General features: G+C 41.9%; 1 protein-coding gene across 1 annotated transcript; it reads right to left on the bottom strand.

Moving 5' to 3' along the window:
* Window positions 1–4,828: 4,828 nt before the first annotated feature.
* Window positions 4,829–32,624, bottom strand: LOC147610736 (rhamnogalacturonan I rhamnosyltransferase 1-like). Its single transcript, XM_086785205.1, has 8 exons — window positions 30,985–32,624; window positions 30,587–30,654; window positions 30,416–30,504; window positions 18,448–18,613; window positions 18,002–18,291; window positions 17,717–17,921; window positions 5,573–5,730; window positions 4,829–5,472 (listed from the first exon to the last, which is right to left on the bottom strand). Exons 1-8 carry the CDS (start codon window positions 31,361–31,363, stop codon window positions 5,253–5,255), a joined length of 1,575 nt encoding a protein of 524 aa, XP_086641331.1. The 5' UTR covers window positions 31,364–32,624; the 3' UTR covers window positions 4,829–5,252.
* Window positions 32,625–65,221: the final 32,597 nt, after the last annotated feature.

Raw genomic sequence — 65,221 nt, 5'->3', positions numbered from 1 at the left:
TTTAAATCATTTGGATATTTATAGAATTACTAAATGTTTGTTTTTGGAACATTATGCCTTTTTATTAGAAAAGAACCCTAAAATATAACCTATTGCAGAGTTCAAACATTGCAACCAAACTTTTCTACATTTTAGACACCCAAAATTTAACTTGAGGGCGCCAAAGTCACGTTTGTCTTGTGATAATCTGATGTGGTACTTATCTTCTTCTCATCTGGACAACTTTGTCTAGATGCCTCTAAACATTGGCTCGTGAAAGGCCTAGCATTGGATCTTGTTCTTAATTAGCACTCACACAATTATTTTCAGTTCCCCATGATGATAACCTCATGTCCTTCCTTGAGTGATTTTCAAGAAATTCCATTTCCTTTCCTCCACTCACTAATACTTTGCATAATACAAAATTTGCATGGCATATCATGGGCAATTCCAAATTTAGCATCATCCTTTTTTATTTTTGAGATTGCCCCTCTAGATATGCCCATTCTATTCAACACTGCGACCACATTCTTCACATATATAGTGCCTTGTACAGGTGGTTGGATTGTCATGCATATCCAAGAGTTTGTCCAAGACATGCAAAGTGCAAAAATGCACCTACCAATTCCAATGCCCCCACAATTGGCTTGCAATCGAGATCATTCATCCTCTAGGGCCTCTGAGTCACTTTTAAAATTCCATTCTTCCTTTATGGTCTTCTTGGTCTCCTCATCTTTCTTGTAGCTTTTTCCTTTGCTTTACCGCTACAGATTATTGCAAATTTATTGCATGGGTGTTAAGGGGAGCATGCAACTTTGTGTTTTATTGATCCTTCCTTTCCAACCCATCCCATGTCCACCCTCCTTTGGTTGCCTAGGTTTCATGGAGTAAGAAATTTGACCCTCCCAAATAGACACCAATTTGCAACATGAGCATGTCATGCACATGACATTATGTTGTAGGAGAGCACTTTGATTTATGATTGATCCGTTGCCTATTGACATGAATGACCACATTTACATTCTTCCTACAGAGCACAGCCCGTTGAACTGTTCCCATGTCATTGACACAGCCTACTCCAGAATGCAAATGATTTTGCAAGGAATGGAAAGGAAACCAAAGCGGTAATCATGGAAGCCATGACATACACCATGCGTGTCTGTATCTTTGGAGCCTTTCTCGAGCTTGTGATTGACCTAGAAGTGATGGCCTTGGCAATCTACAAGGTGGTGGAATCCTAAAAAGGTACATCTTGGGATGTACACAAGCCAGTGTTTATGGGTGCAGAACTTCTTGGTTTTAAAAAGTTGCACAGTAAGAGAGCTAGACAATTTTTGGTGGATATGATACGATTAATGATCCCCCTAAACTCCACAACCATCCTCTCTGAATCAAGTTTTGATGGTTTGAGCTGAATTACTAATAATGGAGGCAGTATGCCAAGGTGCAATACAGTTTAGGAAGGTAACCGAGTGTGTGATTGTAGGTGGATAGGGTCAATGTGACTGTTATGGTGAGCATGGAATCGGGTGTAACTTGCACAGATCTATTTGGGATCATCTGGGGTGAATAGCCATTTGGTGTTAAAGCTGGGGTGCTGGCCATCCAGGTTTCTTAGCCAAGGGGAACTCCTCACAATGGGAGTCTTACTCCTTACAATGAGGGCATGTAGGTACTTATTTGCAGATCAAACACCAATTCCACACACTATCCAAACTACTTATTGATATGGAAAATCAAGCATGCATCCGCCAAACTGCAAAAGTATGTACACGATTATACTATTGGTAAAACTACTCAAGCATCAAGCATGCACCACCACCCACCACCAAACTTCAAGCATGTACACAAGCTCATGTAGTTTGTTGCTCATGAAACCTTCTATGGCGAGCGAATAAATAGCATTTCCATCTTCACAGTCGAGGAGAAGTAATGGTTCTTAATTTGACAAGATCTTTGGTTTTCAAGGAATAATGTGCCATAGAGTTTATTGCATCCATCACATTGTCATGGAGTCTGTTGCAATGTGTGACAGTCAATTTGCATACATCAGTTTGAAGTTTTAGGCAGATCCTGATTGCTTTTTGTCATTTCTAGTTAGTTAACCAACTAATAATGGGGTTGGGTTGCTTTTATCTTGCAGCCTGGAGGAACTCGGCTTTCTCTTAGGCTTGAAGCAGGGGTTTGTCACAACCTAAGGTTGTGGGTTCATATCCTTTAGAGACTATATTGCTTGTATAGCCCACACTTTGGATTGGCTTCATTTTCCCTTATTAAGTACTGAGGAATACATTTTGGGCTTAGTTGATGCTAAATCTTGGTTACCCAAGAAAATATATTTGTTGACTTATTTGTCCCATTCCATTCACCCCTTTATGGAGTGGATCCTTAGGGTCCAAGTAGGGACCAGATTTTGGTGTTTATCACCCTTTTTACAAGGCAGCCTAGGGCTGTGGACTGAGTACCTTTTTGTACCATATTAATATACTGAATTTCCAGCATCTCTCTCTCTCTCTCTCTCTCTCTCTCTCTCTCTCTCTCTCTCTCTCTTCATATCTACGTTTTGCATCAGCATGTTTCCAAGAGTGTTTAGGGTTGAAAGAAGACTCCCAGAGCTTCCGCGTGTTACATTGGTATCAGAGCATCAGGCTCAGCAAAGCTAAACACTGATTCAGTCCCATATGATGGTGTACAGGTCCAAGGTACAGGAAAGTACACGGATACGAAGCCCAAGGCAAGGAACACAAGAACAGGAAGAGCTCCCAGGAGGTTTGTTGGTGGTGTTCCACAAAGCTAGAGGGGATGGCAGTCCTGTGAGCTAGATAGGTTCTCGGGCAACGATCCCAAGGGAGGATTATCTTCCAAGGGGTGATGTGAGAGTGCTAGACTCATTTCTCAGGAATGAAGACCAAGACAGTGTTCATAGTCAGGGCAAGAATGGATTGTGGACTAGAGGGAACAAATGCCTAGATCTTAGTCTAAGACAAAGTGGTTTTCAGAGAAAAGGGTTGCTAGGGATGGATGGATGACAGAGGGACTTCGGGAAAAGATTTGGGATGATGACAGTCATCCAAGAACAGGTTGGAATCCTGTCATCAAGTTTAGCAGAGGGGGATGTCATGTGCATGACATGCTCATGTACCTTCTCAGGGCTAATCCAGAAGGGGCAGCCAGAAAAGGATAAGTAAGAGCTAGGATTTTGGAGCACAAGGCCAGTGTGGACTTGGAGCAAGGCTGGAGGGCATGAAGAGGAAGGCCTGTCGACTGTACCAGAATTAAGCAAGAAGCTGTCAGCTGCATACAGGTGTGGTTGACTGAACTGAAGAGCAAGGCAGTTGCAGGCGTTAATATTTATGGGAAAAAGTGCCCAATCGGCTGGTTCGCAGTCGGCCAGCCCATCTTTGATTCAAGAAAACTATATAAAGGCATGAGTGCTCATAGTTGTATTCATTCACCCCTTTATGTAGTGGATCCTTAGGGTCCAAGTAGGGACCAGATTTTGGTGTTTATCACCCTTTTTACAAGGCAGCCTAGGGCTATGGACTGAGTACCTCTTTGTACCATATCAATATACTCAATTTCCAGCATCTCTCTCTCTCTCTCTCTCTCTACTCTCTCTTCATATCTGTGTTTTGCATCAGCATGTTTCCAAGAGTGTTTAGGGCTGAAAGAAGACTCCCAGAGCTTCTGCATGTTACATAATAGACAATGGATCAGTCATGACATGGGAACAGTTGAAAGGGCTGTGTTCTGTAGGAAGAATGTAAATGTGGTCATTCATGTGAATAGGCAATGGATCAGTCATGAATCAAAGTGCTCTCCTACAACATAAATGCCAACCAAGCTTCTGGAAATGCTATGACCAATGGCACAAGCAAATCTTGGTCTCTTAACCTTGGTCAATCTCTCAGCTCCCTGGGTGGGCCTTGGCCTGCCCTCAAGCTCCATCACTAGAGTGTCAAATAGCTATCAAGAAACCGGAACAACTGATGATGCTACATGACAAAATTGCAACAGTTGATGACCTTGTAAAGTTGGTAGAAGCCATTGCACCCAATGTGCAACATTTTCCCCTTCAACATCGTGCACTCTTCAAAGTGTGACCGATAACTCCATGATGTTTATCATATGAATGTAGACCCTAATACCATATTGGCATTATAAGCACTCCCTCTAGCACTGCATATGGTCAATGTTTGAAGAATCCACAGCAGCTAGTGCCCTTTGGAGCAAGAAAGAGAGCATATGGTGGGATTTCCAGACAGTTGCAAGAATGTGTGGATTGGGATTGCTTCAGTGGAAACGATGAAGGTAAAAAGATGGACTTTCTATGCTTATAAGTTGGCCCCACATCAAAGAGGGTAAAGTGCACATGGTTTGCAGCTTTTCTATGTACTTTGACTTCCTATGGTTTTAAGTTGGCCCCACATCAAAGAGGGTAAAGTGCACATGGTTTGCAGCTTTTCTATGTACTTTGACTTCCTATGGTTTTAAGTTGGCCCCACATCAAAGAGGGTAAAGTGCACATGGTTTGCTGCTTTTCTATGTACTTTGACTGCAACTTCTCTGTATAGATATTGCTCCGTACAAGACATAAACGTTTCTCGTTCTCTTATGTTGTTCCATGGCATAGGTCCATATATATTTAGGAGAGCCCATATAATGGGGATTTGCATGGAGGACCTCCAGGGGCTCATTCCCTTGTGCTGCCTTCAGCTCTGCTGTGATACCAACCATATTGAACTTTTGAGGCTTCATGAGTAACACAACTACTTCCCACATTTATTAAGCCTATCAATAACACATAATATCAGGCTACTCAGCAGTATAATAATGCCTTGAGACCAACTAAAAAAATTTACAGTCCATTTTATTGATGTGTAAGGTAATGAATCAGAGATTGGCTTGAAGAAATCATGTTACCAGGGATGTACAATATTGAGATCTGGTGGACCCTAACATCTCAGCTACACCAGAACCCATGCCGTCATGGCCAACCATGTGATGATGAACACGCATCATCACACAAGCTGATGCCATGCAATGAACACACGTCAGCACAAAATCCAGTGCCATGCAATGATGAATACAGATCATCGCACAAGCCGATGCTTTTCCTTGAACACACAGAGATCTTCAAGGCTCCTGCAAACTTGGACACATCCTTGAGAAGGAGCTAACCATGACAATTTACCCAAATTTGAAGATCTCTCCCACTTGCTCAGAATGTGCTGCATTTTCCAGAATCAACAGCAGTAAAAGCAGGGAAAAAGCTATGCAAGGCACTCCTCAGGGTTAGCATAAAAGTAGTCTTCTTCTTTTGGCCGGTCAGGAATCACATTTCTCCTCCTTGGGGCACCCATTTCTTGGCTATGATATTCCGTCACAGCCAGAGAGAAATCATCCCACACTAACGAACCATTCTGGTATTGATCGACCAGCTCCACAAGCTTTTTGCGATCCAGTCGTAAAGTTTTCCTATAACCCAAGAATCTGTGGATTCACACCACATATTAGTAGCGTATATAACAGATACAAAGTGCAAAATTACAACACAAACGACCACTACATCAAAAGTCGTTCTTTTCATTACCTGCGATGGCCTTCCACAACCTTGGCCATGTTTCCATCATAAGTGGGCACAAACACATTGCTTTCAATCGCTACCAAATAATCAAGAGCGGCCATCTGAGAAGAATGGTTTTGAAAGGGCTTCAGCTCTTCTGGACTTAAAATCATCTCTTTCCGAACCTGCAACAGCACAATACCTTGCAGATGGTGAGCAATAGGAATTCATAGAAAAACAGAACGGATACATGTAAACAGAACCATCACAATTAGAGTTAAGCAAAGTGTTGGCAATATATGAGCCCTTAGAGTGATAGAGGAGTTCATAAAATTGAGATCTCTCTCTTTCTCTCTCTCTCGCTCTCTCTCTCTCTCAAACAATGCACAAGCACGATGAATGTGAGAGGAGATGATTTTCTATTGATTAAGGTGCTATAAATAGCCTTGGTACAAGATGTGAGGGGGCACAAATGAACCACCACCCATCACGAATCTTGAAGAGACATCAATGATCCATCATCCATGATACATGTCATAGACATTCACACCTTTTCATATCCCTCATCATTATACAGATGAACCTTATATATTTAATCAAGCCAGCCCTTGTAAATACTTTTAACACCTTGAAACTTATAATGACAAAGTTTGAATTACAAATTCCCACAAGAGGCACATATTAAAATGAGGGTTAGATATGCAGACAGACAGGTTAGGTACACCTCTGATGGGTTTCCAAGTCGTTACAAAAATGGCCTATGAGAATGGCAGGCTGGGAGCATAAGGAGCAAGTTTGGACAGTAGAGAGAGAGAGAGAGAGAGAGAGAGAAGATGAAAAGAAAGAAAGTTGTATTAATGTCATGTGCATGCACATGTACATGCTGATCCCAGGGGCTGATCCTTGAAGGGCAACACATAAAGAACAGATTAGAAGCAGATCAGGAGCTCTGCAGGTTCATGGGCAAGGAAGATGAAGTGGAATGGACCAAGAGGGGCCGTCGGCCAGCAATGATGGAGAGGAACTGGTGTCAGCTGCAGCAAACAGGATTTATGGGTCCAAGGATCTGGCCGGCAGCAGGTCAGCCAGTCCACCCAATCTCCCAAGGCTTGCTTAAGGCAATTGCATAGTTCATTGTTGAGCATCTCATTCCTTGCGGAATGTGATCATAGAAAAGGTTAGGTAGGAGCTTTTCCACCTTTTGAGGGGCAGCCATGGGCTAGCCAAAAATGTACCTTTTTCTACTATAGAATATATTGAATACTCAGCTCTCTCTCTCTCTTCTCTCTATCTTCTGTATGCATTTTGCATCAAGCATGTTCCAAGATAGTGTGTAGGGATGAAAGAAGACTCCCAGAGCTTCCACATGTGACGTTGGTATCAGAGCATCAAGCTTAGCAAGACTAAACACTGATTTAGTCCCAGATGAAGGTGCACAGTCCAAGGAGAGGAACACAAGACATGGAAGAAGTTCCCAAGAGGTTCATTGGTGGTGTTCCACAAGACCCAAGGGGAATGGTAGTCCTCTGAGTCGGGTGCTACTTGGGGCACTCCAGGAAAGGCTTTTAGGCAATGGTTCCAAGGGAGGATCCTCCTCCAAGAAAGTGTTCAGGGACAGGGCATGAAGGAATAGGGGACAGGATGGAACAGATGCATGGATCTTTAGGAGATTTAGGGTGGATTTCGAGGCTGGGCAGGGTTTTTACTGAAGAGGTTGCCAAGAATGGAAGGATGATAAGTTTGGATGATGACAGAAGTTGGAATCCCGTCATCAAGTTTAGCAAAGGGGGATGTCATGTACATGCTGATCCTAGGGGCTAATCCTTGAAGGGCAACACATAAAGAACATATTAGAACCAGCTTAGGAGCTCCGCAGCTTCATGGGCAAGGAAGATGTGGTGGAATGGACCAGGAGGGCTTTCGGCCAGCAATGATGGAGAGGAACTGGTGTCGGCCGTAGCAAACAGGATTTATGGGTCCAAGGCTCTGGCCGACAACAGGTCAACCAATCCACCCAGTCTCCCAAGGCCTATTTAAGGCAATTGCATAGTTCATTGTTGAGTATCTCATTCCTTGGGGAATGTGGCCATAAAATAGGTTAGGTAGGAGATTTTCCACCTTTTGAGGGGCAATCATGGGCTAGCCAAGAATGTACCTTTTTGTATTATAGAATATACTGAATACTCAGCTATCTCTCTATCTTTTGTATGCATTTTGCATCAAGCATGTTCCACGATGGTGTTTAGGCTGAATGAAGACTCCCAAAGCTTCCGCATGTGACAATAAGCATCTTCAAAAGGCCAAAATACCTATGAGACAATTAGCATCATGTCCACGGAATACATCATCTTGGTACTGAAAGTAAAAGTAAAAGAAAATATCCATAAAAAAAACAAAGAGCCACAAGCTCTCGCATCAGCCAAGAATATCTCGTATAGGGCGCTACAACATGGTAACCAATGTAGTGAGGCTGACAGGGTGGGAGAAAGTCCTACGGTGGTGGGAAATGACGGCTCTAATCCAGAGAGAGTGTAATATTAACATCTTTCAAAAGACCCAATGGATCTATGAGACCAAAAGTAGTACAAGTCCGTGGGAATCTAGGCCATAAAAAAATAATAACTAGCTATCTAGCTATCTTAGCATTGTAGTGATCATGTGCAAGTGCAATACAAGGTAGAGGTCTTGTGAATATGCGTGCAAGTAGTCGTATGGAGGAGGGACATCATCCTCATCCATCTAGAATATCTAAAATAGGGGAGTCTATGATGCTGAGAGTGTTGGAGAAGAAGCCTTATCCAAGTACAAAAAACATAAGGCATGTGCACACACTCCTATAAAAGGGACACACTCTTGTAAAAGGGAGCAGATAAAATCCATAAAGTAGCCACAAGGCAAAAGTCAATAGGGCATCTACCTTTGCTAGAATCACGAAGCTGATTTACGGATGTCTACAATCAAGGAGGAGATGGACAGAATCTTGGAAACCTAGCTCAGATTATTAGCTTTAATCACATTGTATTAGCATCTCGTATGGGCCCATTTAAAGACACTTCAATGAAAAATCATCCAAGCATTTGAATCATTTGTCTTATTGTTTGTGACTCTTATTATTTTTCTCACTTGTCTCTACTCTAACATTGCCATAGCCATGTTTCTATTTGATCCACCATAGCGAGCTTGCTTCCCTATGCAAGCATTGATAGCCAACATGGTATCAGAGCCAAGTTAAGCTTTCTTACTTCTCCAATACTCTTGCTCCCTTCGATGCTACGCTGACTACATATCTGACGGTGCCAACTCACAATCGCCACTCTACACAGCTCTCCCCATCTCTGTCATCAGCCCAACTATTGAGCTATCACCATTCAAAAGGTAAATCCATTTAATTTGATGTTGCTACAGTCATAATTGTAGGGGATTTTTCTTTTTGGGAATCAAGCTTAATCTAATTACTTCATTAAAACTTACCGTTAAGGGTAGCATCAAAGGGGTTGCTATAACCTACTATATCATTATTTCTCAAAACCCCCTTGGTTGTGAACCCTAATTTCTCTTGATCATCGTCTGTAAGGGATTAGACACTGGCATTGGAATGTTTTTCCTCTGTTAAGACCTAACCAAAACCTTACCGTATCATCATGGCCGCCCACACGTTCATCGAAAAGTTCAATGGGGAGAATTTCCACACCTGATAGACTAAGCTAAAGTTTAGTCTCATGAGGGAGGGCCTCTGGCCTTTCATTGAAGGAGATGAGAAGATGTCTGAAGCTGAAGGTGCAACCTAGAAAGCATGGAAGCTCAATGGGGAGAATTTCCACACCTGGTAGACTAAGCTAAAGTTTAGTCTCATGAGGGAGGGCCTCTCGCCTTTCATTGAAGGAGATGAGAAGATGTCTGAAACTGAAGGTCAAAGCATGGAAGCTCAAAGATCAAAGAGCCTTTAGCCTCATAGCCCTTGGTCTCTCTGGTAATTTTATATACCATGTAGCAAATCTCCCAACCTCGAAAGAAGCCTATGAGAAGCAAGACAAGCTTTTCAAGACTCAGGCAAGAAACTCCAAAGTTTCCTTGCAAATAGAGTTCTATGGACTCACAATGCAACCACATGAGAGCTTTGATGCTCATGTGAACAAGATGAAGTCTCTAATGAATGAACTTGCAAGACTTAAAGAAAATGTGGAAGAAGATGTGGCCCTAGCAATATTGGTAAAATCAATGCCTAAAGAGCACTACAACAACCTCATCACCACATTGAAGAACCTCCCCAATCTCACCTGGGAAGGGGTCATAACCTCCTTCAAGGAAGAAGAAAGAAGATAAAGAACAAACAAGCAAAGAGGAGACAATTCCTTAACAAAGAACAAAGACAAAGATAAAAAGTGTTCCATCTACGGAAGGAAGAGTCATGCAAAGAAAGACAACTATGCTAAGAAGTCTTGTAAACATTGTGAGAAAAATAACACAATAAAAAAGACTACTATCATAAGAAAGCACAAGCCAATGTCACATAGGAAGACGAGGTAAATTGCAAAAGAAGAAGCAAGCGTTGCAGAATATGAAGTCTCCTGGGCCTTTTAAAGATCTACTACAAAGAAGGTGGCTTGACTACAGAATATGAAGCCTCTTGGACCTTTTAAAGATCTACTACAAAGAAGGTGGCTTGACTACCAGCAACTCTACTCCAAGGGCCAAAACCAAACACAACTTCCAATGAAACTATGTCATAGACATAGATTAATCCAGATGAAGTGTGTACTAGGATAATGCCCAAGGGGGAGTGTTGGAGAACAAGCCTTATCCAAATACAAAAGACATAAGGCATGTGAACACACTCCTATAAAAGGGAGTAGATAAAATCCATAAAGTAACCACAAGGCAAAAGTCAACACAGCATCTATCTCTAATAAAATCAAGGAGCTGATTCAAGGATGCCAACAATCAAGGAGGAGGTGGAGAGAATCTAGTGTTAGACATCATCTCCTCGTTGCTGGCTTCCTGTTTGGTGTCCTATTTTAGCCTCTAGGGCTGACCATGTTAGTTAGAGGGGCTGGTCACCCCTCACTTATTTTACCCATATTTTATCCCCATTTTATGGAGTCCTGGGCACCTTTTATCCTAGTCGTGGAGGTTTTTTCCCTAGTCATGAGCTGGTCGGCTACCTACTTCTGGGCATATATATAGCCGACATACCCTCACTCCTTTTTCATTGCTTAGCATTGTTTGCTACAGTCCCTCACATACGAGGTCTTCTTCCCCTCTTGCTCGAGACATGTATTCTTGGATGATGATATTGAGAGCAGGTCCATACATGTGTTTCCTCTCCATCTCTCTCTCTCACTCTCTCTCCTATGTTTCCACTTTCCCTACTTCCGCTGTGCATTCTATCATGGTATCAGAGCGCCAGTGAAGATCAGTGTTGGATGCTCCCTCCTCAGGTGGTCGGATCTACATTTTTCAGCAGGTGGACAAATCTGCCTTTTTTTTCTCAGGTTGCTGCTGGTCGCCTACCTCTTCCAGGCGCTTCTCCATTGCAGCTCCATTGTCTTCCTTCATCGGTTTGACCTCTGAGAACCCCTTTCACACCTGTTTTCTGCTCTGTTTTTAGGGTTGTAGCACCGAAAGTGCTACGTTTTTCTACAAGTGGTTGTCATCAGCAGATTTGCAGCGTTTTTAGAATCTACCACTCACTCCCTGTAGTGTTTGGCGGCCTGTTTTGTACAGGACATCAACAATGTTTTTTTCTACAGGTTGTTTCTTCTATTGCTGTTTGCTATCTGAGGACTTGGTGGTACCATATCTCTTCTGCTTTTTCCAGATTCAGCCCTATCTACTGCCCCAAATACTTCTGCGTTTTCAAATTTATAGCCATAGTTGTGTTTTTCTAAATTGTTTCTGCTAGTAGCTCTACCTTCATCTGGGCTCCTCCAATTGGACCCGTAGGTACCTTCTCTTCAGTGTTTTTCCTCATAGGAGGTGTGGACACTGGGGTTGGCCTTAATTTTCAGGATTGCGGCCCTCTGTTGGTGCTGCGTTTTCTTCTCCAGTGGACACAGATCATTTGTAGAGGAGGTGTTTTGTTTAGATTGTGGCTTTGGAGGCAGTTTGGTACTTGAGGAGGATACTGAATTTCTTATTTCAATCAACGTTTTGCTGATTTTTGGAGCATCTATACCTGTGTTTTGTTCCTGGCCTACACGGCTTCCCGATTTCTTCATGTTCCTTGCCTTCTGTTAGCGGTGGAGTGCTGTTTTTTGCTGGACAACAGCGTTTTGGCTGCGTTTTGCTTCCCACAGGAGTTTTCTATACTCAGAGGGGGCCTAGCTCCAGCTACTTCACTTGAGGATCAGTTTCGGGAGCTATTTTGTATCTGTGGAGACTTTCTTCTATGACTGGAGTTTACAAATTTTGGAGGAGAATAGTGATCTTTTCAGAGATCCTTAGGAGAGTTTATTTTGTCCGAGCCTGTGTTCTTTGCAATGTTTGCAGAGAAAGGAGGGTGTTTTGCTTGTGAGGTGTGATCCTTTCGCATGGATCACTTGTTTGTTGGTGATTCTTGGGATCTTGTTACCATTATAATTTATATTCTTGCCTCCCTTTCTCATTGTGAGGAGTCTACCTCTGCCTCTCTTTGTGATGCTTCTGAGGATGCCCCTCCCCCTGCTAGTTTGATGCGGTGTGCATGTTTGTTGTGTTGGAGGATGGATTTTTGGACCTAGTGGGATGCTTTGGATCTGTGATTGCTAACCGTGCCTGGGACACAATGGTACTTCCAGAGTTTTTTGGATTTGGATCAGAATCAGGTTGGGCTTGTACCAGTCCAACGACATCATTTTTCATAGGGGGATGTGGAGTCCTTTCGTCTGGCGATGCCCACCTCAGTGGAGTGTGCTTATGTACAGCATTGGGTAACTCATGATACGGAGTTTGAGCAGGTGGACCCCATCTTTTCTACAGAGTCTTTACATCTTGCGATGTCAACCTTTTCAAAGGATGCTTTTGTACAGCATTTGGCTACTCTTGGTACAAAGTTGGAACAGATTGACTCTATTTCTTTTGAGGGTTCCAGGGAGGAGCAATTTGCTTCTATAGGATCTTATCTTGGTTGGTTTTGAGGTTTTTCATACCTTCTCCAAGCTAGATACACGACATTCAACTTCGGGGAGTGTTCTTACACTTGGGTTTGAAACCATTATTTGGCGCAGCACCTCACAGCCTACATGGTTGTTTTCTTCCAAAGGAGCAGTGTACCTGGCAGCTTGTTCTGTTGCTTTCGTAGCTGAGTTGCTAAGGAAATTGCTTGTGGAGCTTTCTTGGTACCTATTTCTGCAATCTTTCATCTTTGATTGAGGACGGCGTCTCTGGCTTCTTGGAGAAACCATTATTTGGCACAGCACCTCACAGCCTACATGGTTGTTTTCTTCCAAAGGAGCAGTGTACCTGGCAACTTGTTCTGTTGCTTTTGTAGCTGAGTTGCTAAGGAAATTGCTTGTGGAGCTTTCTTGGTACCTATTTCTGCAATCTTTCATCTTTGATTGAGGACGGCGTCTCTGGCTTCTTGGAGTTCACTCCGCATCCGCTGCTGAGAGGGGGTGTTAGACATCATCTACTTGTCGTTGGCTTCCTGTTTGGTGTCCTATTTTAGCCTCTAGGTCTGATCATGTGAGCTAGAGGAGCTAGTCACCCCTCACTTATTTTACCCATATTTTATCCCCATTTTATGGAGTCTTGGGCACCTTTTATCCTAGTCGTGGAGGTATTTTCCCTAGTCGTGAGCTGGTTGGCTGCCTACTTCTGGGCATATATATAGCCGGCATACCCTCACTCCTTTTTGATTGCTTAGCATTGTTTGCTACAGTCTCTCACATACGAGGTCTTCTTCCCCTCTTGCTCGGGACATGTATTCTTGGATGATGATATTGAGAGCAAGTCCATACCTGTGTTTCCTCTCCATCTCTCTCTCTCACTCTCTCTCCGGTGTCTCCACTTTCCCTTCTTCCGCTATGCTTCTATCATCTAGGACACCTAATCTAATATTATTAGATTTAATCAAGTTGAATTAGCATCTTGTATGCACCTATTTAAAGATACACACTTCAATAAAAAATCATCCAAGCATTTGAATCATTTGTCTTCCTGTTTGTGGCTCATGTTATTTTTCTCTCACATATTTCTGCTCTAACATTGCCATAGCCATGTTTCTATTTGATCCACCATAGCTAGCTTGCTTCCCTATGTAAGCATTGATAGCCAACATAGAGATCCGTCACGACCAATAACGTTGTTGCATTCCGTACTCGTACTCAACCTCCTAATTCGTACAGTACTTTGCATACCACACACGTACTGTACCGATGTTCCAAACACTGTACAAAATGCACAAGCTTGTATATAAATGATTAAGTTCATGTTTGTCCTAGCTCTAGACCTAATTAGGCAGCCCCTATGCCTCATCCATGCATCCCATTCCTATACGACCTCCACACATCATATATACACAATTGATTTTAAGTATACCATATTTTATACTTAATACTATTCAAAATAGAAAAAGAGTGGCATACTTAATGTACCTTACCTTATCAATACTTTTCATACTCGTATTGAACACATTGTACGTATCGTACTTGATGTCTCTAACCAACCTTGCCCAGTACTTATGGGGAGGTGTCCCTCTCACAAAAGAATCTTCTAGATCTTAAGTTGCCTCATGAAAAGCTGCCACGCACCAAAGGCTCGTGGACATTGGGTGTGCTGAACTTGTTGGACTTTGTCTAAGGTGACTTTATGAGACCATGATGGGTTGTGTAGCAACTCAGTATGGTGTGCCATCCTCCTAGGGGGGTCACTCTAGGTCAACGTCTGGTGCTTCCCCTCAGTATCTAGTAAAAACTTGTAGTGGGCAACTATGAGGTGTCCTAGGGTTGGGCTCAGAAAGAAAGATATATTAAGCATCTACTAAAGACCCAATGGGCCTATGAGACCAAAGTGATACAATAATGTCCATGGCACTAATAAAGTTGCACGATGCGAAAGAAAAAAAACATAAGAGAGAAGGAGAGCGGAGAGAGAGAGAGAGAGAGAGAGAGAGAGAGAGAGAGAGAGAGAGATCAAACAATGAACATCATGCAAGAGGCTTTTACAATGGCAATACCAACCAACAAATGGTGTAGAACATGTGCCCTTGAATAGGTTAGATGGATTAACAAGTGAATGGAGGGGCCCCTTTATATAGTGGTGCTAGGAAGTTGGCCGATTGCTCCTAGGAGCTGACCGACAACCCACGAGCTACTAAAATGAATAAATACCCAATAAATGAGCACACCCCCAAACACTGAGATGCACAATTTCAAACACCCCCTCTGCAACTCAGTGTGTGCAAAAAAGTTTGAGAAAGATAAGCTGATGAAGATGCAACCATGGACAAACCAGTATTGCACAATATCGGATACACCTCAGAAAGAGCACCCGCCAACCTGTTTCCTCGAAACAAAATGCCACCACGAATAGCAAGGAACTTTGCTTGGCTCCAAATTCCCACACAAGTGTGTGGTGAACTCCAAGAATAAAATGATGACCTGCTCGACACACCCCGCCCATTATCCCCCAACAGTGGACTCTGAACACATCACATCCCAGAAAACGTCGAACAATGAACTTGGAGCTCAACCGGTCCATAATCTCTGCTACAACAAGCAATAGACATGGAACACATCCAATCCATAGCCCCAAAATGAACTTGTCTCGCCACATATTTTTAATGCTTGGAACTCCAACTCACGGATCTCATGCACCAAAAAATGGAGCTGCTACCAACTCCCTCTCCCGCCCACAAGCCTCCTCTGGCTAGAAGCACATAGGGGAGAACAAGCTGACCATCCAAGTCCTCCTTTGCTTTTGCAGTCTTGGGGACACTAGAAGTATCAAAGTCATCCTCCTGTATATGGTCATTGCCCGTCTTTGAAAACTTGGTCCTAGCCTGGGCTATACCTTTGGTCTTACAATCCTTGCCCAAATGAACCTGCTTTCCAAAAGAGTAGCAGTGACACTGTCCTATCTGTTGCACTATAGCAAGTGCCTGATCCTCTTCACTAGGAGGGAACCTTACCTACTATTGAGAAACAAGAGTAGGTAAGGTTCCCATATCCACGGCAATAGCACACCTTTGCATGCAAGCCTTTGTGCCACTGATGATCTCAACACTCCACAACCAATCTCCAACACGTCTCCAACGGAACGAAGTACAAGGAACAACCGGCCCCTCTCAAAACTGAGAGAGAAAGGGGCTGGACAGTAGCAAATGGTCCACCAAAATTGCCAAAAAACACCCACAAAGGAGGTAGATCCATCGAAGAAGAGGTAGGCTGAAGATGCCACAAGTCTGTGGCGCTCCATACATGAAGAAGAGGACCACCAACTGCTGTCCAAAGATCTACTCCAAACGTTAACACCACGAAAGCCCAGGACCAACAGCCCCCTCTCAAGCGAAGGTAAGGCTGAAGCACAAGCAAAGAAACACCTCCACTGCTGCCCAGGGCTGAAAACACAGCCCACGCACCACCAACAACAACGGATGATGGAGAAGATAGCATAGGAGAGAGAGTTGCTGCCACCACAAAAACGCAGCCACCAAAGCTGAAACACAGCACCCTAGAAGAAAACGCAGCCTTCAAGATGAAAACACAGCAGCCAAAGGAAAATGCAGCCGCCTGGAAAATTGTGGGGTGGGTGCCACGTGGACATGCTAATTAGTTTTGGGCAGGTATTGGGGCTGCTAATTAGCCTACAGAAGCGCCCTAAAGTGGCCAAGCCAGGCATGAAAAGTTTGCACCTTTTGAGCCCAATATGAAGATATTTAATAAATTTATGGCATAATTTTTGGGCTTGCAAAGAGCTGGCCTACTGGAGCAGTTATAACCCTGAGTGATTACTGAGCATTCAGCATAGGTTTATTGCACTTCAGTCCTTGATTAGCAAAGCATAGGCTTCAGTCCTTGATTAGCAAATCCAAGATAGCAGAAGGCAGCCCCAGAACTGCACTTTGCAGCACTAGAGCAGCCGGTATATCAGTAGCATGCAATAGAAGTTAACCCACACAATCAAGTGTCCAGATCAAGTCCTGATCTGAAGAATCGTTGTAAATATTCATGATTATTTATTCAATCAACGCATATATAGAAGACTAGGTTGAAACAGAAGTCTCCACCTTGTCTCATGTGCGTTTTCAGTTTTGTGCATCGACTAGTGTTAATTGCAGCACTTGTCAAGCACGCTTCCACTTAACATTTTACATGTGATGCCCAACATGAGCTCCAACAAAATTGTCTTTGGAATGCCCAAAAGCTCAACAAGTCTTGTGGCAGATCCTCCTCCTCTTCATAATGGACACATTAGAGATCAACTTCATAACCTGGGGCACGATAGCATGGGTGATTAAGGCGGACCTGGTAATCAGGTACGAGGATGGCATGGGCACAGCATTGAGGCTATCACACTATCATGACACCATTATCCTTGCTGCTGAGGTTCCAGCGGCTCCAAAGACTCCCCTGAATCCAACAGACCAGCACTAGGAGCTCAGCAGCAGCATCACATCTGGCATGAGCATCGCAAAAGGTTACTCTGTCCTTCACCATCATGTCACTGCTGTTTCGGCTAGATTGTTGCTTGATGGGTGGAAGTCACACCTTTTAGGCCAATGCTTGTCCTAAACTGGGAATGCCAGGTGGCTCTAGCATCCCACAGGCCCCATCCCCACAAACCAAACACCAAAGAGGAGGGAGGAGAGTTGGGGGGCAAAAAGGAGGGGGGAGATTTTGGTTTGAGAAGTGCTAATGCTAAACCATTCGCCTTTTTGACTACAACACCACCTGTCAATGCAATTCAAGGGAGTCGTAGAAACTTATAGTTTTGTGCAATGTTTTCAGCCCTATTCCTGATGCACTGAATGTATGAAGTTTGTCTATCATTTTTTTTTGCCTACTCTGTAGTAATCTAGTTTTACGCTTTGTCTTTTCTTTGTGTAGTAGCATGCCACTATGTATAAGGGATGTATATTGATAAATTGTCACTCTCATAAACCATTGTAGGCTGTTCTTGAACATTAATGACCATCTGCGTGTGTGGGTGCGTGCATGCATGTGTGTGTTGTTTTAAGAGGAGAAAACATACGATGTTTGGATAAGCTGAATACAATGGGGCCATCCTCCTCTCACTTCCATAAATCTCACCCGCTGCAATGTATATCTGTGTGTCCTTCTCAAACCCTAGTGCTTTTAAAACAAGCACAGTTTCCTCGGGGGTTAGAGGACAAAAGCCATCCAATCTTTTCTGTTCAGAATCTATAACTTTCTCTTTCCACCAAGGATATGCATACCTGAAAGCATAACCACATTAAAATAAGGACTGTGTTTAAAACAATTGAAACACCAAAGTATTATATAAATCGATTCAGACCTCATTTTTGTCAGATCCTCTGCCTCTGCATCAGTACACCCATGAGTGCAGCCAGAAAACGCCAGCATGTCCATCTCATACCGCAAATGGAGCACCAAAAAGGGCCCTTGGACTTGTAGAAACTTTACTAGCTTTTGACCCAACTCTTCAATACGAGGAGTGAACTTTAGTGCTTCAAAATTGACTCTACAGCGCAGCTTCTGCATCTCTAAAGGTAGACCATTATTTGCCAGACGTGTATCCGTTTTGCTAAAATGGAGAACTTTCTGCTTCTTCACTAGGGGAAATATCTGCAGAACGGAGATTTTTAGAGCCCCAGTTGGTAGGTGCACACACACACACACATGCACGCATGCATGCACAACAACACATCATATAAACCACTTCACACAAACAAGCAAAACCCATTCAAGCATACATCCCCAAGTATTGACATCCTTACTAACCTGATTCACATAATACGACTCATTGGACCAGCTAACCGGAGGCATGGACATTATGGCACCTGCCACAACTTTCTCATGAAATTTGGAGGGAAGCTGTTTGAGTATCCTTACTTCATCTCGTAGTGACTCTATAAAATGGCTGATGTCAAAAATGTCTGCAAAATCACTGTCGAATCAAAATATCAGGTTAAAAATGTGAAGACATCCAATCATGCACTATAAATGTACTACAAATAACATGACAAGACACATCAGCAAAAACATCACAAAGTATGACAAGATGCACCAACAAAAATATCACAAAATAAGATTAGTTAACTGTTGCTTTTTCTTATTTCATCCATTACGAGATTTCATGGAGACTATGTACACATCATTTTGGTCTCATAGACCCTTTGGGTCTTTTGAAGACGTTAATAAAACTCTCTCTCTCTCTCTCTCTCTCTCTCTCTCTCTCTCTCTCTCAAACATATACATCATAAACATGTACATTGGTACATTTGCATATCTGCATATGCATGCTTGTATGTACCTGAGTGTGTTGTCTGTGTAAACCAAAATGTCACGTGCCAAGGCAAGGTTTGTTCAACATGAGGCATTGCTCTGGGCACCAAATATTGGAAAACGTGTTTTGAACAATTTGAAACGTACAAAACATTTTAACATTTGAAACCTGTTTCTTTTCCTTCTCGTGAAGTTAGGGCCCTTTTGAGCATTTTTTTCCCATTATTGCCTAAGCTCTTATGGCTATTATTCAAGGATTGTGAACTTTTATTAAATTTGTTGAATCAAGATGTTTTTAACTCTAACATAGTGCATTTGAAGCACTTTTGTACCTCCTCAAATATTGGTATGTCACAAAAATGCTGCATATTTTTGCATGTACCACACCCCCCTGTATGTATGAAAGTTTTATAAAAGTTTCAGAAAGATACGGAACATATGAAACATTTCTGAGAACAGGTTCCGTACGAGGCGTTTCAGAAACACCTACAACTATGTGCAACGGACAAGAAAGTAATGCAAGTGTGGCCCTCACAATAGGTTCACACAAGTGACCCAAGAAAGCTGGCAAGGACACGAAGAAGGCCCAAAACTGATCAAAAGGGCTGCTGGGATAGACTGAAAAAATTTGCCAAAAAGGGCTGCTGGGATAGACTGAAAAAAATGGCCAAAAAGGATCATGAACAAAGCCTGAATGAACACTGGGGAGGGAATTAGAAAGTTATTTGCGTTCTCCAAGCAAGGTCTCCCAAAAAAAAAAAAAAACACTCATCCTCAATGGTGTCTTGAAACCCATCTCTCCCCCCACCTCCCCACCAAAAAAAAAGGTCATTGCACCATAACATAGAAAGGCAAACCTCATACACCCCAATGAAAAATCAAATTTAAGCCAACGTTGTGTTTGGGCACCATAGTACCTTCCATAACAACATCAAAACTGATGTGCCCTTCTTTAGGCTTTTTAAGTGCACAAGAAGAGATTGAAAGCCACTCTAAATTGGGTTGGAGCTGAAAACTGGATTTTGAACCTCTCAGAGACTCGAGCTTAAGACAAGCAATGGACATGGTTCAAATGGCACTGATAACGAAGTTGTTTAGAGTAAATTGCATCATTGGGAATTCATGAGTTGCAAATCCTTTTCTCACCAGCTTTTGTAACTTCTCCACTATACCAACTTCTTGGACTTGCGCATGTCAACTGATGGATCCTTTTGGAACCAGATGACTGTTAGAAGTCATCTCCTGTCTAGATTTATACACCAGGGCCTTTGTTGTGGGTGTGCCCGCCCCTCTCAGGTGTTTTATCATTTTTCCTCACTCCCCGCATTTTTCCCCTATTTTTTCCCATTTTTCTGTGGCTTGGGAGGCAGCCTATGTGCTGGCCGACTGCTGAACTGGTCCACGACTGCATCTGGGAGGTGGCCGACTGCTGGTGATCTGGCCGACTGGAGGTGTGCTGGTCGTGGAGTTCTCAGGGCCAGTCGGCTGTCTACAGCAGGCCGACTGCTGATGTGGGGGCATATAAATAGGCCCCCGGGCCCCAGCCCCCATACCACACTTGTATCATATTCGGGATCTTCTTGTGTATATCAGAGCAGAGTTACACGCCTACATCTCTCTCTCTCTTGTGCTGTTTTTCTGCCTGCGTTTTTGCTCGTGTTCCCAGATCTGGTCATCATCTCCGCTGCGTATTCTGACAATGACATGGCAAGATTGTCTAAGAGAGACGAATGACGGGAATATTTGTCTCTGAGGATACAAATGACAAGAATACTTGTCTCCGAGGATGCAAATGACGGAATGCTTTCCTGATATGCAGATATTTCTAATATCATTAAGGTTTAGCATAATTTGTGCGCATGAAACTCATCTGTTGGATCAAGGTTATTGAGCTAGATGACAGGTGCAAGGATTCGCTACCCCTAGCATAGCTAGCCCTAGCACATGTAACTATCAACTCCATTATGCATAGTATGGACTAAATACTACGACATCCCCACTAACGTCATCAGTGCCCAATAGTGGGTGTAGAACTCTGTATCAAGATATGCTATCACACACACATAAGAGCATATATTCACACAAAGCCCTTCGTATTGAGTTTCTGTCAAACCTTCGGAGATGCAGGGCAAACTCAGCCATAATGAAGCCAAGCACTAAGGGAAGTAGCAAATAGAAAGAATTAGTAGAGCAAATAAGTAGTTGATAGGGCAAATGCACCGCTAAAGATATAAAGAATTAGCACAATATCAACTGACCGCAACTCGGACGAAAACTTCACAATGTGAAATCTGCATGTCCGCTAATACGGCTGAATTATATACCTGGATGAATCCAGGAACATGCCCAAATTCACCTTTTAAGGAACATGCATGTTATATACTCATGGTAGTGCCCAATTGGAATAGATGATTTATCATCTGGTACATGCATTCATTCATGTTTCTTTTATTTGCGTGGTTTTATGGCATGTGTGTGTCCAAGGGGGATCAAGGACAAACAAGAAAGCCCAAGGATGCGAGTGCTACATTAATCTGACATTAACAAGAGATTTTTAGTTTTGCAAGTTTTAGTGGGGCCACACTTTGTTTAAAAACGGCCAAACAAAGTGTACCAACCTTTATAAAAGGGCCAAGCATTATTAAAGTGTGTGGAGGAAAGCAAGATATAAAAACATATAAGCTGTTTCTATCAAAAAGTGAATTAAAGAAAAGCAAACTACCCATATAAATGTGACCAGGAGCTCTCCACACCATTTACTAATTAGACAGCTTCATCCGCCATCATCATCTGTACAACCATCTACGGCATCGTTGTATGGAAGCTGGCCATGTGACATCATTAGTTTACTCCACAATAGCTTGGACATCATCGTTGTACAGATCTACTATACTGCATTAGAGTCACCGTACGACCGCAGGTCCACTATAATTGAATTATAGCTTCCAGAGCATTAGAGCCTCCGGATCTTCCCAAATAGCTTCCAAAGACCAAATCTTGTACTAAGGCCACTCCCACCCTTACTTCATCCAGCAAGGATGTTCCAGTCACCACCTACTTGAACACACGAGTGTTGATTCGGTGGTTTTCCTTTGTCAGGTGATGCTTGCGAAAATCTTGTTGCTAATAAGACCTTTGAGAATACAGTTGGCGAACGGTTGACTGGACGAGATCCTTGACATTGGGTGAGTCAAAGCACGTAAGGAACCCTTGCATTGAACCGGGGCTTTTTGATCCTATGGGCCATGAGGCTGTCGGCATCGACAACCTTTCGAAAGCTCTTGGGAGGGAATCGGAATCTTGTATCCAAAAGGACTCTCTCCTTATAAATCCTTGAGGGAGGGGATAGCCCAAAGCATTACTCCGGCCCATAGTGTAGTGTCTTGTCTCCTTGTGTTGCTATTTGTTTGTTAATTCATGTGTTGATTGTGATAAGAACCTCCCAAGTACATTGCTTTTATAGACATCAAGCCTCATCTTTTGACCTGGACCTTAATAAGGGTTGTTCAAACCTCTAGAGGGTGTTCACACCAACTACGAAATCCCAATACCCCCATTTGGAGAGAGAGAGGTGATGCCTCGATAGCCTTCAATAGTCTCGATACTCCGCGACTGACTCAGAGGTTCAGAGGCATAAACGCGTGGCTCAAAGGCTCATGGAGCATGGCTCAAAGTGAAGCATTCATAGGTCAATTCTTGCCTCGAAGACAAAGACAGCCTACATCACATACCAAAACAAACCCCCTTGTTCTAAGCAAGGTAAAGAGGGAAAGATGGAGCATTACAAAAACAAACACAAAATATTAAGATTTTGAGAGACTTCCCAGGTAGAGAACCCATGACTACAAAATATTCAAATTTTGGGAGACATCCTACACAGAGAACCCTTGACTCATACTTGGAAATAAGACAGCTTTTGGAAGTCAAGAAAAACTCCCCATGTTCATGCAATGTCGCTAAAGATCTTCTTTCAACGCCGTTGTCAGGCTGAAGTCACTTGTGTCAAGTGATCGATAGTCTTTTTAGGCTCGGGAGCCAAGGCAAAGGACCTCGAATCGCACAAACTGAGCTGAAAAGATAAAACCTCAAATCTTCGTTGATGTAGTAGCCCCGTCTCCATTTTTTTTAAAACCCAAATTTTTATGATTTTAGGAGCATCGATTAAATGATATTTCACTTGATTTCTAAGAAATCCCCAATCTGATGTTTGGTTTGTTGATGGGAGTAGATGGCACAAGGGAAAGCTGTGATTGGAGCTCAAGGACGATGCTAGTGGCAGCAGATGCTGCACAGGAGGTAGCTCAGGCCAGAGAGCCGACAGAGACACACATGGACAAGGAGATCTCGAGCTATTCCTGCAAAGAAAGATGTAGCCGTGCAGGTGGCAGGATGAGCCCAAGTGACAGTAATATGGCGAAGAGGTAAGGGCTACTGCACAAGGATGCAGCTCGCACGGCTCCCATTGGAGGCACTCGCAGAGTGTTGAACTTCAATTTGTTGTATGACTGTCACACACAGACGGGCTGCTGGAGACTGGCTAGCGGGAGGAGAGATGACGCTCAAAGAAAAAACAAACAAGTGCAAATGATCAGGTGGTGAGCGTGCTTGGACAGCCACGGTCTAGAAAAAAACGCAGCATGAATATTAACACACAGATTGCAACTATGATGGTGAGATCTCAGGCGGGCAGCGACATAGTTCAGAACGCAGCAATGATGATACAGTTAAGAAAACACAGGCAGACAGAAGCATCAATTCTTGCAAACAATGCAACTCAGAAAATGCAGGTAGAAGGTGGTTAATCAGCACACAAATAAGCGCGCGCATAGGGTAGAAGATGGTTGATCAGCAGTAAACCCTAAAACATAGAAAAAAACCCTAAAGCACAGAAATCAGAAAAACAGCATGAAGCATATGAATGTGCTCTGATACCATGTTGGTATCCACATGATCTGGAGCTCAAGTTATGGAGGGTGGAAGATTTTCATCATGTGAGTGTAGGAGACATGAGGGTTCAAGGAGATCTGAGAGAGGAAGCTCAATCCATGACAATGGTGAAGAGAGAGGGAGAGAGAGAGATGTGATAGATCACAAGAGAGAGCTGTTGCACAACTCAAATGCTTTTCTTATTGTGATAAGAACCTCCCAAGTACGTCCTTTTATAGGCATCAAGCCTCAGCTTCGGTTGGTGAGATAAGATTGGGGGTCAACCAACGTGGATGATGGCCATGATTGGCACTCAACAGCTCTAGCTTCAGACAGTATCTAGCATGAAGAGAAACTCACAGTACCCAAGCATGGGGCATGAGTGGGTATTTGCCAATCGATTCAACAAGATGATAAGCAGTCACAACCAACCCAAGTAGCAGTGTGGCCTCCACTTGAGGCTCTAACAGTGCTTTGGCCATTCCATGACATCAAAAACTCTGGGGAAAATAACATTCACATGTGTCTAAAAGAAACCTCCATTACCTTTTCACGGAGGACCTGAAGTTGTTCATTGTCAATGACTCTCTATCCAGAAGACACGATTCTTGGCGCATGCTTGATTTTCTAATGCCACATACCTCAGCCAGAGTCAGATTCAAACTTCTGTGGCATGTCTGCCTGGGCACACTAGGGTAAGGACTAGCAAAGTTAATCCAACACATTGCAAGCCCTATTGATAAGAGGGACAGAGGCCATGAGTGACATGAGGCAAAAGTAGATAAGGTACAGACAAAATGCAAGTCTTTGAGACGATTAGCCTATGTGAAACCTGGGTAGAAATCAATGTTAGAATTTGGTGCATCTCAATGTATTTGGGCAAACCCTATTTATTGGGCATTTTACGTATTTTCTCCTTGATTTATGAGTCGTGGGCAATCAGCCCGTCCCTAGAGGCACTCGGCCAGTTCACATATGCACTATATAAGGAGGCCTCCCATTTCTCACTTTATCCATTCCTTTGCACAAGTTCAACATCTCTTGCTGGCTAATTGCCATTGTAAAGCCCTCATGCTAATATAAAAGGTGATCTTGTCCACAAGCTCTCTCTACTCTCTCTCTTGTTCATATTCTGCTTCCATCTGTGCATTCTCCAACATGGTATCATTCGCTTAGGTTCAGGCTGCTCCATCCTTCTGCAAACTGCTCACAATCTTCTATCTTGCTGTGCGTTTTGCTTCCATTGCTTCTCCAGCTGCAGATCAGTCTCCTTCAATGGCTGCAGTTCATTAGCCTGCTGCGTTTTCTGGTCCAGCCCTCTTGCTGCGAAGTGTGTGGCTGCGTTTTCTGGTCCAGCCAGTCCTCTCCTTGCTGTCGGCCAGCCTTAAAGGCTACGTTTTGTCCTACACAGGTAGGTCAGGCAGGTTCTTGGAGTTGTGGCTGTGTCTTCTACTTCAGCATCAGTTGTGGTGAGCTTCTTGCATGAGGTGTTGCCAAACAAGTCGCACTACATCTCCTTTTTCCTCCACGAGTTCCTACCCTTCCGATAGGAGGTTCCCGGTGGTTTCTTGGATTGTTTTGATGCTGTTTAGCCTCTGTCTCTCTTGGGTTTGAGAGAGGGCTGATTGGTTCTAACTTCTGGAGCCTCGCTTCGTTGGAAAGCACTTGAGAGGAGTCTTGGAGAGCTGACATTTGTGTTCTCTGTTGTTGTGGATATGGCTCCCCCCCCCCCCCCCCCCCCCTCTTACGAACAAGGATGACTGTCACCAGCCTGGACATTTCCCAGTCTGAAAGGGGTCTGGTGGACTCCAGGATGTTTAAATATTTGGAAAGTACAAGCTTTGGAAATGGGGGATTATCCTAGAATACAAAGGACCACACTCCTAAAATTTAGGAGGGTTGCTATTTTTGGCCCGACTCCGATGGAAATTCTGTTCGCGTCATTACATCTGGAATTGAGCAGATACCAAGAGTTGGCAAAGTGCCTATAACAGAATGTCTACCAGTTGGGATATTTTTAGAGATAAAGTTTATGGAAGGACCCATCTCTTCGATTGGGACATGTGGCAAGGAGGTGGACCAAAGTGAGACAAGTGGCCTGACATTTGTTAGAAAGTGGATCAAAGTGAGACAAGTGGCCTCACACTTCTCACTTCAGCTATTGTGTGGCTCTCCACTTGTCATTGTAGCCTTCTCTTGCCATTTTAGCTCATGGGAGGCCCAAATCTATAAATTGGAGTCCTCTCTCTTCATTAATAGAGGCTCTCTTGCTGCACACTAGACTCTACCACCGTTACAGGCTGCCCTAATGATGGCTACTCTCTTTCTCTCTCTCTTGAAGGCTGCCCATGAAGAATACCGGCTGTTGGGGACTGTTTTGGAGGCTTCCATCGCGAAGAAATACTGAAGGCAAGGGTATTTAATCATTTATTATGATTTCTAGCCATTGTACTTGTTGCACCAACATTTGTACTTGTTGTACTTGCTGTACCAACCACCGTACCGACTGTACCAGCCACCGTAGACCGACTATACCAGCCACCGTACCTGCTGTACTAGTCATTATACCTGCTGTATCAGCATTTGTGCTTGCTGTACCTGCTGTACCAACCACCGTACAGACTGTACCAGCCACTGAACCTGCTGTACCAGCCATTGTACTTGCTGTACCAGCCATTGTACTTGTTGTACCAGCTGAATGGAGAGTTGTACTTGCTGTACCAGCTCTATTGCATGAAGACCCGTGGTTTTTGGGGGAAGAATCAGTACCCACACGGAGGTATATGGATTATATTGTTGGCTCGGCATTTCTACACCCAAGTTCCGGCTTGGAAGCCTTGTGTTGGGCTGTGTTATGGCATTTGTATGTGGATAATCCAGCATCTCCCGTGGGGAGAGTAAGGCCCTCAAAGCTTGTACATGATATTATTCTCCTTGGGTAATAAAATACTCCAAGGGGAGGGGTCGGCCCATTCCGGCCTCTATGCGGTGTCACACGCGCAAGCTCCATTTTCAGCATTTGTGGATGTTTTGTCCAGCTTTATGTTTTATGCAAAGTGATGATGGATATGTGTTAAGGCTGTGGCCATGTTTAAATGTTTTAATATGCATTGATGGTATCAACAAGTGTGTCAAAGGCCCTAGTCCCCCGGGCACCCGCCGCGAGTTACAATGACAACTTGAAAGGACCCACTATGCCCATTGGAAGCTTCAAATGCGGATCTGGTTCATCCACAAGGGTTTGTGGGATATTGTTCAGGGCACTTAGGTGAGTCCACCTCCTAGAGTTCTGAGGACGGGATAAATTCGTTGCGGAATTACAAGACTAGGAGAATCGGGATTCAAAGGCTCATTCAGTGCTTGTGCAGACCATCACAAAGGAGGTCTCACCGGCCGTGCAAACTCACCAGTGCTCATCAGGTATGGTCTAAATTGGAGGATCTCTTTGCTCGAGATTCGTCGATGAGGACAGTTACCTTGCAAGGGCAACTCTACGGTTTGTTATTTCCTTTAGGCAATTCCATACAATCGTTCCTCATGAAGGCCAAGGTTATCTACTGGCTATGGGTATTGCTTTGTCCTTTGCTCAACTAGTTGCACTTATCCTCACCAAGCTTCCCCCGGACTATAATGTGATTTCTCAATCTTTGCAGTGCCAGGTCACATCCACTCAGTTGGATTTTGATAATCTTAGCTCCCTACTCTTGGAAGAAGATTTGTCCTCGTTTCACAAGGTAAGTTGAAGGTGTCTATCAACATATCTGACCAGGCACTTCCTCCAATTCAAAAGAAAGGTCGGAGTCGCTACTTCTCTTGCGGGAAGAGGAGACATCTCTCCAAGGATTGTATGTCCAAGAAGAAGGACGAGACCAAGGACAAGTCTTCATCTCAAAGAAAGGGCAAAGACACGACACACAACAGTGATACAGATTCTTCTAGTACCACTTCTAGGGCTCCCAAGGCGCTTCCGACTCAAGAGGACCCAAATGGTGTACTTCTCTAGGACACATGCACATGCAGTTTTCCCCATGTGCTTCCAGCCAAAGGAGGCTTGTGGACGGGAGAGGGGACTGATTGCAGGTCCACTTACTGGTGCATGGGAACCATGATTCGGAGTTCCAAGTATTAGACATCTAGCAAGACATGGTTATCTTTTGTATAACAAAGACTATGAACTGGATCTGTTCTGGATTCATTGTTCAAGGCTTTTGGGACGTGATGTGTTTTCTGTCCACTGTTAGGGATTATGGGCACGGTATGTCCAGCAGCTCATCATCTATTCTTGGAGTTCACTGCACACTTGTGTGGGAATTCGTAACCAAGCAAAGTTCCTTGCTGTTCATGGTGGCATTTTGTTTCAAGGAAACAAGTTGGCAGGTGCTCTCTCCAAGGTGATTCCAATATTCGCGGTGCTCGAGGGTCCATGGTTGCATCTTCATCAGCTTATCCTCTTCAGACTCTTGCACACTATGAGCTGCAAAGGAGGTGTTAGAATTTGGTGCATCTCAATGTATTTGGCAAACCCTATTTATTGAGCATTTTATGTATTTTCTCCTTGATTTATGAGTCATGGATAGTCGGCATGTCCCTAGAGGCAGTCGGCTAGTTCACATATGCACTATATAAGGAGGTCTCCCATTTCTCACTTTATTATCCATTCCTTTGCACAAGTTCAACATCTCTTGCTGGCTAATTGCCATTGTAAAGCCTTCATGCTAATATAAAAGGTAATCTTGTCCACAAGCTCTCTCTACTCTCTCTCTTGTTCATTTTCTACTTCCACCTGTGCATTCTCCAACAATCAGGAGCTATAACACAAGACGAGCATATCAAAGGCAACCGGTTTTTTGTAGTCCCAGACAGCCAAAACAGACCGAGGCTTGGCAGCCCAGCCCATCGGGCACCTTAAACAGCCAACATATAGGTTTGGCTGGTCAAGAGCTGGCCATCGGCAGCCGCAAGAAGCCATCAAGGAGTTTTCTTGCTTCCTTACCCACTTAATATTCATCAGCTGCTGCTTCCCAACAGCCTTTTGCACACCTTCTGTCCCGATTCCCCCTTCCCCCAAAGAGAATTCATGGGCTGTCCCCACCCAATAGCAAGCAGACAAGCCAACAAGCCATCGTGGGGGATTTTCATGGTTCCCTCCCAACTTCAGCATTCATATCAACAGCCTTCCACACGTATTCAGTGCCCCTTCACCCCCACCACAAGAAAAAAAAAGCATGGGCAGTTCACAAAAAGCAGACCAGCCAGCCGGCCATCCCCACTTAAGCACTCATTATCCATGCAGCCTCCCAACAGCATCTGCACACATTTTCCCCCCACTCTCCCCCATCCCCTTGCATGCCCAAAAACCCAGAGAAAAAAATCCGGCCTGAAACAGCCTGGACATAGCCAGGCAGCACAACTTTCAGTTCTCAACATGATCTTGCATTCCAAAAGGCGTCTTCACAAGGCATTGCTCCCTTCTCATCCCATATGACATAGAAAGCATGGCAAGGTACCTGTTGTTCTTCATCTTTAAACTTAGGACCTTGCAATCTTGTATTTGTTAATGCCATACTCTGGACATGGGAACTGTTTTTTCCCCTCTCTTTTTTTTTTTGGGGGGGGGGGGGGGGGGGGGAAGGAAAGAAGGGGTGGGGAGGGGGGGTTTGGTTGCCCTGTACTGTCACTGTGTGTAGATGAATTCCGCACGCTCAGTTTTGTTTTAAGCATTCTATTAATCATCCAAACATCTCAATGCCTTAAACTTCCAGTCGGCGGTCTTTGGGCATTCACAAGAGTACCTGATAGTTTTGGCTTCAGAGCCCTCTGCAAAACCTTACAAAAACCATGGCCGATTGAAATCCCTTGGTCAAGGCTACTTACCAATGCTTTTCACCATTGAAGAGAAATAAAAGTCCTAAAGCCAAAGAAAGGAGGACCTTCAACATATAATGTCATTGAAAAATGAACCCATTAGTTCAATGGCATGCAAAAAAGTGAGTGCCAGGATATCAGCACCACCTCATAGGCCTTTGGTGGTTAGTACCATCATCAGGGAAGTGAGATCGGCCAATGTTATACTGACACTCCACACATCCAGATTGTCCGAGGTTCATGATTACAACCCACTTGTCCAAATGCTGGGAGTATAGTCACATTTGCAATAAGCAAGCACCAAAGCTATGCTGACGGCCCACAAATCTATTGATGAAGATTGTCCAAGGTTCATGATTACAACCCTATTATCCAAATGCTGGGGGTATAACAATAAGGTAGCATCCTTGGGAATTGGATGCTTCAATATTAGGTTGTAGACAGAAAAATCCTGCATGCAAGACGACTCACAGAACCTCACTTGCAGAAACATTTAACAGCAAGCATGCAAAACGTGAGAGAAAAAACATGAAATCGCCAATTGCAATGTGCCTGTAGACAGCACAACGAAAACTTCAAAGATGACTGTTGCTTAGAAGCAGACGCTGCATTGATGGGGTGCTACAGGAGTTTCATATAAAACATCAACAGAAGCGTTCCGTTGGAAGCTTACCTTGGGTCTGCCCAGAATGAAGCTTTGTCCAGCTCTGGTATGACCAATGTCAAATTGAGATGCCCGGCGATGGCAACCATGTCGCAAATCTGCCAACCACACAAGAGAGGGTCAGGTGGGTACGCAGTGGTGACGCATGACAGGCATGTAGATGGGGATAGAAGAGTTTACTGCAGCCCGCATCTGGTTCAGCCCTCCGTTACAAGATAGGAGCAAGTAGCCATTGTTTTTGTACTTTCCTGGTGACAATGTAGATCAAGAAATTTATTAGAGAAGTCACGAGAGAAGTAGAGCACAGGAGGAGATAGACAGGAAACAGCATGCATCGCTCAATCCTATCTGCAAGTGGGGATGGTTTGCAAACAGGTGGATCTAATCAAGGTGCAGAGGTTAACGTACGCAATTGGGGTTAATTAATTTAGTAGAAATGTAAAGAGAAAGAGAGAGCGCAAACGCATGGAGATTAGCCGGTTTAAGACGATGTCTTGCTCCTCTCCACTCATGCATAATGGCCCTCCTTCCCACCAGGGTGAGAGAGAGATTAATCTAGTTAAAAAAAGTTTGCTTACTGGGAAGGCGGAGGGGGGCGAGATCGGAGGCGAGGATAGAGGAAGGTGTGGTAGAAGAGGAATCGGAAGACGGGAGAGGGTTATTGTTGTTGAAGTCGCGGCTGTCGAGGCAATGGGGCCAGGCCTTCAGGAGGAGGTGCGGGTGCCAGAGCTGTGCCAGGGCCATCAGCTGGATGAGGCAGGTCCAGAGGAGAATGCTGGTGCTCAGCCGAATCAACCATACGTGCAGCCGCGAGCGTGGTGGCCTCCCGCCCACCCTGCCACCTGTTGCGGCCGCTACATTCAGCTGGCCTTCCAGGGCGTGCAAATCCATCTCTTGTAACCACTCCCAGGGCGACGATTTGCCTTTGTGGGCAAGAGGATGCTTGCCTTGAATCATGCTGATGAAAAGGACGCGATACAGAAGGGAAGGGAAAAGGCGAGGTCGGCGGAGTTTGGCTGCACCGAATGCAGACGGGAAGGGAGATTGTGAGGTCGGCGGGACATGCAAAGCTATGGATACAGCTTAGCTTATACGATCAATGAGCAGAGCAAGGTAAGCGACACAGAAAACTCTCTCTCTCTCTCTCTCTCTCTCTCTCTCTCTCTCTCTCTCTCCTGCAGCCCTTACCCCCTTGCTCCTGCTTCATCCCATCCTGTGTTGCTCCTCTCTCTCGCTTTCTCTCTCTCTCTCTCTCTCCCTGCGTTTCGATCGACCGATCGGCGGAAGGGTTACCCGTCGAAATGCACGCCAACAAACAAAACGAGAATCAGTTATTTGGAGCACCAACAAACTTCGACGAATTCACGGCGCGCACACACAGCGCTCTCTCTCGCGCTCTCTCTCTCTTTCTCTAGCCTGGCCTCATTGCCGTCATCTTTCCTTCGTGCACTCCTTTCCTACGTGCGCCCAGTTCTTTGCCTCACACTTTCTTGGCTTGACTGCTTCCAAGTTCCGCCGCAAGATCTGCCCTACCGTCCCCAGCAACGCGCTAGTGCTGAGATCGTGATGATGCGTGAAGGCAAGACTTGCAAACCCAGAGAGTTCTCTCTCTCACACTCTTTGACCAAGGGCCGCGCTGCGCAAAATCAAACAATGCCATGCAGGGTCGCTGATGTGAAAGGGATAGAGAAGAGGCAGAGGCGATGGCCTCCTCGCAGTCTTCTCTGCACCTCACACCCCTCTTTTAACACTTCTTGCTAGCGATGTGTAGAGCTTCTTCGTCGGCAAAATCGAAGCCCAGACTCTCCACCCGAGAGAGCCTCCTCCTTTTCTCTTTAGTAAATTTACCCGTTTCTCACAACACCCAAAGACATCGCCTGCATTCTCTCTTCATATCCACAACGTTTCACACCCTTCACCATCGCCAGCACAGCACTGTGTCCCTGTCCCTCTCTCTCTCTCTCTCTCTCTCTCTCTCTCTTCCTTGCGTCAGAAATCTACCTGGACATTTTCCACCCATCTTACCATGACGTTTTACCCACCACTCAAATTACAATTAGAATAGAATATCCTCATTCCTTCTAGATTTCAACCTAGCTGCCGACGGAATGCAATGCTTTGCAGTGTGCAAGCGATGAAAAAAAGAAAGCTCAAAACTGTCCTCCTTGGCAGAGTCCCCACACGGAAGAGCAGAGAGCAGTGTGGAAGGGTTTCTCCTGCAATCCCTGCTCAATGCTCTCAGCACCTCCTCTTTTCTACCCCCTCCTCGTGGACGCGTGTCAAAGTCCCGGGTATGCTCATTGGCACAACAGGAGGTACCTCTACCAAATCCCCAATACTTTCATCACTCAAGGGGGGGATTGTGTGTCCTACATGCCTTGAGAAGTAGCATTTGGGGAGCATTTACATTGTGATCATTTGAATTTTGGGGAGCTTTTTTTTTTGGGGGGGGGGGGGGGGGGGAGGGAGGAGGGGGATGGCTGTTAATGTGAGCATATGGGGATCATGCCTCAAATTCTTTGCATTTTTGGTTTTTGGAATACTTCAGATTTGGTGTAGATTGAGATAGATGTGTTCTAGATTTGGTGTAGATTGAGATAGATGTGTTCTGGTTAGCATTTAATAGCTGAATTTGACATTAGGTGTAGAATGGGATAGATCATAGATGTGTTTTGGTTGGCATTTAATAGGTGAAGAGTCTAGTTCCTTAGGGTGATTGGGTTGGTGGTTTACATAGAGTTAATGTGTACATTTTTAGCATGTGAGCATAGCTAAAGTTGACGAAGGCCTTCCCTCACCTTCAACTTGAAGGTACATATTTGAAACCCACCACTCATTTCAAATTAGGTTGATTGGCTTTTGATTGAAACCCAATTTTTCATGGTGCCCTTTGCTTGAAGCTTAAAATGGCCTAAAGGTTAAAATGGCATTGAAGCCCGTAGTCACCTTCAAATTTTGGCACTGTGAGCATGGGAAGTAATGTGGACCTTGGAGCATGTGTATATAGTTGGAACAAGATTTGATTTGGTGCACTTGAACCCTTTGGTGGCCAATAAGAACCTTAGATGTAGATAGTGTAACTTTAAGCTTTTGGTTGTTCATAAGGAAGTTAAAGTGAACATTGTTAGCATGTGAGGTTAGGTTGAGTTGGTGGGAGTGAGTTTAAGCATGTGGAGTAAGATATTTCCCTATAATATGTGTGTGACTAGATTTGGTGTAAATCATGATCTTAAGGCTTAGTTGAATCTTTTCTTTTTGCCCTTTATCTTTATAGCAGTAGGTTTTTGGTTCTTCATGTTGCCAACGGTCGAATCCTAAGCCTCTTCTTGTGTTTTGTGTGGGTTGCAAGTAGCTTCTATCTTTCTTATGCAAAGGGTCCCCAATGAGCTTGGCAAGTTGGCATAGTTTTAAGTGCTTGATCTCTCCAAGAACAGGCTAATCTAGCCTATTCCCAAGGCTCTGGCGAACTACACTATTCTTCAAATGCTACACCTTTTCCAAGGAAATCTCATAGGAAGGTAGAGCGGCTTGATCTTTCCAAGATGCACCAACTCTAAATGTTCACAATGCAGCAAAAATAGCCTTGGCCATTGGTTTCATCATTGTACTCTTTAATATGGGAAACTTTAACTTTACTACAAGTAGCCATCGAACGTTTGGATTATTAAAACTACGGGTGTTGGTGATGAGCTACAATAAGTTAAGCAAAGAGACCCCGAGATGGGTGTGCAATCTCTCCAAGTTGTAGGTGCTCAATCTTTCCAACCTCTTCACTAGTCGGCAAGCCAATCATCACAATCATCCATCACAACTACTTTAGGCTAAACCAATGTGCCACTCAAACACTCTATAAAGAGTTGCCCATGATACACATCGTTGAGGTCCTCCCTTACATAATGAGCCATAGGATCTTCTTCAATGTCTCGATGTATCTCTTAGAGGCTACCTCTTTGCTTGTGGCCGCCCAACATGTAATGTGTTAACCCACTCTTAATCTCATCCCACTATTTGTATAAAGCACCTTGAAACTCTAGTGTCAAAGCTTAGTTAGCTAGCTTAACATAACTACTAGCTCCCTCATTAAGCATCTCTTCTTTTTTATGTTTAGCTTAGTTTTCTCCAAAATTGAGTTAAATTCTCTGTAATCTTTAGCTTGTTTAAACACTGTTACAATTACAATTTATACATCACATGGATAATACTGAATTAATAATTCCTTTTTCCAATTATAATTTTCACCATGCTCACCTATTCACTTTTCACCATTGATTAATTAATGCCCTATCGGGGTATTAATTAATTAATGGTACGCTAAGGTTATACCTTAGCTTACAAACCTTTTCAAAAAAGACCTTCGTATTACAAAAATAAAAGAAATTTAAAAAATAGTTTTCAAACCCTTTGATTATTTTCATCCCATCTTGGCAATACATTAAAAAACCACAATACTAAACACATGGCAATTTTTCGATGTTGGGTGCCTAACAAATTAAAAAAATAACCACTAATCACTTAAACAAATAAAAACTTAAGATTATAAACAAACTAAAACATCCTTTAAAAACATCACAAATTTAATTTTAAAATAACATACTTTAGTCCACAACTTTATTGAGAAAAAACATAGCCACTAATCACTTAAAAATTTATGAACAAGAAAAATTTGCATGTTAACAAAAAAAGGATATATTTATATTACTCCAAAAAGGATTTCTTCTCCTTTACATTTATGGCCTTCATTGATAGCTTTCTTCATTGGTGCATTCCAAACCGATCTATACTTATCAGAAAGATTCATATTGGCATCACCAAGCTCATCAATTGTGGGACTCCCATGCTCACCTATTCTCACTACTAGGCCCCCAACCCGTCCCCCGGACAGGGAGGAATGCATACCATGGAGGCATGCCTTAATTTGTAACCCATTGAGCACTTGTGCTGCTATTGCAAGCATCATTCATTTGATATGCATGGCCACCAAGGCATTGCCCAACAACCCTTGACATATTTACCAAAGCATTGCCATGCACAACTTTACTTGTAGCAAAAAATCCCTTCATAAACTTGCTTTGCCTTGTGCCCCACTTCCATGTAACTATAGGCTTTGAATACCAAAGTTAAGTTCCTCATATTTGGCAAAAGATCCTTGCATTTGACTTAACGTATATAGTGTGTGTGTTTACAAATGTACATACGTATGTATACATGTGAAACACAATAAATAGTCTTATATATAAGCAACTTATTTATTTTTCCAAAACACACTCAAAATCACGACTACCTCCATAGTAGAGACGTCATGGTCACCTCTCAATGTGGCTTCTGGGATATGCAATGCCGTGGAGTCCACGATCAACCTTTTTGAATCACGCTTTCGGCTCTGTAGCTACTGGACACCAAAAGACCCGTTTGGCAACTTTGCCCTTGTCGCCTTTGAGTGCCCCCCCTAGTCACTTGCGTCGTCGAGGAGGTGGCCTAGGGATCGTTGCTCAAGTTCCTTCAAGTTTTGTATCTTTGCAATGGCCCCAACTAGTGCTACGATCATGAAGGAGGCATCGAGGCAGCACACTTCTTTGATGGCGACAACATGCTTCATGCTGTGAACATCCGGCAGTAAAGCCACATACAGCTGCCTCTTCACTCATACCAGCCGCTTCTTGTAGGAAAATGCCGTCGGGCGCACACTCTTCCCCAAGGTGTTCGCAACTTTGGGCAAAGGTATGATTACGGTTGCTCAGGGGTCGCTGCCTGAGTTCCTTCAAGGTTTGTACCTCTGCAATGGCCCCAACCAGTGCTACGCTCCTGAAAGAGGCACCGAAGCAGCACACCACTTCTTCGATGGTGAGACAACATGCTTCACGCTGTGAGCTTCCAGCATGGCAAAGCCATATACATCCTGTCGCTTCACCCGTACAGTCGCTTCTTGCACAGGAAAATGCCACTGGGCGCACGCTCTTTCCCAAGGTGTTCACAACTTTAGGCAACGATGTGATTGTGTCGTCCAAGAGGTGGCCCAGGGGTCGTTGCTCGAGTTCCTTCAATGTTTGTACCTCCGCAATGGCCCAAACCAGCACTATGCTCATGAAGTAGATGCCGAGGCAGCATACCACTTCTTTGATGGGTGACAGCATGCTTCACACTATGAGCATTCGGCACGGTAAAGCCACATACAGCTGCCGCTTTACTCGTACCAACCTCTTCTTGTAGGAAAATGCCATTGGGCGTATGCTCTTCCCCAAGGTATTCGCAACTCCGAGTAGCGGTGTGATTGCATCGTCGCTCGAGGAGATAGCCCAGGGGTTGTTGCCCGAGTTCCTTCAAGGTTTGTACCTCCGGTGCCCCAACCAGCGCTACGCTCATGAAAGAGGCACTGAGGCAATGCACCACTTCTTCGACGGCGGTGATCACATGCTTCACGATGTGAGCATTCGACACACGTGGAGCCTTATCTCAACCTCCTCGCCTGCGTGGGCGGCAGGGCTCCGATATTCCACCTAACGATCGCCACTTCCCACTTATTCTGTTAATCTCCTGAACCGTCACCTCCCACCTCACAACAACAACAACAGCGTGCATCGCTCCCCATCACAACAACGCCGTGGCCTCAATAGGAGCCTCCTCACCTAACCTCAAACTTTGAGCAGGTTTTCGGGCAGTTATGAAACGTGTTTCATATGGTATGTAACTTACGAAATGTTTCGTAAATGTTGTGAACGTGTGAAATGTGTTTCATACTTGCCCAGACGGAGAAGGATGGTCATTGGTAATGTGTAACTTCAAACTTGATTCTTGAATCTTAACATTATTTTTATGTGTAAATGCAACATGTTTTATAGCTTCAAGACCACATTTTGGACATCCTCAAATCTTCTAGTGATGTCCTTTGGCAAAGGCGTATGATAATGGAACCACAACTTAAGCATTTCGCCTTTTATCTCAAAAGCCCCTAAGCAAAACACGACCCAAAAAAGTGACAGAAAAATCACCTCAACAATGAAGCTAGGAGACAACTAACCTCATCATCTTCGTCATCATCCACACCTTCATCCCTTACCTCCCAACTCACTGTTGTCCTTCTCACCCTTTTCTCCAACTCTACATAATCTTTTATTTTGCGTGCCTACTGTTGGAGAGCTCTTGGGTAGGAAGTTATTGCATTTACTGCATATCGAATGAAGTATAATAAACAGAAAGCATGCCAAGTATTGATGTATGTACCGTGTAAACAGGTGAGACAGGCTTCAAGGCAAAGCCTGCTTCCATATAAGTAGCAAAATTGTAGGGGGACGAATGCAATTGCACGAGCAAATGACTGCCCCCTGGAGGGTTTGGATGAAGTAGCACCAGCCCTTAAACTCTGTTGCTTGGGGATGGGCAGAGGCTATTTCTTAGGTGAACCATTGATGCTTTCAAGACTAGAAGAGCAAAATTTTTGCAAAACGCATCTGAAAGAATGTGAGAAACACATACACACAGAGGGAAATCTGAACCATTGACGCTTTCAAGACCAAAAGAGTGAAATTTCTGAAAAATGCACCTGAAATAATGTGAAGAAGATGTGAACAGGTAGGGTCCCCGCTTTGCAGTTTGAAGATGTGAACAGGTAAGGTCCCCGCTTTGAAGTTTGAAGATGTGAACAGTAAGGTCCCCGCTTTGAAGTTTGAAGAAAATACTCTAGTTGGAAACTTTTAAAAAAAATGGTGATAATGGTTGGCATGGAGTGACCAGCGACATTATTTACGATGGCAACCTCTTGCTCATAGTCACCTCCATTGTCTTCATGATGACGGGTATAGCAAAAATGCATACTCACACACAAGGGTGTTGATTCTTTTGAATGCATCGCACACACAGAGGAGAGCTTATCGATTCCTTAGCGACCTTAACATGCCGTCGCAATGAACAGTAGAGGAAGATCGCAATACATCCTGTGAGCAGAATGTTGGCCGTAGATTAGAGTGGAGAGGAGACCCCTTGCGGCGTTGACCACGACGTTGTTTACGACGACAACGACATAGGGATAACCTCTCACTCACAGTTGCCTTCATGCTCTTCACATGATGGATATGGCAAAAACGCACACTCACACACAAGGGTGTTGATGCTTTTGAATGCATGTCACACACAAAGGAGAGCTTACCATTGGCAACCTTAGCATGCCGCCCGCAACAAGGAGTGGTAGAGGAGACCCCTTACGTTGGCGTTGCCAAGGAGTCCAGGTCATCGGGTAGCTCGATAGGCAAAGGTGGGGAGGTGTGTAGGAAAAAGCATATGTATTCAAACTTGGCTAATGGCTCATTTTCCTCCAGCCTATGTAGTATGACAGGGCTAAAAACTTTGCCACATGGCAACTCCAAAAGCAAGACCTTTTATATATAGATAGATGCTCACCTATTCACACCTTAACTAGAAATGACCTGAAGGTAACCAACATATCAACATGGAAAACCTCATATATTATGTATAAATGTTCTTACGCCAAATCCCAAAAAGTGAGGTCCGATGACATATTATAACACATTACATAAAAACCACTTCCTTGCTTTTTCTTCTAAACGGAAAAGGCACTAAATTATGAGACTCGACAATAGACTTTGCTAGGTGGATTTTCTTCCACATAGAAGAAAATTTGTCGATGTAGTCAGGGCAGGAAGCTTGGGTTGCCTTTATTCTGAGCACATTGTTTTCTTTGTGTTCTCTTTCTTCTTCGAGATCAACACCATAGTGTTCTAGTTCTCCACTACGAAGACCACAAGCATCCTTGAAGTACCTGAAAGGAACATTTTCAGAAAAGAAGATTTCATTAACGTCTATGCATTGAGTAACATGAGGCATTTTCATGACTTTCCACATTGTTGCAGCCCTCCTCTTATCCATGCCATTACCTATCTTCGAGATAATCCAATTTGCAAGTGGGGTAGTACTTCCCGATATGAAGCATGCATAACAAGGTCAATTTAGGGGTCGCACCAAGCCTATTTGGTATTTATGTAATTGTCCATGTACACATATGCTTGATCAAATAGGTTGGTAAGCAACAAAGAAACTTTGTTATTTGAATTACCTTGCCCATAAGACCATATAGAGGCCCAACACCACCGAACATGAGGTAAGCCGAGCGTAGGCGGACCATACAAAGGCCCAATGAGCAAGAGCACAAGTACAAGGCCGAGTGAACCACATACGTCCACATGCAAGGTGATGCCTTGAAAGAGAAGGCCACTCCCCCACTCTCCCCCCCCTCCCCCCCTCTCTGAGCAAACCACATACACCCACATGCAAGGTGATGCCTCGAAAGAGAAGGCCACTCCCCTCGTTATTGCATGGAAGTTATTACATGGGATACACTCAACATGGCATTAATTAAATAAGGTATTGGACCCTTGGTTTCATAGGGAGGAATATTCGATGGAAATTAAATTTTAAAAAAAGATTTTGGTGTCCTACTAGGTATTGGTGCTTCTTGGAATAGTCATAAGGTTAAAAAAGGATCAACTGTGATATTTATAAAATGTGCAAAGGCTTATACAGAAGTCCACTTTTTACAATTGTTCCAAAAAAAGGATCAATTATGATCATCTTTGGATGGGCTACAATTACCAAGAACCTTTTGTAGTATCATCCTCGACCATACCACTCGATGATCCACACTACCTCTATCACAAGTGCTTGCTTGACAATGCCAAATCCCTCAAGCCACAATGGGCAATTGTGGGCAAAGCCATGTGTAAGTCTATTGCCATGCCTCAAACAATCTAATAATCTTAACTCTCGGGGGTTTGTGGTCTTAATAGTACCTAAGATCTTTAAAAAAAAATGAAACTTGAAATTATATTAAAGAAAAGTTTGCGCTACAAGTATGACACCTATTACAAAATCAAGCTGGATGAAGTAAGGGTGGGAGTGGCCTTAGTACAAGACCTGGTGGCTCATGCTTTGGAAGCTATCCGAGAAGATCCAGAGGCTCTAATGCTCTGGAACCTATAATTCAAGTATAGTGGACCTGGGGTCGTATGGTGACTCTAATGTAGTATAGCAAATCTGTACAATGATGATGTCCAAGCTATTGTGGAGTAAAGTGATGATGTCACATGGCCAGCTTCCATACAACGATGCCATAGATGGTTGTAGAGATGATGACGTAGGCGGATGAAGCAACCTAATTCATAAATGGTGTGGAGAGCTCCTTGCTCTTGATTGATTCCATAATTACTCAAGCCACATATTTATATGGGTCAGTTTGCTTTTCTTTAATTCATTTTTTGATAGAAACACTACCTAAGATCTTGATCTTACATGTGTGGTGAGTGGGGTAGTGGTCTTGTGTTAGCCTCTTTTCCCTGCGTGTGTGGTTGCATGCAATCCATACGTCAGCGTGTGGCTGCATGCAATCCATACGTCGACAAGACGAGAGTTGCATGGCTGGACCATCCAGTTTGTGGCACCAAGGGGATGAAGAGGGTTCGAGCGAATGGGGGGATTGGGACCCCGACACCGAAGACGAGATGAAGCATCACAGAGAGGAGGCTGAGGTCGAGTTTACCCAGGAAGAAAAACGTGCCTAACTAGTTAAATAAGAGATTGTGCACTCAATTTAAAGATAAGAAGGTATGTTTGAGGATTAATCCAAAGTTAGTCAAAAATCAAGTGGGGCTCTTCTCCATGTGTAGCGTGTTCATTTTTTGTCCTAGTAGACCCCCATCTAGGGCTGAATTGGGGAGGTGGTTGTAGGAAAGTGTTTTGCATGAAAATGTGGTCTCCAATGTCTTCTACCTAGGTAAAGGATTTTTCAATGTCTTGTTTGTTAAAGGATAGTCGGTGACTGAGCTATTTGCCAAAGGTCCCCTCTTCTTGGGCCAACATCTAGTGCATGTGTTTCCTTTTGACCCCTCTTTTGATGTTAACAAGAGTATTCAGAATGCTTGCCCTATTTGGGCTAAAGTAGTAGGCCTTCCCCCATGGCTTAGATTGGCTTTGCATGATATTGCTCATTCTTTGGGGCCGGTGTTGTATCTGCCAAATGATGAGGTAGCCAATAGTGTTTGCATTTCCTGGAACACTACTAAAGAGACACCTAAATAGATTGATGTGGATTTGGGTGACTGAGGTATTCTGGAGTTGGGTCTAAAGTTTGGTGCCTTCTCGGAGCATGTTTAAAATGTGGAGGATTTGGTCGTATAGCGAAAAATTGCCCTGAACAGCCTGAGGCTAAGGGGGAAGGGGTGGAGGGAAAGAAAAATGGAGGGGAAAAAACTAATGACTCAACTCTAAGCCAGATGAAGGAGGAGAGGGGAAAGGAAGTGATGAGGGAGGCGGATAAGGGTGATCTGGAAGGGGAAGGGTAAAGGGGAAATCTAGTGTAAGGCAGGCCAAGATTGAAGCCAGGAAGACTAAGCCTAATCAGGGGGTAGATAGTAAAAACTCCATCTCTCAAGGTAGTATGAGCCATGTCCTATATTCTAATCCCTTCAGTATGCCCTTCTTCAGAACAAAGGTTTGATTTCATGGTAGATGAGGCTTGGAAAGAAATTCAGAAAGAGCAGGTTGTGCTAAGGGAGGAGGAGGAGGAGGTTGACATGGTCCCGGAAATTGCGCTGTCATGAAAGATTACACTAAATCTTAGGTTGCACGTGGAAGTTGCACGTGGAACGTGAAAGGGATAAAGGATTAAAAAAAGAATTCTTAATTTTGGGGGTTAGTTAAACTATGGGGCTATTTGGTTATGGCTATACAGGAACATAATATTTTTGGCAAAATCTCTAGGAAGGATAGATTCAGAGATTGGGTGATTATGTATGGGGGTGTACGTTCGGGCTATAGTAGGGTGATGACCTTAGTAAGGAGTGATCTCGACCCTAGTATAATAGCTAATCAGATTCTTGTGGGAGAAGTCTTAGTGAGAGGGAAAAGAATCTAGCTCATCAATGTATATGGGGCTCATAATCACAAAATCAGGAGTGATGTGGAACTGGATTGCCAATTTAAATATTCAAGCTCCTTGCATTACTTTGGGAGATTTTAATATGGTTGAAAGGGTAGTGGATAGATGTGGTGGAAGCACTGTACTAATAGGAAAGGAAAAAGGTAAATGGGAGTATTTAAGAAGAGATTTGGGCCTCATTGATAGTTGGCACTTAGGGGATTGGGGGGACAACCCGAGACACACCTGCTACAATATGCTTCCTCTTCTTCCAGAACTAATAAGATTTTTTTTTGCCAACAAGCTTCTTGGGTTCCCCACACCTTTAGGGTTTCTATTGACTATAGCTCTGCTTTATCTGATCATATACCTTTGAAATAATGTTGGGATGTGAATGATGGTGATGAGCTTGATCTCTCCCATTATCCCACAAGGAAGCTGAGAGTCAATAATCTTCTCCTTAAGGATGCTCTCTTTGTGGAATAGACTGAGGAAGCAATTAGAAAGTTGAAAAGGAGAGGGGTTTCAGAGGGTGCATGGAGACCATTTGCCAAAGAAATGCAAAGGATCATTAGAGTTGTTGGTAAACTGAGAGTAGAGGAAAGGAGGAGTGAAAGAAGGAAACGGGCATTTGGAGAAATTACAGATTAAAAGACAAACAGGTGGACTGAATGCAGAGGAAACCAACTTGTGTTTTAAATGTCAATCTGACATCAATCTGACATCAGGGATGAAGATGATAGATCTGCTAGAGGAGGAAAAGTGGTCCAAATGGAAATATTTTAACAACAAAAGGAAACCAAAAAGCAACCTGTTTAAACTTTCCACAAAGGGGGGAATAATAGAGAGGTGGTGGGGAATATTTTTTATGAAGATGGGCAACCTTTGAATGATATAAATGTAATGGCTAGGAAATGGGTAAAGTTTTTGCGTTCTACCTTAAGCGTGAAGGAGGATTGCTCTTTGAGGAGATTCCAAGCTGAAGATAGATTGTTGGGGCTAATCAATCAAAATGTGAATCTAGACAAAGCTAGATGGTTAGAAAGCGATGTGGATGTTGACGAGTGGGTTGCTTTGTTGAAATTGGGAAGGGACAAAGCCCAAGGTTGGGATGGATTGTTCACATAATTTTTCATTGCCTTTTGGCCTTCCTTAAAGGATATTGTGGGGGATGTATGTAGGAAAGCATTCAACAGTGGCAACATGGACAAGGACTTTAAAGAAGGTATGGTAAAGCTAATTCCAAAACAAGCCCCTTTTGTTTGCTATTACCTCTTACCCATTGGTGATGTCACTGGAGAATGCCTGTAGAGCTAGGAGCATTACTGGTCTGAAGTTAAGATACAATGAGCAATTGGTTATACAGTGTTTTGCTGATGACTCACTACTTTTTCAAAGTCCTGAGAACAATAATGTCAGACTGGCTTTAGGCATTGTGCATGAATTTACATTTGCATCAGGCTCTAGGTGCAATATACAGATACCCATAATTATTAGCCTGTCAGAAGACAATGATTTTGACATGCAGAGGTGGTGCAGAAGGGACAAATTGTTAGACCCTTGTTGGGAATCCCCTTTAGGGTTGGGGTAACTAATAAACAGATGACTGATTGGGTTGCCAATATGTTCTTGGAGAAATTAAGGAAATGGGAGGGCATTAGAGTTCCATTTCATAACAGAAATGATATTTGTAACGTAGTGTTGAATGCTTACATAATGTTCTTATGCCCCAATGATGGATTTTGGGAAGTGCCATTGGAAAAAAATAATAGGTCCTATCAGAGATTTCCTATGGAGGAATGGCAGAGTAGCCAGAAGAGTCCCAACTTGGTTGGTTTGGGATAAATTATTAGTCCCAAAGGGAGAGAGGGGGGTATTGGTATCTTACATATGCCTACTCATAGTTTAGCAAGGAGTGCCTTGATGTTACATGAATGCTTGTTTCAGAATGATTCATGGGCATTAATGGTAAGGGAACTAGTTGAATTTTCTGAGGTTTATGCCAAAGGCAGATGGTTGGACTTGGAATGGAAAGATAAATTGTTCTCTTATGCCCCTCTTAAAATAACAAATTCTGCATTTTGCAAGATGCTATGTAAGAGATGGAAAGATAGCATGAGCCTGATGACTTGGGATGGGGGGTGCAGAGTGACTGGTAACTCTATGCTCTACTTGGGGATATGGTGGACACATAAATTTACCCCCCCCATTGGGTCTACTTGACATTATTTCTGCTAAGAAGCTAAACAATAAAGGACTAAGGAGTTTGAATGACTGTTGGGACTGGGACGTGGTGGGGTGGAAAGACTTGGACCATATAACTTGGGAATTTCATCTCTCTCGCCACAGAGAAAGAGATCTGCTAACCCAGACTCTTGATCAAATCCAGAGGGGGCTGCTGTTGATGAGTCTTCTTGGATTAAAGATTGGACTTGGGTCAATGGTGTTAAATTAGCAAATGGCAAAACCAAAGATCTCTACTCTGTGATGAGATGTGGGGAAGCCAATGTGGAATATTGCAATAAGATCTGGAGAGTGAGTTGGAGTTCTGTCTCTTGGAAGAAGAGATGGAAGCTGATGTGGGCAAGTTAGATTCCAAGGAAATTTCAAGTTTTTTTGTGGAGGGTTGGCATGTGGGCTCTCCCCATTGGTTCTAAATTGCTTTAAAAAAATATCTCTAGTGGAGGCTGTCCCAGGTGTGCAGGGCTACATTGGAGGATGGCAATGCATCTTGGGAATGTCCAACCATTAGAGGGGCCTGGGCCAAGATTGCTAAATGGGTGGAGCAATGGCTGGGTGTTCAGGCATATTGGGGGGACTGAATTCTTAGCAAATGGTCCTTCAATGATAAAAATGCACGACTATTGTTTAACATTATTAGAGCTTGCTTTTTGTGGGAAATCTGGTGCACTAGGAATGCCATTGTTTTTCAGAAGATTTCACTTGTTGGTTTAGAGGTATCAGATGTAATGCATAAATGTGTCTACATGTGTTGGTCTGTTTGTAATGTGAACAAGTTGAGAGGGGATGAGCTGTATTATCTCTTACTGAACTTGCAGAAGAACATCACCTGATTTGTGCCTTACTCTGGATGAGGCTTCAAACATATTAGGAAGGGGCCCCTAACCCTTGGCCTATATTTTGCAGGCGAGATTTTGTGAAGGATGGAAATGTAGATTGCCCAGATTTGGAACTAGAACCAAAAGATGGTACCTCAAGGAAAAATAGAGTGATCACACATTTGTGAAGGATGGAAATGTAGATTGCCCAGATTTGGAACTAGAACCAAAAGATGGTACCTCAAGGAAAAATAGACTGATCACACATTTGTTGCCTTTATAGAGAACCTAGTGGGAACCAGAGCCACAGTGAAAATTTGGTCAAAGAAAGGTGGTAAATTGGAAAAACAGTCCCCAAGAGGTTAGAAAGAGATAGGTTACATGTTGAGAACTCTAATGAGACCACTGTCCATGCACATGACAAACAGTTCCGCAGGCCCGATGAAGCTTGGTGTCCAGGTCTTTCAACCGTCTTTGTATGCATCTTTCACCTACATGAATCAAGTTCTCTTTCGGCCTGAAACTGTTAGTATGCATACTATTAAAAATGGAATAAGTCTATTTAACCACAAGCACCATAACATTTCGATTCTCAGGACAGCCCATAGTTCCACATGCATTTCTTTTTCATCATGTGATGCTGTCCAAATACTTATACCATGACAGCTCTAGTGTGTAAGGGCGGCCACCTCTCACTTTATTTGTGAAGCCTCGTTCCTCTCAAAAATCCATGGGGGTAAAAAGTTGTCTCCCGTGCGCGCACTGTACAGCACTATATGCTCACAAGTATATATATATATATAAATTATAAAACTGTCAACGTCTCCAGGCTGGTGCCACCGCCCACCACCATTGGTCCACTTCATGCGCCCAGATAACACTTGGCCACCACCAGCGGCCGCCACGCGTGCCCCTATTTCTTTTAGAGGACCAACATGGACGTCCACGTAGGCTGCACAGAATCGCAAGTCACCAACTATGCAAGCACGTCATCACCCTTTCCTTCGATTTCCTCGGCTTTTATATTAGAAAAAGTAAAAAAAGAATAAAAATTCTAACAAATTAAATTTCCCACCGTTGGTGACGTTAATACCTCTCTCTCTATCTCTCTCTCTCTCTCTTTCCCACGTGTATATATTCCTTATTTTAAAATTGCTCCGAAATATGTAATATAATATGTTTTCCTGCCACCGGATTCGCACGGCCTCCATTTTCACCGCTTGCTTTTCACATGAAATTTGATTTTATTTGCACGGGCGTTGTCCCCACTTGGCCACCTAATTGCCATTCATTAAAGATCCACGGGTTCTCTCTCTCTCTTGCATTTTTTAGAGGTGTTCCCACGGTCCACCACTTTTGCATTTCCTTCTAGATACCTGTGGCAATTGCTCAGCACTACCTTCTCAGCATCAATGCTTATCCCTATCTCCTTTTTACTAGCCAACCTTAATGGCTTCCAATTTCTAGTTCGAACTTAGAGGTCTACACACCCTAAAAGGATGGGAGAAGAGAGGACAACCTTGATTTGTTGAGATATCAAATTTGAACTTCAATTAGCATATAGTGGTTGTTGGAAAGTTTGAAAAGTTCAAGTTTACCTAAATTGCAATAATTTGAGTTGCATTACCCAATTCTCAAGTGTTTTCACACCCCTATTCTCACTAGAGTCAAAGCGAAATGGTAGTTGTAAAGAATCATGTCTTTCATGCCAAGACCAAGCATATTAAAGTACATTACCATTATGTCAGAGAGAGACCCCATGCAGGAGAGAATCTGATCGATTGCAGTACACATGACAATGTTGCATATCTTTTCACCAAAGCCCTATCTCATGAAAAGTTTGGGGCCCTCTATAAATTTTTGGGCCCCTCTTCCCTTTCAGAGTGATTTGTAATCTTTGTAAATCTCACATTTATACTACAGAGGGGGGTTTGTTAGATATATGATAGTACTAAACTGTGAGGCTATGTACTTATGCCACATCTACGTGTGAACGGAAACCTTAGGGTTAGCTAGTATATAAGCAACCTCATCCATAGCTTAGGGTTGTTGCTCATTTGTACTTTCTATTTATACTTGTAGAGAGCTTCATCTCTCTCGTTTGAGCTTGCCAATCTTTCTTACACTCTACACCTCTGTGTTCTTGTCTTTGAGCATTGTGTGTATGTGAGTCTAGCTCCATTATGTGAACTAACAATGAGTATAAGTTGAAATGCTTGGTTGGATAATGTAACCTATATTCCATCTCTCACAAAGAATCTGTTTAGTGTTGGGCAAATGATAGAGAATAGATTCAAGGTGAAATTTGATGAATGAACTTGTCTCATCAAAGAAAAGAAGAAGAAATACTCTGTAGTTGTAAACTATAGTTCCAAAGGGGGTCAAGCAATGAAAGTTATACATGCTTGTTGCCTCCATTCTTTCTTTGGAACAAGTTATGAATGCTAGTAAGGCCTGAAAATTCCTCTGGCAAAATTATGGCACAAGAGATTCGGTCATGTTGGATTTAATTCCATGATGGATATGTGGTACGTGGTTTGCCTCATGGCATCTAGAAGGTTAGAAAGGTATGTGAAGCATGTATTATGGCAAAGTCTCACAGAAAAAAGTTTCAAAGATCTACTTCTATATCACTTTAACTAATCCATTTAGATGTGCATACAAAAAAAAAACCAAAAGCATTGGTGGTCGTAATCACTTTATGATGGCATTCATTGATGAATATAATAGATATTGTTAAGTCTACTGCAACATTATGAAGTTCTTGCTAGGTTCAAGCATTTCAAAGCTATGGTTGATTATAATAGATGTTGGTGTGTCTACTTTATAAAGTAAAATTATGAATTTGTTGCAAAGTTAAAGCATTTTAAGACTATGGTTGAGAACCAATTGGGAAACAAGATCAAAGTCTTAAGGTCAAAACATGGAGGGGATTATATATCTAATGCACTATAGATGTTTTGTTGGGATAGTGCCATAAAGTCATAACTCGCATTGGGATAATACCATTATAGGTGTTTTGTTGGGATAGTGCCACAAAGTCATAACTCGAATTGGGATAATGCCAGTAAGACATAACTCACATGTTCTATAAAATCTTAGCAAAATGGGGCTGTTGAAAGGTGAATCAAGAATCTATGTGAATGTGCAAAACCCATGCATGTTTAGATCATTCCCACACAACTAATAGTTAACACTCCAACCTACCATAGAAATAGAATACTCTAAAAAACTCTATTTGGAAGGACTCCTTATGAAATTCTCTTCAAAGAGAATCCCAAGGTTCATATATTTATATGTGTTCATATGCTTTGCTCATATACCTCTCAGGAAGATAGAAATAAGGGAGTTGTGAAGCTGTTGGCTATAGTGAGGCAAGCAAAAGTTATAAACTCTATCTATTTATAAGGAGAGTCTTTATGGCCTAGTAGAGATGTTTTGTCAAAGTCTTCAAGTCACTAAGGATGGCACATCAGCTAAAAATCACGGACATAAAAAATTGTTTTATATAAATGAGAAGGAAAAAGGGATTATGATAGAGGATATGGAGGATGGTAGTGAGGACAAAGATTTATCTTGCCCCCTACCATCATTTTGAGGATGAAGTAAAGAGATCCTAAAGCTCCCAAATGCATTACATATACAAGGAAGGGTAATAATACAATACATCAATCCAACCATACCTTGTTTACTTCTATCATATGTAAGAAGACAACCCTCTCTTCAGTGAGGATTTGAGGATGCAATCACAAAAAGAAAGAATCTATGGATGAAGGGTATGCTAATCTTATGAAGAACAGGACATGGAATCTTTTTGATTTTCCTAAAGGGAAGAAGCTACTTGTTTGTAATGGGTGTGCAAGCTAAATTACAACCTACACAACTCACTCTTATATAAAGCCCAGTTAATTGGCTAAAGGCTATGCATAAATATATGGCATAGATTTTGAGGGGACTTTTTCTCATGTGGCCAAGATGACAACCTTAAGACTATTGATCTTTATGGCTACTATCAATAATTCAATTAGATGGATATCCATAATAATTTCTTGAATGGCTTCCTACATGAGGAAGTGTACATGTCACAACCTAAGAGATTTATAGTACATGGAAAGGAGTTCTTGATTTTGAGGTTGACACAAGAAACCTTTATGGTCTTATAAGGCATGGGTGATGAGGGAATAAATGAGATAAGTTGTAGGAAGAGGGGTCATTAGTAGTAGTGGCACATAAAAAAATAGGAGTTTAATCTCTCTCTCTCTCTCTCTCTCTCTCTCTCTCTCTCTCTCTCACACACACACACACACACACACACACACACACACACACACACACACACACACACACACACACACATCCCCACTACTACTAATGACCACTCTTCCTCTTCCTACTAATCTCATTTATCCCCACATCATCCTTTCCTTATAGTTTTCCCAACATGCATAACACACACATGGGTTAGTAGGCACAAGAGAGAGAGAGAGAGAGAGAGAGAGAGAGAGAGAGAGAGAGAGAGAGAGAGAGAGAGAGAGAGAGAGAGAGGTTCTTATTTGTACCACACATGGAAGCATCAATAATAACTAAACCACATGTAATACATTTTTTTAAAGATCACACTTAAGAGAGAGACAAAATAACCATTATTGAAGACTACATGCATCAACAAAAAGAGATATGGGAGACACACACATTGGGAAGAGAAAAATCTATATTTTACAATCCAACTTTTGCTACAGTCAAGTCTCTACAAGAATCCCTATGATGATGATCTAAACATTCTCTTTGATCTTCAAAGGCCCACATGCATCCGTGCACTCACCAAAAACAAAGCAAGCATAACTAAGAATCATACATGATATAATATGGTATATTCAACACTGTATAATAAGCAAAGAAATATTAATATTATCATTACATGCACACATAAATATGTATATAAAATTATTATTTAATATATTTTATAATATGCTTTGATTTATGTATCCTATAGACTCATTGTTATTATTAGAAACTATAAGCTATTATGATATATTAAAATTCTCCTTACTAATAAAGCTTGCTAACCACTGTGTAGCCTAGTACTACATATTAGCTTTATTCCTTGCTATTACCTTTTTTTTTTTATAGTAAAGTTGTTGCACATCCTATTGACACTTGCAAATGTAAAACACACATGCAAATACAACTCTTAGCTATCTACTCCCTAAAATCTTCAATTTTCGCTCCAAAATCTTATATAAATGCACCATAAATGAAAATATTAAGTAACTTTTCACCCAAAAGACCACCCATGTCATATTGCTACATAAGGACTAGTAATAAAGAAACAAAGGCATGCACATTGTTATAAGGGAGTGCTCTATTTTTAAGGTGTGTAGATTTAAGCCATAGAAACATGTACTTGCATATCTACTAATTGTATGCTCTCAAAACAAAAGATTAGTTCCTCGCCCTTGAAATGATGTGACCCACTTATATTTTTATGTTATAAATCAATGCATTTTGTCTTTTCCTAAGAAGCCCACATTCAAAGTCGTACCAGAAATAATTTGTGCACATTTTAGTTGTTTCATTGATTATTGAGCAAAACGGTCTTTTTAAGGCTATAAGTTATCAAGTCATTTGTCCTTTTTCCTTTGATGTGGCCACACTAAACAAGACAACAATTATGTGCACGGTGCTCCCCATTATGCAAGGTCTCTTTAAAAAAAAAAATCTAGACCCACAAGCAATTTTCTTTCTTTAAAATACTTGAATCTTGTAGAAAGTGTGTATAAATCACATCCATATAGATCTTTTTTGCTTTCAAGGGTATGCCAACCTACTCTGACAAGAGCTCATAAATGTATCTTTGCCTCTTAAACAAAAATATGTTATAAATTACAAAAGTTACAAGACCATGTTACTTTAGACTCGAAGTCACATAAATATGTCCTAGAAATGCTTTGTTGATGCCTTGCATTCTTTTCTAAGGCCAACATCTATCTATGGGAAAAGATTGCTAAGACATATGCATGCATCTAAATATGTGCAAATAGCACTTGAAGATGTGTATACATGCATCCCCCCACCACCACCACCTCACACAAAATATTATTGATTTTTTGTAAACAACAAAATAAAAACCATTTTCTAACGATTAAAATGTGTGAGACAAAAACTTTGTGATAAAATCTCGATAAAAGAAAGGAATTTATAGTGTCATGTCTCCCTATACTAAAAATCTAGCTATTTTCACCCAAAATTTGAACATGTTTTTTTGTATAGTTTTCTTCAACATGTTTAGCAATTTATTTGATTGGGTATATCTATTCTTTCCAAAAAATATTTTTTTTAAAAAAAGTTAGACAACGAACATTGCTATGCAAGGCCAACCTTGATATGCATAGTAATATGTTTATTTGCTCATTAAATAGGAGAATTTTTCATATTATCTACATAAAAGAAGTTAGACAATGAACATCACCAAGTAAGGCCAGTCTTCATATACATGGAACATCACGATGTAAGGGTAGTCTTGATATGCATGATAATATGGACATCCCTATGTAAGGCCAGCAGTCTTGATATGCATGGTAATATTTTGCTCATTAAATAGGATATTTTTTTTCATATTATCTACATAAAAGAAGTTAGACAATGAACATCACAATGCAAGGTCAGTCTTGATATGCATGGAACATCATTATATAAGGCAAGTCTTGATATGCACTATAATATGAACATCATTATGTAAGGCCAATCTTGATATGCATGGTAATATTTTTCTCATTAAATAGGAGATTTTTTTTTCATATTATCTACATAAAAGATTCCTCACAATACACCACTTCTTTCTTTAGAAAAAACTTGTGATGTATTGATTATTAAGGCCATAATAATGAGGCAAGTGTTACACAATATGCACACACATAAATATAGCACACGTTTTGTAAATGAGACAAAAATGGTTGCAACTATAGAATATGCACACGTCTTCTAAACATGCACACAAAAACATAACACAAGTCTTGTAAATATGCACACATAAATATAACACAAGTCTTGTACTAAAAAAATAGTTGTAACTATAAAAATGGATAAGCTAATTTACAAATTCATATGAAAAAAGGGGCGATCAAACATACAAAACTATAATATTACTTGAGTGCTCTTGTTGGCTAGCCAACACTTGTAGGTGAATTTTTAGAATAAGATCATATACCTTGCAAATTCATGATTTTTAAAAATACCAAGGGTGTTCTAAAATTGCCACAATAGCCATGGATTTGGCGTAAAATATGGGAAAATGTATGTCATAAAATAGTAAAAAGTGTATGTCTAGGGATTGGAAACATATAAAAGAAATTTTGAATCGTATTAATGGCATACTTAGAACCTAAATTTAAGGCAAAATTGAAAACGTAAGAGGTGGTTTTATTCAACTATTATATTCTATTGAGAGTGTATTCTTGGAGGACTTTTTTTTTGAAACACAGTAGTTTCAAGGTAGAGTGTTTCTCTACTACGAAGTCTACAAAAGCCACGCAAAAAACATCTTTTTCTCAAGAGTAGAGATAGTGAATTTAACCTACAATATAAAAAAGATGGTAATTCTTATTCAAAATCCAAGTGTATTCATGTATAAATAATTATAATGTAGATTTATAAAAAAGATGGTAATTCTTCTTCAAAATCCAAGTGTATTCATGTATAAAATTATTATAATGTAGATTTACATGTAATATAACTTTTCAAATAAGAGAGATATATATAAATATCATAAATAATAAAATAAGTTTTAATATATTATGACAAAAAAAACAACACTATATGCATACTTGTATAATACACATGCACATACTTGTATAATACACATGCACATACTTGTACAATACATGTGACACACATCTAAAATGTTTTAAATGAGACTATTATACCTTGCTTCCGAGCTTGAGATCTCCATAGCCTCCAAGCTCTCCACCATGGTTGCTAGCTCCACTCTCCTAAGCCTCACGTGTTTGCTGTCACGAAGAAGCCGCTGCACTAGCTTGCACATGGACACAAATCTCTCTCTCTCTCTCTCTCTCTCTCTCTCTCACACACACACACACACACACACACACACACACACACACACACACATACAAAAGAGCAAAAAGTAAGGAGTAGTACAAAAGAGATAGATTAGCATAAAGGGGAATTGTGCCTTTGCATTATGAAAAAATGACACATATATAACTAGCCCTTATTCACATTGGGTGCCCAAAACGAAAAATAAATAACTAGGTAGCATGGACATGGCTAGATTTTCTCATAAAGATTATAATGTTTATAGTGCCCTTTTATGACAATCTTATTGCTAACTCTGTTAGTGGTGGCGTCGTTTATAGCTACAGTTGAGTGTGTGTGGCTGACGTCTTATGGCTGATTTGGGTGTTGGACAGTCGTCTAGCACTACAATTTTTAAGGAGAAATCAGTGGGATTTGATGCTTGGATGTAAACACTATAAATTGAGACATTGGCCTAATGAGAATTTGCTAGTTTTTGATTATCCATGCCTACATTAAGCTCTTAGTTAATTACTCACTAATCACGTCTTAATTATCATCTAATCACTTTGTAAATGATGTTGATTCTAGCATTTGATCCACCATAGCTCATCACATTGCTGTAATTTTAACATGGTATTAGAGCCAAGCCTAGAATCCATCAAGTTTATGAGTCTATTATCTAGTTAATTAGGATTAGTAGATAATTAGAAAATAATCAATTTTTTAAGTTATTTTCAAGAAGCTTTCTGTACCCCCAGCCAGTGGAGGAGCTCCCTCTCCTTGTAGGCTCAACCATTGCCCAAGCCTTTTTAGGTACTCATTCTAGACTCAAGGGCCTACACACAGCCCAAAGGAATTGACGAATTTCAGCACAAAACGCCAGCGGCAACACGATTTGCAGGCGCATTTTTTTGGAGAAAATTAGTGATTTCTACTTCATCAAATCAAATGGGTCTAATTCCTCTTAGTCCTGGGGGTTTTCAAGCATGCTCTACAAGTTGGTGAAGTTAGAAATTGATTTGATCAAGTCTATAGTGAGATCCAAGCTCTTTATCAAATTTGCAGGTGACTTTGGTAAAACAGAGATTAAGCATTCAATGTTTGGTCAAATCTTGTGTTTCTTGGCGGCTTAATCCTCTACTAGACTAATTGCTATTGATGGTCTTGAAAGGATTTGAGCTCATTTGAACTCTAAGGCCTCAGATCTGGGCTCCCCGCATACTCTGTTTTCTGCACACAAAACAAAGGATTAATTTGCTAATTAGTGATTAATCAATGCTAATCATTGTATTTTGGTACAATTGAGGGTTCAAATTAACCATTAGGTATTTGATACAGATCCTTATAACTTCAGATTGCAATTCAGAGATGGTTTGATACTCCAACCATTCCGTACAAATTGGTTACCCTTGATTTAATGTAATTTCTGGTGATTTTATGCTGATAAATCTATTGTAATCATCTCCTAAACACCAGATTGAGTTATAAAAGGGTAGACACTGCCCTTGAATCTTGAAATTGGATCAAGAGGTAAGACCCCCTTCACATCATCATGAGTACAGCACAAGAAATAGCCAAATTTAATGGGGAGCAGTTTTACACATGGTAGACAAAAACCATGTATCTGCTCATGAGGAAAAATCTGTGGGGGCTAGTTGCGAGAAGAGATGAATGTCCAGAGGTGAGAGGGAAAAATGAGTGGAAGAGCAGGAATGAAAAAGCATTGGGACTAGTTTAAATGATGAAATCATTCATCACATCACAGGGATACAATGGGCAAAAGATGCATGGGATGAACTCAATAAATTATTTGGCACACAAGCTAAAAATTCAAAGATAAATTTGGTAATGTAATTCTACAAATTGGATATGAAGGAAAGTGAACCTTTAATCACACACTTGAACAGATATAAAAGCATAAAACTGGCAGCTATTGGCAAAAAGGTAGAAGATGATGAGGCACTAGCAGTGCTTCTGAAGAGTGTGGACAAAGGTGAATATAAAAACATTATAGCAACACTAAAGAATGTACCTGAATTGAAGCTACACGATATAGAAGGAGCTCTACTAGAGCAAGAGAGTAGAGGCAAAGAGAAGAAATGGCTCGACTCAACAGCAGGAGAAGAAAAAGCATTCTGCACCCGAGTAGGATTTTCTCGAGGATGAGGATGAGGAAGAGGCAGAGTAGGAGGAAGGAGCAAGGACCTTCACTTGCCACAACTGTGCAAAGCTAGGACACATGGCAAGAGACTGCTACAGCAAACCCAGTGGAGAAGGAACGACATCGGCAAACTTCATGGAGGCTCCTAAGGAAGAGGAGTCGAATCATCTTTTCTGAGAGAGAGAGAGAGAGAGAGAGAGAGAGAGAGAGAGAGAGAGAGAGAGAGAGAGAGAGAGACCCCACAACCCAATGTAACCTGCCCCAACAAAGTAAAACCACCTCTGAGCCACCGATGATGTAGGCCACGTGGTAGATGTATGTGTGAGCACTTTAGTCAAGGTCGCGGGCACTTGTAGTAGCCTTGGACGCATAGAGAGAGAGAGTGTCAAGGACTATGAGTTTAGGGACTTGAGGCACTGGTCTCGCGGGCTATCAAGTAAGAGAGAAACTTGGCATAGGGTCTTCACTTGAGGGGAGGTGTGCTAGGCACTGGTCGCTCGCGGACTATCAAGTAAGAGAGAAACTTGGTATAGGGTCCAGGTGTGCTAGGAGTATTCACTTGAGGAGAGGTGTTGAAATATACAAGTGAATAGGGTGTGTGCGGGAACAAGCCCTTGGTTAGAGGTTGTAAAAGAGAATTTGTAAATGTGAGAGAACCTGTGAAAAGGTGAAAAGAATCTACTGGGAGAGAATAAAGGGTAGCATGAGAAGATTTAGGAAGTGTCGAGATAATAAATCGAGGTAGTGGCTTAATGAAAATTTGCTGGTTTTTGATTATCCATGCCTAAATTAAGCTATTTGTTAATTACTCACTAATCACATCTTAATTATCATCTAATCACTTTGTTAATGATGTTGATTCTAGCATTTGATCCACCATAGCTCATCACATTGCTGTAATTTTAACATTGTGTTGGTGGTGATTCCTCCAGGATTATATATTACTTAGGGTGTGTGCATGAAATATGGATGTGGAGTCCAAAAAGATGTATCTACCATGTCTTTAAATGTAATGTGCATGTAGCTAGGTAGGCTCCAAATATGATGATAGTAGTATATCATGATCTCTTCACTTGGTCATGTGTTCATGTCAAAGCATACAATTTATGGGTTGTAATTCTCCACTCCTTCCTTTCTTTGGTCAAGAAGTACCGTGATGAGCTTTATGAATCTGCATGCTGCTACAAATTTTGGATGAGGTATTCTTCGCTAGGCTTTAACCCATAATACAAGATGTTACCTCTATGAGTTTACCGAATCAAATGTTGTGGGCTTGAAGATTGAAAAATTGTATCATATATGTGAATCTCTCCTCTTCTTTTCCACAAATGCCATCACTAGAGTGGACCTTCTTATGGTTATATGGAGGTGTATATCTGTATACCAGGCTATACTTTGGTATGGCAAAAAATTCTTTGCACCAATCTAGCTGACACCAAAATCCTCTAGCTTTGGGTTATCATGATCTACCTCTATTTTGTAATATCCTCTTCTTGTTTGGATTGGGTTTTGGCATCACCATCTTCTGTTAGACAGCCATGCATGTGGCTACCTATATCTCTAGAGTAGGCCTTGTAGTTGGGGGTTGGCCAGCTTTGTGATTTTTGTTACATTTTTCCACAGGTTCCCTCCCTTTCCAATGGCATTAATTCCTCCCACTCTGGCATTAGTGATCGGAGTGGGTAAGGTGCATGCTATTGTCTCTGAGGGTATACGGCTTCTAAGGCCTATTGGTAAATCCTTGTTGTTGGGTCAAAAAGTCTGAGTTGCCTCAATACCTTAAACATTAGCTTTGGCTTTAGAAGATGATTTCCCACCATTGTGATCATGTCTTTATATTATTCTATAACAACAGGAATTTCTTGCAAAACATCATTAAAATTATAAATCATAGGCATATCTTGTAAAGTAGTTGGTGATACCACAGTTGAAGGGTCTATGATAGGCTCCTATGGTCGGTAACTAGGGGTGAGAGTGTTAGTGGGAAAGTCGAAATGAATAGGAGAAACGAGATGCTAGTATTGTTGATGGCATTGATGTTCCTCTCGTTTTAGGGGGTGGGGGTTGTGATGGTAATAGTTTTGAAGTTAGGGGATGATTAATTGGGTATGTGTAATGGTACCTATTAGAACTACCCTTCAGGTGGTGGTGGAGGCTTTGTTGTGCTTATGTGTAATGGTGCCTATTGAACTACCCTTCTTCCCTAACTGCGGGTGGTGGTGGAGGCTTTGTTGTGCTTATGAATTTATTTGTTTCCTCAATATTTGCTTGATCTACTATAGAAGGATATTCTATATGCACAATAGTGAATTCATTAGGTACAGATATAAGCATAGCTTTTTGATATAGTTTCATTATACCATGTGGATGATATAAAATGCTTTCTTACAATAGAAGGTATTTATGTATATCATATGCCTCCAACCACCCCTGGTCTGGAACCAAATAAAACTATTAGTGATGGTTTCAAAGGTGGCTACTAGTGATGATGGGAGATTATTAGTCAAAAAAAGATCTAACATATCCTCCCTATCATCTAAAATGGTGGAGTCTTACAATACTATACACCAAGATCTAAAATGTATCACTATAGGGTTGCATTGTATAAGTATACATGGCCGTATAATCAATAAGAAATAAGTCATTATGAAACATGGCCATTATGATAGTTGGGTTAGCATCCGGATGTGTATTTTGTTATATTAGAGCTATATCCCCTCTTGTTAATTCCTCACTAGCATCGATACCGTATTATAATAGATAGAGGGCTAGTATAGAAAAATAGGAGTAAGGGGCCCTTGGGGTTACCGGCCATTCAATGAGCTACTTCATCTTGTCATCTGGTTGTGCTACCTATGGCTTTTCTCTTTGAGCCAATTATATCTCCAAATGTGCAATTTTGGCATCCTTTGCATTTAGTAATTCAACATTAATTGCTTCCTCTCTAGTGGCCCTTGTTGTCTACAGCTCTACATATTTAATATTTGGGGTGTCTATCTCTCAGTGTGCTTCTTTGAGTTTTACCTTTTCTTGTACAAGCTCTGTTTTCCTTCATCTTGTTAGATGAGCGGACTTAGTGGTTTCTTAAGTGTCAACTCATCTCCTCCTTCTTTGCTTGGGTTTCTTCACACGAAGTGCTTGGATGGCATGGGCATGCACCTTGTTCACCACTTCCCTGTCAGTTTCTTGGAGTAGTTTGATCTTTTCTTTGAGGATGGATTCTTGGAGTTTGAACTCCTTGATTTGTCTTGCTTTATTCTCCTTGAATACTTGTAGGCCATCCTCTACTTGCTTTAGCTTTGCTTATAGAAGATCTAGTTTTCCTTACTCTTCCCTATCTCTTCCTTGTGCTCTTTGGCACCACATTTCTCAACACCCCCTCTTAGTGCTAAATATTTGGGCTCCTCAAGGTGGTTATATGTGATTTTTATAACATATTTTTACCCCCTCATTTTTAACTTGGTTGGGTAACTTAGAGGCTCTTTGGCTTGGTTACTCTCTAGCTTAGAGGTTATTTTTGGAGGTGGTTGGGTTAATTTATCTTTGATTATCACTCCCTCTGGGTGCTCTTTAGCTACTCTCACGTGGTCGAGTATTACAAGATTTGAGAACTCACTTTGGGCCTACTCATTTGGTGGCTTTTTATGTGGCTTTTGACACTTCTCTTTCTTCTTTGTTGTATCTTTTCTTGTAGCCTTCATGTTTGTTGCCACTTAACACACATTTGACATATTTTGCGTGCTCATTTGGCTGCTTTTATATTCTATTTTTGGCTCGTAGTGGGGGTAGGGTACCCACTCATTTAGAGAAATGCACTCTTCCTTCGTCACCCATAAAAAAAATTATGGATGCTCGATCATATTGGTGGCTTACAAAAGTTAAAGATGTGTGATATCTTTTGCCAAGGTTGATGATGTTTGTGTATTTGTGAAAGCATTTGTTGATGATGGTGGCCAAGTCATACGTGCCCATGTAACCACACACACCCTTAAGAAGAGAGGAGATTTTTGTTTTGTATTTTCCAAAATAAAAAGTAAGGTTTCAAAACCTTATCATTTTCTGTGATCGTGGAGTTTTTTTTTCTATGGTGGTTGTTGGAAGCCGCGCTACCTGTTGGTGCTGCTCGATGTGGATAACTGCTGCTGCTCAACGCGGCTTCTGCCGCTACAGACCTTTCTTCTGCAAAACTTCTAGTTGGTATGCACGTTTCTCAGCTGCAGCAGCCAGCAGGCATTCATCACGAATAGTCGCTCCCTTCCTTTGCTGCCACGACAGTCGCCTGCTGATTGCAAAGATTTGCCTCCTTCCACAGCTGGCCTTTCTTCTCTTTTTGCGTAGCGTGCTGCACAACAGACCCTTTGCTTCTTCTCAATTTGTAGTCGTCTTCCTCACGCTATGTGCACTTCTTCTCTGCCGAGGTTCGGACGGTTACAACTGCTTGTTACAGCCAACGATGCCCTTTTGTGCTGAGTATTTCCTTGATTGTGTTGTTGTTGACTGAAGCTGCCGATTTTTGTGTTCTCTCTCTCTCTCTCTCTCTCTCTCTCTCTCTCTCGACTGTGAGAGGATGACGTTGATGTCGAAGAGACTCAGTTGCTTGCTGGAGCTACGGTGTAGATACTCCTAAGGAACTGCATAGGTTTTTACTCTCTTGCCATGAGAATTTTGACGATAGTCACTTCACTCTACTCTCTTTCTCTCTATCGTGTTGTAAACACAGAAACTCTCTTACCCCAAACGCTCACTCTCTCTCTCTCTCTCTCTCTTTCTCTCTCTCTCAATTTGAGATAATGATTCTCTACTTCATGCAAACAAGGAGGAGAGATGGAGTTTCGAAGTTAATAAACCCGAAAGTGGTTACAAAGAAGGAACCTAAGAAAACCCTAATCAAATGTTAATGACCTACAACTAAGCTAATGGAGAGCCTCACCAAAGCTCAAATACCATGTTAAGAAACATGGATCTAGCTCTCCTAATTGTTAACTTACAAGACATTGACCTAATTGTTAACTAATCATACACTAATCACATCATTAATCTAAAGTGGACAAAATGAAAAAACTTATAATGAGTGTGTGCTAATTAAGATGCACTCAAGTACAATTAAACACCAAGATAAGTTAGCTTGGATATATAAAGAGACTTGAGATAAGTGCAAGCGATATGATTCATATCTTGAAATGGCCCCCTTTTATATGAGGAGGTACACCCTTGGGCTTGTACATCAATGTGAGATAATTCCCTTTGCTCATGTGGCTTCATGCTAGACTTTGCTCTTGTTTGGCTTACTCAACTCACTCCTATCTCTTCCTTGTGCTCTTTGGTACCAAATTTCTTAACACCATTGGGGTTGGTATTAGTGGTGAGGGTGGTAGATCCTCCCATTCTTCTTATTCTTCCTCTTCCTCTCTACTTTTGATGTCTTTATCAGTGTACCTTTGGAATCAAAGTGGCTTGGCCTTTTTTTGTTTATTTGCTTACACCTTTTTCAATGCTATCGTTGCTATGATTTCTTTTGTGGTAGCCCTTGCTACTTCCTCATCAAACCTTTCAAGGCTATCCGGCTCATCTTCTTGTGTTGGAGAGGTACATCTTGTGAGTCTCACTTGCATCTAGGCTAAGTGACTCTTGTCATCATTAGGTGTTAGAGACTAGCATGTGATAGAATAAACTCTATCCTCACTCAAGCCCTTTGGTTTCTCATCCCAACTTATTTACACTAGTTGGCTGTGTAAGAATACATGATAGGAGGTGTTAGGCCATAATATGTATTGTACATCTATTTCTTACAAACTATATATCTATATATTGTGCTCACTTGAAAAACCCCTCACTCAGCCATTGTTGTTGTTAGCCTTTGAGTTGCATTTTGACATGGCGAGGATTAACCTCATAAAAGGTTGTTCATCCTTGCCATTTTTCCTTAAAAGTATTTGGGTCCATCTAATCCTTTTGTGCTAGGATGTCACGATGCTCGGCTTGCTATTCACCCTAAAAACATTCTATCATCATTGCGTTAAATTTTCCAAAGCCCTTGAAATCATTTGTGCATTACAATCAACAAAATTGATACCTGGAAGATGATTTACGAGAGTCGAAGTAGTGGACATTGATACCAAGGATGTTGTCCTCTCATGACTTCTTTATTTAAGTGTTGGCCATCCACCTTCTATCTTCCTTTGAGGCATGCCCAGCCATCACTCTTCTTCGCTGCTTGAGTTGTATGCGAGGAAACTTGCACATGCGGTTCTTTGAGGGGGGAAAGCTTGAAAGAGCCTATCCATCCCGATTATACCATTAATGGTAACTTTGATTTATGGTCGAGAAGCGTCTCTATCTTCTTTACTCCCTATCACTCTTCTCGTTTACTTTTCTTAACATTTCTAGCACCAACTAATTCATTCAAGTGACATATCTTATGATCCCATGATGTGTCCATTCTTATGGCCATCTCCTTAATCCTCCTAGCTTTTGAAAGCATTTTCATAGGATACTTGGCCAAAGTGTGTGACCTGTTAGCCCATAAGTCAGTCTCGTGACAAAGTGGTTGTTGCTCACCTTGAACAATCTAAGGTGAACAATAATTGAGGATTGGGTGCGAGTGAAACTCCCGCCAGTGGTTGAGATGTTCAGTCGACTCTCTTGCCTTTGTAAGAGGTCCACACCCCAATGCACAGATCATCCAAATCTTGTTAGGGACATGAGATGCAACGTATCTATGTTTGTTGATGCTCCTCACAAACAAGGCAAAGTTTTAGGATTGTTAAAAACACAAGTAAAATTTTGAAATAATCAAGGTGATGCGAGTGGTTTATAATTATACCTATTAAGTCTTGCTACCACTGATAGTCACTTTCCTCTCCTTTCCTTTATTCTTCATGGAGACATCAAGGAGAGAGGCACCAACATATGCGTGCAATAATGCATGGGTGGCATCCCACATCTTTAGAGTTTCTTTACAAATTTACATTATTATCGGTTTGTTTACCATGAGTCGATCTAAGACCTCCTATATCATGTCCATGTGAAACTTGTTATCATAGTTTGTCATAAATATATCTTGTTTATCAACCTCATCCTCTCTTCATATTGATAGCCTCATGCGTGGAGTCATATTTGACTTCTTTCTTCTTCTTTTTTTGGTACTTTTCTCTTTTCCCTTCTTTCATTTTCAATCCCTACCTCATTGCTTTCACTTTGAGCGATAATATTTATTTTCTTCCTTAAAATAGAGGGGTTTGAGCACATCTTCTTTGATATGAAAGAGCCCTTCCCTTGAGGAGTAGGAAAAATTACCCTTTCCACTACTCGAGCATTTCATAAACCAAGTTTTAAATGTACTAAACTAGCATGCATAAAAGTGTAGAATAACTTACCAAACTTGACTTGGCATAAATTCCAAATCATTTCAAAACATCTTCAAGTTCACATCAGTACATGGAAATGGATGAATAGAGGCGTAATTTTTTAAAACATTTCTCAACTATAACCGCAATATGTCATTATGCATTGCTTTTTTCTCACCAGCTTTGTAACCTTCAAGAAAGATACAACATTCCCACATACAAACTCGTGCAAGTACAAGTCCTCATTAACATGATCCCCTCTACGCACAACTACCATAATTGACATGATCCTCTCTCTAGGTAAAACTACCAAAATTAAAGGGCATTTTCTTTACCTCTCGTAGGCCGTCATCTTACATCCATCCTTGGTGGAAGAGGTTAACATGATTAACAAGTCTTGGAAGGGAAGGATTTTTTAAAGCTAAATTACCAAGTTTTCTACCAAATCAAATAGTATCTCAGTAGAAGCGACTTAATTATTCCACGATCGTGAGTTCTAGTGACCCCTTTACCTTCCTTAATAGAACATGATTGTTAAATCACTTCATAAGTTAATATGATCTCACCCACTTGACCTATCGTAAGGCGTTTTCCATCTTACCTGCTCAAATGGGCACTTAACTTTTGTAAGACAGGACTAGAATATATAAACTAGCCTTACCTTGGCTTAATGTCAAATAGGGAATGTCTACAGACTTAGTGTACATAGTTTCTTAAGACTAATATAATAGAGATTGGGCCATTTTAAGTTGGCTGGCATAGTGAAAACTAGTTGCTTGTATATAAGTCATTTTTGACAATAAGCAATACACAATCATTCCCTTGTAATAGTTTTCTTGTGAGTTCTCCTTCTTCCCTCTTGCTTGTATGCTATTGAATTCTTACAATGCTAGATGGATGCTTGTTTAAATAGGTTTTATTGTAGGTTCTCCTCTTCCATTATCTTCTTCTTTCCTCACTTTTTGTGAGAGAGAACCATCATAAAGTACCATCTCTTCTTGCCTCCATCTAGGCATTGAGAGCTCTCCCTTCACCCATTTGGCAAGGAGCATTCCGGTGTGAGAGAGAACCATCATAAAGTACCATCTCTTCTTGCCTCCATCTAGGCATTGAGAGCTCTCCCTTCACCCATTTGGCAAGGAGCATTCCGGTGTGACAATGGAGCGAGGATGCGATGGATGAGCTAGCGCACCCCCATTGGGAAGTTGCAATTGTGGCTTGAAGGCAAGACCCAAGATTTTGACTCGAACATATTTAGCACCACTGTCGAGGACTAGCCTAGGGCTTAGCTCCATTTTTCCATCCATTCTAAGCTATTGGGATTACCCAATATTGCCCAATGTTGATTAGGAGGTCATACTCCAAAAAACATATAATTTTGGAACCATTGGATGTGTTTGATTTTGATTTGAAGTTTATTTGTATTAAGACATTCTATTTACATCTATTGGTAGGACAAAACCTTGGTTTTTTTGTGATTCACATGAAACTGGAGCCCAAAAGAGGCTTAGTTTCATTGCTTTGATCCAAGGATTAGCTTAGCAATTGTGATTAAGAGTGGAATACACTCTGAAAACATGAGCATTGAACACCATTAGGGCAAATTAGAGTGGGATAGTCGATTTTTATTTAGGTTAGCTCATAATAGAACTAAATTCACACACACACAATGCTCAATTTGATAAGAACACAAGGGTATAGAGTGTGAGAGAGAATGGCTAGCTTAAAGAAGAGAGAGATGAAGCTCTTGTCAGAATACGCAGCGGAGATGATGACAAGAAATCCCAAGAACTATCTAGAGCCTAGGCTCTGATACCATGTCAGAATACGCAGCGGAGATGATGACAAGATCTGGGAACACAAGAGCAAAACACAGTGCAGAAAATCACAGCACAAGAGAGAGAGAGATAGAGGCGTGTAACTCTGCCCTATATACACAAGAAGATCCCGAGTATGATACAAAAAATGACAAGGGGCTGGGGGCCTTTTTATATGGTCCCCCATCAGCAGTCGGCCTACTGTAGGGCAGCCGACTAGACACAAGAAGCCTCCACGACTGAAAAATCACAGTCGGCTAGAAGCAGAGTGGGTCGGCCAGCATCAGAGAAGTCCCACGACTCATGCAGTGCAGTCGGCCAAGTTCAAGGTCCTCCTGCCACTACTAGACTGCCTCCCATGCCACAGAAAAATAGGAAAAAATACGGAGAGTGGGAAAAAATGAAAAACACCTCATAAGGGCGGGCACACCCACAACAAAGGCCCTGGTGTATAAAAATAGACAGGAGATGACTT

Source organism: Cibotium barometz, chromosome 48 (assembly GCF_041138505.1).
Source record: "Cibotium barometz isolate CiBa-2024 chromosome 48, ASM4113850v1, whole genome shotgun sequence".
NCBI lineage: Eukaryota > Viridiplantae > Streptophyta > Polypodiopsida > Cyatheales > Cibotiaceae > Cibotium > Cibotium barometz.
The sequence above is the reverse complement of the archived record's forward strand: the minus strand, read 5'-3'. Positions and strand labels throughout refer to the sequence as shown.

What these genes read in the sequence shown, in the direction of transcription:
- LOC147610736 (XM_086785205.1), bottom strand. Translation starts at nt 31,363, where the DNA reads ATGATTCAAGGCAAGCATCCTCTTGCCCACAAAGGCAAATCGTCGCCC. An exon ending in CGCCCCCCTCCGCCTTCCCA is followed by an intron (nt 30,655 to 30,984) that starts GTAAGCAAACTT and finishes CATTGTCACCAG; the next exon opens with GAAAGTACAAAAACAATGGC. An exon ending in TGAACCAGATGCGGGCTGCA is followed by an intron (nt 30,505 to 30,586) that starts GTAAACTCTTCT and finishes TGTGGTTGGCAG; the next exon opens with ATTTGCGACATGGTTGCCAT.